General features: G+C 43.2%; 2 protein-coding genes and 1 long non-coding RNA gene across 4 annotated transcripts in view; 1 reads left to right on the top strand and 2 right to left on the bottom strand.

Moving 5' to 3' along the window:
• Positions 1-118, bottom strand: part of LOC115167967 (mitochondrial ubiquitin ligase activator of NFKB 1) — a 7,385-nt gene extending 7,267 nt beyond the window's left edge. The window contains exon 1 of one of the 2 annotated variants that reach the window (XM_029722764.1): positions 1-118. This exon is cut by the window's left edge and continues 375 nt beyond it. The gene's annotated coding sequence lies outside the window, so the exon portion shown is untranslated. The other variant, XM_029722765.1, reaches the window with a different exon arrangement.
• Positions 119-40,411: 40,293 nt separating this feature from the next.
• LOC115167968 (protein FAM43B) lies at positions 40,412-42,714 on the top strand. The gene has a single exon (XM_029722766.1). The coding sequence runs from the start codon at positions 40,523-40,525 to the stop codon at positions 41,531-41,533; it is 1,011 nt and encodes a 336-aa protein (XP_029578626.1). The 5' UTR covers positions 40,412-40,522; the 3' UTR covers positions 41,534-42,714.
• A 6,332-nt stretch (positions 42,715-49,046) lies between these two features.
• LOC115168816 (uncharacterized) lies at positions 49,047-49,706 on the bottom strand. The gene is made up of 3 exons (XR_003870754.1): positions 49,610-49,706; positions 49,279-49,411; positions 49,047-49,170 (listed from the first exon to the last, which is right to left on the bottom strand). It is a non-coding gene; the product is annotated as an uncharacterized LOC115168816 (long non-coding RNA).
• Positions 49,707-71,049: the final 21,343 nt, after the last annotated feature.

Raw genomic sequence — 71,049 nt, forward strand, 5'->3', positions numbered from 1 at the left:
TTATATTTTAAAAACTATTGATTTCATTCCAAGATTAGCTAAATAAAGCCACATCTAATTGCTAGTTTGGGCTCACCCTCCACTTCCTTACATAGTATTTATTTTTATTTGTTTTTAATGTTCTACTTCTTCTTCGATGAGGTTTAACGGCGGTTGGCATCCAATAAATGTTGCATTACTGCCACCTACTAGACTGGAGTATAACTCCCTTATACAATGCTTATATATATATATATATATATATATATATACACACACACACACACACACACAACAAATATCTTACCATCTAACACTACACTCACAAGAAAAATTCTAAATAATAATAAATACCATAATCCACTATTTAAATCTATTTAGTCCTACCTCAGGCCAACAACGTGAAAGGATGGGACACCACCACTTAACACATTCTGTAACAATTCTGATGTCAAGTCTCGCACACCCAAATACCTCTCTGCAGCTGCCACCACAACCTCTATTTTCTGTGACTTACGTTCTATCTCTGCATTACAGTTAATAACCATTGCTATAAATGCCAAAAATCCAATCTTACTGAAACATATATCACTTTGACCCATCTTCCTCTACTTTCTTCACTGCCTCTGCACTACTCTAACCCTGGAAACCTCAACCTGCCTCTCGCACGGGACATGCTGATCCTTGATCCTTGACATCTGATCCTTGGGGTTCCATCCTTTCTCAATTCAAAATAAAAGTCAGTTCAATGTGGCCATTTGACCAGCAGGGAGCAGTGTTCAATCATTTATCAATTGAAAAGCACAGCACAGATTTGTTTTTAATCTATGTTTATGGGCCCTGTGATAAAACATTAGATTATATCACGTTTAGATCGGTTATCAAATTAGAATGGTCAATAAGAACCATTGATTTCATGACAAATAATATTGTGTAGCCCAAATGAAACATGTCTTCAAAATGTATTGCCTTTCTAGTGGGTTTTTTTAATAAAAGAAACACATAAACACTGAAAAAAACTTTTATTCTTGGTAATCTTAATAACTCAATTCTCTAGTCCAGGTATTCCCAAACTGGGTACACGCAATGCCGTCGGCGGTACACCAAAAAAAATGTGATTGCCAAAAAAAACGTTTTTTTACTTTAAAAAAAGAACAAATCTTCACATTTTCAAACAGTACATTTATATTTTCTAACGAGGCTATACATTTGGGTGAGGTGTTTTTCTCGTCTGCCAAAAATAAAATGAAACCAAAAAATGAAACCTAACGTTAGTGTTTTGCGAAATAACAACACAGTGTAAAATACAGGTCCTAGTCAAATAATTAACATCCAATCACATTAACCGTTACTTACTCTCTCGCGGGAAACTTTCACTCATGCGCAGACATTTAGAAACGAAACATTACAATTTGAAAAATAAGCCACGGGAGTTTTTTGAGCGAGAATAAAGACGACTTTCGAGTAGTGACACATGTATAAAAGCAACAGATACCATTAATAAGAAGAGGCTAGAAGCCTCTTATATGGTGAGCTACCGAGTGGCTAGGACAGGCAAAGCCCATACTATTGTGGAGGACTTAATTCTTCCTACTGCCGTGAATATGGCTGGGGGAAAAGGCCAAGAAAAACTACACAGACAATTCCTTCATCAAACAACACTGTTTCACGACGCATCAGTGACATGGTAGGAGATGTTTTGAAACAATTCAATTATATGCGTTACAGCTGGATGAGTCAACAGAAGTGTTGGGCCTGGCACAGCTCCTGGTATATGTCCGTTACGTTTATGTGGGGTCAATTAAGGAAGACATCCTCTTCTGCAAACCACTGGAAACCAGGACAACCGGAGAGGATATTTTTAAAGTACTGGACAGCTTTGTGACATAAAATGGACTTTGGTGGGCAAGATGTGTTGGTATCCGTACTGATGGCGCAAAAGCCATGACAGGGAGACATAGTGGAGTGGTAACGCACATGCAAGCAGTTGCTCCAGTCGCTCCTGACTCCACTCCGAGAGGCTCTTGGTGCCAAGGGAATGCCTGACAGCTTGAAAGACGTTTTGGACACTACAGTGAAAATGGTTAACTTTGTTAAAGCCAGGCAAGGCCCCTGAACTCTTGTGTATTTTCTGCATTATGCAATGATATGGGCAGCGACCATGTGGCGTTTTTACAACATACAGAAATGTGCATTATATTGTGTAAGAGACATTTGTACATGCAGCTACAGGAAACAAGGTGGGAGTTTAAGGAATTTTGTGAAGTATCACTGCACTTTCAAATCAAACAACATTTTATTGGTCACATACTGTACACGTGTTAAGCAGATGTTATTGCGGGTGTAGCAAAATGCTTGTGTTTCTAGCTCCGACAGTGCAGTAATATCTAACAAGTAATAACAATTTCGCAACCATACACACAATACACACACATCTAAAGTAAAGGAATGGAATTAAGAATATATAAATATTTGGACGAGCAATGTCAGAGCGGCATTCTGCCCTACCAAGCAAAAAGGCAAAAACTGCTAATTTGGTCGAAGATGAGTTAATGTAATTTTTGCTACATTACTGGTTAATCATGTGGATTAAGTTCCTGCTTAATCATGTGGACAAGTATCCTGCCTCTATTGTATTGTGTTTTAGAAAAGAGGGGGGTCATGTTAGCAGTAACTGCATAAAGTTACTGTGAAACCAAGGTAAATAAAAGCCATTTTTCTCAGTTCCACACTATGAGCAGTTACTGCCTTTTTGCTTGGTAGGGCAGCAGAGACTAAAATACAGTAGAATATAATACAGTATATACATATGAGATGAGTAATGCAAAATATGTAAACATTCCATTATTAAAGTGGCCAGTGATTTTGCCAATGTTGTCTGTTACCTCTTTCTCATGTAAAGATGTTGGCCTACATAAATGGGTAGGGGAGCCCATTGCAATTTCCTGAACAAGCCAAAGAGGATAAGACAAAAAGACTTGATATCAAATTGGGACACATCACAACTTGATCTCGTTCATAAAGGACAATGAACAATGATGCAATAGAGAAGTGCAGAGAAGCAATAAAGATGAAGAGCATTCAATTATTCAGGGTGAAATATGGTAAGTGCCAGCATGCAGCAGTGAGAAAAGCAGGCTTCAGTTCAGAACCATTCAATTGAGCCTGTTGTGCAATCTCAGTCTCATAAATCCACCGACTGACTCTCACTCCGTCCAGCCCCACTGTCTGACAGGCAGCAGCCATTCTCTTCTCTCTCACTAGATCTGTTTCCCAAATGGCACCCTATTCCCAACATAGTGCATTACTTTTGACCAGAGCCCATTGGGTTCTGGTCAAAAGTAGTGCACTATAAGGAATAGGGTTCCATTTGGGACGCAACCTACACGGTTTTTGGGGCAATCATAATGAGTACAGGATTAGCATAATATCTCTTCTTCGTCAGCTGGTTTTCCACACTCAATAGTCAGAGCCAATTTGATATTTAGTTACTGGGTTACAGGCAGAGGTATGTGGGACTTGGTTTCCTAAAAATGATTTGTGGTCAAATAACTAATGCAATGAAATACGGTAGACACAAGATGTGACAAGGATGCAACTTTACAAACAACGTGTGACAATGATGCTAAATGTACAACGCATAGGCAGGCCTGCAGTGTACTTCCCTACAACATTTGGGATGGATGTGGATTTATATATTTGTATCTCTACATCACTGTATGCCTGTGCTAATTGGGTGCAGCACTGAGATTTGGAAGCAGGATTAGTCACAGATGGACACCACTCTACTATGGAAAGCTGTTTTAACATATACTCATTACGTTTTTTATATCAATCATTTTATGTTTTATACATCAATAATTAAACAAAATCTATAAACTTTTTTTTCTTCCGTATCTTTTTTTTTTAATCGATATAAATAAAATCTATGGTAATGATCTTCGTGGGGGCAGGATTACATGTGCATGCTCCTACATACAGTCGCTAGTGAATGTCTACACATCCCTTGCCCAGTCTTCCCATTTTGTTGCCTGAACATTAAATTGATTTAATTTTTTTAAATTAAAATTTATTAATTTGGTATGTCTTCACACCCCAGTTAATACTTGGTGGAAGCAGCCATTACAACTGTGAATCCTTTTGAATAAGATTCTACTAACCTTGTACAACTCTTTGGGCAACATATCAATTGTTTTTGTCAAAATTACTCAAGCTCAGTACATTTGGTTAGGAATCATTGATTGACAACAATATTCAATGCTTGTCACTGATTTTCAAGCAGATTTAGGTCAGGACAAAGACTACTAGACTATTCATGAACACTCAACACCTATTGGATAGCCATTCTGGTGGGTCTTTTGCATTAGAATTTGTGTAATTGTTCCTCTGGAAAAAATGAACTATCGGAGGGTTAGGTTTTCAGAAGACTATGACAGGTTTTCCTGTCCTTTGCTCCTTTAATACTTATTTTGACCCAAACATACTCCCCAGCCCCTTCCAGTAACAAGCATAGCCATAGCACGATGCTGCCACCACAATACTCATCTTATTCAAAATTATTCCCACCTTTAATGGCTGCCAATGGTGCTTCCGCCAAGTAGTAATTATGTCAGGGCCGCTGGAAAACAAATGGTGAGGCGAGATTTGCCCCAGCACTTTTCAATCAGGTGTGGCAGCGCCACACCACTTTTGATTTAGCTTAATAAAATAGAGGGCAAAGTGCGTTTCTTTTGGCCGATTTGCCTCATGATTTGTCAACTCTCCCACAATTTCTCTGTCCTTCACATAGGAGTGCTTGTCAGGGCTTTCAGACGGCTCGGACCAATACGCAGCGTGATCGTAGTTCCACATCTTTTATTTAATCGTGAAACTAAATGCAATATGCAATAAACTTGAAAATACAAAAACAATAAAGCCGTGACGCAGAGCAGGCATACACTACTCACAAAATTAACAACCCACGGCATACAAATGGAAAACCCCCTACATAAATATGATCTCCAATCACAGGCAACAAGAAGCAGCTGCCTCCAATTGGAGATCAACCCCAAACAAAACCCGACATAGAAATAGAAACCCTAGAACCCAAAACATAGAAATAGCAACCCAGACAACCAACCAAATACCCCTTGCCACGCCCTGACCCATCTACTATAGAAAAATGACTTCTTACAATGGTCAGGACGTGATAGTGCTGCTGCAGACTCTGTGCGTGTCTTGACCAATCAGATTCATGGAAATTGCAGGTAATGCGGGCCAGGCACAACTCACAAAGCTGAACGCACACTCTCCACTTACCTCCGGTATTTATTCAGCAAGAGTGATAACATCACTCCAGACACAAGTAAAAACTCTTAAACGTAAATGTCGCAGCCTACAGTATACTGCCACACCCTGATCTGTTTCACCTGTCTTTGTGCTTGTCTCCAACTCCCTCCAGGTGTCACCCATCTTCCCCATTATCCCCAGTGTACTTATACCTATGTTCTCTGTTTGTCTGTTGCCAGTTCGTTTTGTTTCATCAAGCCTTCCAGTGGTTTTTCCCATGCTCCTGTCTGTCTCTAGTTCCTGTTTTCTAGCTTTCCCAGTTTTGACCATTCTGCTTGCCTTGACCCTGAGTCTGCATGTCATTCTGTACCTTGTTATACCACCCTGGATTATTGACCTCTGCCTACCCTGACCCCAAGACTGCCTGCCGTTCTGTACCTTATGGACTCTGATCTGGATTACTGACCTCTGCCTGCCCTTGACCTGTCGTTTGCCTGCCCCTGTTTTTGTAATAAACTTTTGTTACATCGAAACTGTCTGCATCTGGGTCTTCTCCTGAGCCTTGACATAAACACCTAAACATTAGTGATCTGACATGCTGTATTGCATGGAAACTGTATATAGCTCCATTCTTGTGTATTTTATTTTATTCCTATCGTGTTACAAGTTGCACAATTTCCAACTCTGCATTGTTGGGAAGGGCTAATAAGCAAGCATTTCACGGTAAAATCTGCACCAGTTGTATTCGGGTCATGTGACAAATAAAATGTGATTTGATAATGAGGCTATTTTTCAGTCTGATCAACTGTAGGCTACTAACAACAGCGGCTGCATAGTCTAGCCTACTATGCACCCTGTCCCTCTGGCCAGGTAAAACAACGTGGTAACATTTTGTTTGTGAGAAAATGTTAATGGGATCAAATTTGGTTTATATTCAAACTTGGGCTGACTAGGCTACCTAGACTTACTTAATCAATAAACACAATAGCTGACAGACTGATTCATTTTTTTATTAGGCCTACAGTTGCATAGGGCAGGACTAGCTTACATGATGCAAACCTGCATAAAGCAAGCTAGGCCCTGTGAGTTTAATTGTTCAATGACGTTGCTTTCTGTGTCTGTGTATAGGAAACCCCCCTAGTCCTTCTTTAACATATGGACAAGTACAAGGTTGCAGCAGTTTGACGGGGTTTTCATCCAGGAATGTTTTTAAATCATGTGACCTGATTAGAAACAATCTGATCCCATCATAGCCCATATTAAACCTTCTCACAACAGATTAATCATGTCATACCGTATAAGGTCTGGAGTTTTACCTGGTTGGGTTTCCAGATCAGGAAAACTACTGGCCCCAGATTTTTTTCCTGCACCACACCACTCTGGGACCTGTTGTACCACCTCTTAATAATGATAAATATGTGCAGAAATATATGTGAAATTCAACAAGGATTCAATGGAGAAATACATTTTTGATATTGATAATTCTATTTTTTTATTCAATAATTTACATTTTTGATATCAACGATTAAAATGTTTTACATCGATAATTAGACATTTTATATAAAAAAGTTATTGATATAAAAAATTGGTTTCTCCATTGAATCCTATGCGGAATTAATTTATATAAAAAAATATATAATAAAAACATTGACACTTTTTATTGATAAAAATTCTAATCATTGATATCAAAATGATACATTTATTGATATAAACAATTCTAGGAATATATGTTTATAATGAGACAACAAGAATAACACGGGTTACGACAAAGACAACAACAAAATTCCCTCAAGCTCTGCTGTATGAGAGTAGACTGAATCAGGCTCTGATAACATTCAACTTTTTAAAATTGACTAGGCAAGTCAATTAAGAACAAATTCTTATTTACATTGATGGCTTACCCCGACCAAACCCGGATGACGCTGGGCCAATTGTGCGCCGCCCTAAGGGACTCCCAATCATGGCCGGCTGTGATACAGCCTGGATTCAAACCAGGGACTGTAGTGACGCCTCTTTCACTGAGATGCAGTGCCTTAGACCGCTGCGCTACTCGGGAGCCCCAAATACAAGAGAGGTGTAGCATAACCTCTTCCATATCAACTGAAAAAGGGAACCAAACATGCCTGAGGTCTTTATCGCAATATTAGTCACCTTGATGCAATGAGGTAGCTCCAGGCCTGGATGTGTAGCCTGTTTACTTGTTTTGATTGGGAATTATTTACATGCTCATCTGGTAGTCAAGTAGATATGTGCATCCCCCAGTCTTTTCATGCTGTCAGTTCTGAGAGAATCTACAATATTATTCCAATCTAGCAGCTCTTTCTAGCAGCTCTTTCATCAAAATGTGCAAAGTAAATCTGTGTGGCGAGGAATGTTACAGAAATTGTAACGGATTCTCTGTTTTCTTCATCCCACATTTGTTATGGTATTTCCCTCGGTTTCGTAAAAAGGGGGATAAGGATCTGTAACACCAGATTCAACATAGGACTCAACGATACAATACCATGGATGAACTATGATGCTCTGAACAGAGTCAGAGTGATGGTGATGCCTGTTACTTCTATTACAGTATCATAACTACTTTACCCTTTTCCTACTAGCACCGACTTTGCTGATCATTTCGTTATTGAGGAAAAATGTACTGTGATATGTGGTTGTGTCACCTAGCTATCTTAAAATGAATGCACTAATTGTAAGTCGCTCTGGATAAGAGCATCTGCTAAATGAATCCAATTTAAATGTAATGTAAAATGAAGCTTGGCTATATCAAAATTGATTATTGATGATATTACAATGAGAAACATGTCCTATCTGATTATGGAGCACAGCTGGAGATTTTCCCTGTAACTTGTAAACACCCTTAGAAAGAACTAAGGACTCAGTCCTTTTTCTTTCTTCTGCACTTATTATAATGGCTTTGGAGTGTTTCTCTAAAATCAACCCTGTTATTTATTCTCCTGCATATAAAAGCATTTGATAAAGCATGTGATCAGACAGAAACCACATCACTCAGATATTCAAATCAGATGGCATTCTGGGTAGGTACAGTATGTGCTGAATGTTAAAAGCCTGGAGGGTTTCCTTTGAGGATTACACCAAACAAAAGCAGCACAGGATGAGTAATGAAGCTATTTGGCAAGGCTTGTATTATGGCAGGTTCTCATTTTCTCTTCCTGTCTGTCCTTTAGAAAACATCAAACCTGGAGCGCATTTATAATATACATGCAGAATGCAGAATTACACAATGCAAAGGATGCTGAATCATTCCAACAGAGGTGCCATTAATCTAGCCACTGTCATGTGTTTCCATAAGCAGTGGGTTTAGGGAAATGTTTTACATCTAAAGAAGGACCATTTAAGGATTCTGATTATGAAGCTGTACGTTTGGGATAGAATTGAGCATACTGCATGGAACTTGTTCAGAACCTCCTCTGTATACTGTACTGAACATACTGTACGGAACATTTGTATTAAAGTAGGCTACAGCTGAGCTGTATTTATTGCTCATAAGGCTCTTGGGTTCAGGATATATTGAACACAATCAATTACTATTTGTGCAGTGAGTCAGATGTTTCTGTGACGGTTCTCTGTAAATGTCATGTTCGGGAACCTTCGCGTAAGCTCTAAAAGATGATGCCTCAACTCAAAGTCGTTCCAATTTTCTTATATGATACTTAGGTGGTTGCTTATATTTGTCCTACTTCACACATGTACAAGTGTGTATTGATACACTACATTACCAAAAGGATGTGCTCGTCGAACATCTCATTCCAAACTCATGGGCATTAATATGGAGTTGGTCCCCCTTTTGTTGCTATAACAGCCTCCACTCTTCTGGGAAGACTTTCCACTAGATGTTATAACATTGCTGCAGGGACTTGCTTCCGTTCAGCCACAAGAGCATTAGTGAGGTCAGGCACTGATGTTGGATGATTAGGCCTGGCTCGCAGTCGGTGTTTGAATTCACCCCAAAAGTGTTTGATGGATTTGAGGTCAGGGCTCTGTGCAGGCCAGTTAAGTTCTTCCACATCGATCTCGACAAACCATTTCTGTACGGACCTCTCTTGAATTGTCATCCTGAAACAGGAAAGGTCCTTCTCCAAACTGTTGCCACAAAGTTGGAAGCACAGAATGTCTGTTTTTCATCCTATCTTCATATACAGTATAGTGGGTGGTTGAAATGTTGTTTTTTATTTGACCTTGTTTCAATATTGATAGTAAAATAGTATGTTTATCAACCTAAATAAAGACATACCTACTGTATATTGAAATAAAACCCTGCCTGAACAGTGACTCCTACATGATGGGTAGTGCACTTAAGTGAGAACTAGTCTACCATCCAGTTACCTACCTCTAGGTACCCTGCTTAGCTTTGGAAACAAGCTGTGTTCATTTCTGCTGAGCTATCATGCCAACACATATGATACTGATCAGCTTCCATACTCCATATCAACATTGAAAAGTTGAAAGTAAAGTCTCAAACTTGTTTTGCACAAGCTATGTGAAAGTAAATTCAGAGTGTTTATGTAGGCTACATTCAACGTAGTACATTGACAGCTGATTTGCCCAAAGGACACCATCATTTCAACGTGTAGCTAGCAATGCTATCATTCATTCATGATTGATCTTTAGATGTATAGAAGTGGTTACCATTAGCCCTATAAAAAGGATGCCAAATTCATGATATTAACTTTTCCCTTTAGATATTGTGTTTTATAAATATGTTGTTCATAATTTATATATATATATATATAAGACAATATCCAAATGTAAATGTTTATAATAATAATTTCATACATTTGGTCTTCTATTTATAGGGCTAAGTTGCCATATGACGTTTTGTGATTTACAAATTTACATTGAAGTGAAAAGAGTGTCTTGTCAACCTATTCACGACGTCATCTGACCTGATTGCCTTATTAGTATGGGTAGCCTATGATAATTAACGCGAGCACAACCAATTTCAAGCTAATCAAGCCTTGTGGAGAAGACAATCATTGTGTCACCTATAAATGCAAATGGCTCTTAGTTTGAATGTTTGTTGGACAACTGCAATTTAGCTATGGCTTATCATAAACGGTCAATTCTAAATTCAAGCATATGACATTTTAAACCAGTGTAGATGGTAACTTGAGTGACACCTCCTCCAGTGTTACGACAAGTGATTGTATGAAAAGGGTGCCTGGAAACCCAACATTGAATTCTACGTCAGGCAGAAATTAGCTTTTGAATCAGGAACGTTTCCTCTCATGACCTCTACAAGCCCGAATGTTGAATAAAATGATATTTTAATGTACTTTACCTGTTGTCCGTGTGGTTGTTCCTTTTGGCAGTAGGCATGCGAGAATATAACCCTAGGAAAGTATAATAACATCAACCTTTCAAAGCGCTGGTAGTACGCTCAGATTTCTATCACCTGAAGCATGCGCACAAGATAAAAATACATCCAGGAGAGACAGGCATAACTACCGAGCTCGTGCAGTGGTTTGCATGGTTCAGGTGATAGAAATCTAAATGCACTACCGGCGTTTTGAAAAGTGAATTAATTATACTTTCCTGTGGCTATATTGTCTCACATTCCTATTAGGGTAGGTACTGTATGTCGGTTTTTATAGGAGCATAGAGTTTAGTTTAATTCGTGTTTTCTTTTTGCCATGGGAAATCTGGTATTGTTTTGTCACAATACTGGCACACTATATACACAAAGTATGTGGACACCCCTTCAAATTAGTGGATTTGGCTATTTCAGCCACACCCTTTGCTGACGGGTGTATAAAATCAAGCACACAGCCATGCAATCTCCTTAGAGAAACATTGGCAGTAGAATGGCCTTACTGAAGTGCTGTTATTGTGAAGTGGAAATATTCTGTAGAAACAATGGTAAAAATAAACTCACTCCCAAGTTCCAAACTGCCTTTGGAAGAAACGTTAGCACAAGAACTGTTCGTCGGGAGCCTCACAAAATGGATTTACATGGCCGAGTAGCTGCGCACAAGCCTAAGATCACCATGCTCAATGCCAAGCGTCAGCTGGAGTGGTGTAAAGCTCACCGCCATTGGACTCTGGAGCAGTGGAAACGCATTCTCTGGAGTGATGTATCACACTTCACCATCTGGCAGTCCAACGGACGAATCTGGGTTTAGCGGACGCCAGATGAATGCTACCAGCCCCAATGCATAGTGCCCACTGTAAAGTTTGGTGGAAGAGGAAAAATGGTCTTTGGTTGTTTTTCAATGTTTGGGCTAAGTTCCAGTGATGGGAAATCTTAACACTACAGCATTCACTGACATTCTAGACGATTCTGTGGTTCCAACTTTGTGGCAACAGTTTGGGGAAGGCCCTTTCCTGTTTCAGCATGACGATGCCCCCGTGTACAAAGCGAGGTCCATACAGAAATGGTTTGTCAAGATCAGTGTGGATTTGACTGGCCTGCACAGAGCCCTGACTTCAACCCCATCGAACACCTTTGGGATGAATTGGAACGCCGACTGCGAGCAAGGCATAATCGCCCAACATCAGTGCCCAACCTCACTAATACGCTTGTGGCTGAATGGAAATAAGGCTTTCCACATCTAGTGGAAAGCCTTCTCAGAAGAGTAGAGGCTGTTATAGCAGCAAAGGGGGGACCAACTCTATATTAATGTCCATGATTTTGGAATGATATGTTCGATGAGCAGTTGTCCACATATACTTTTGGTTGGTTATGTAGTCTATCGTGAAAATCTTAATTCCGACCGCCAAATGGATCAACCGCACGGACAACCGATAAAATACGCTAAATAATTGGACTGCCAGATGGTGAAGTGTGATACATCACTCCAGAGAATGCGTTTCCACTGCTCCAGAGTCCAATGGTGGTGAGCTTTAAGGCAATATAAGGCAATATAATTTTATTCAACATTTTGGCTTATAGAGGTCCTGCGGTCCTCATTTCTGCCCAATGCACAGTAGAATTCAATGTAATTCAACAGTGGATTTCCAGGTAAACTGAAAGTTTGTTTGATAGTGATGAGATTGAGCGGCCGTCTGATAGTGTGTGTGTGATGCAGGATCTTCTCAAACTGCAACAAAGAGTGGTATATGTGTGAAGCTGGTATTTTGAGCTAATGAAAACAACCTCACAATGGGTGCAGTAAGTCGTTTATTGGTAATTCTCAGAGAAGAGGGGCTTAATGTTCCGGAAGATGCACGCACCCAAATATAATTACATCAGTATTCACACCCCTGAGACAATCATTTGTAGAAGCTCCTTTGGCGGTGATTACAGCTGTGATACTTTTTAGGTAAGTCCCTAAAACCCTTGCACAATATTTGCCCAATGTTCTTGAAAAAAATCTTCAAACTCTGTCAAGTTGATTCTTTACAACCATTTTCAAGTCTTGCCATAGATTTTCAATCATGTTTAAGTCAAAACGATAACTAGGCCACTGCATGATGCAGCCACCACCATGCTTGAAAATATGAAGAGTGGTACTCAGTGACGTGTTGTGTTGGATTTGCCCCAAACATAATGCTTTGTATTCAGGACAAAAAGTTCATTTGTTTCCCACGTTTTTTGCAGTATTACTTAAGTGCCTTGCTGCCAACAGAATGCATGTTTCGGAATATTTTTTATTCTGTACAGGCGTCCCTCTTTTCACTCATTTAGGTTAATATTGTTGAGTAACTACAATGTTGTTGATCCATCCTCAGTTCACATATCACAACCACTCTGTGACTGTTTTAAAATCACCACGTGGTGAAATCCGTGAGCAGTTTACTTCCTCTCCGGCTACTGAGTTAGGAAGGACGCGTTGTATCTTTGTAGTGATTGGGTGTGTCGATACATCACCCAAAGTGTAATTAATAACTTCACCATGCTCAAAGGGATATTCAGCATCTGCATTTTTATTTTTTTACATATCTGCCAATCGGTTCCCCTCTTTGTGAAAAACCTCCCTGGTCTTTGTGGTTGAATCTGTGTTTCTTGTGTTTCAGTGCTTTCATCACATTACATGCATATGGTGTGCTTGAGTGTCATGAGGAGGATGTTGATTTTCCTTAAACGAGGCTCTGATCTCTATTTGAGGCTTATTGCAAATAGAGTTTGCCCGACAACCTCAGTCACTTGCAGAACTTGACTGATGGAAGGCCACTGAGTACAGGCAGATTTTGCTCTACACTGGTCTCATAGTATTGAAGGATGTTGTTTCCAAAAGGGTCTATCACCACTTTGCCCCTCAGTCTAGTAGCCATGTCAATTTTGATAGATTCAGATGATCAGAGGAGGCATTACCTTGATGATGCCAAACAGATGCTGATGCACTTTGTTGAGCAAGAGTGTCTATGGTGATACATTTTACAATGCACATGGTCTCACTCACTTGGCACATGTTGCATTTCACAACTGCTCACTCAATTACCTTAATTGCTTAGAGTTTGAGAACCATTTGCAGTGGCTTAAACGTGCCATCAAAAGCCCACATAATCCATTGGTACAAGTGACAAGGCGACTGTCTGAATCACACCAAGTAAAGCTTACTGCCAAGAACATCCAAGCATACATCAAGAATAACATGCAAGATGATTGCTTCCTCCTCCAGGACATTTGTCAAAGAAATAAGAGACTATGGAAACCTTGTCTGCGATGTCATTCACCATACTCAAACGGACAACTTCTTCATTCTTCCATGCGCCTCCAAAGACCTCAACACAGCAAGTATCGCAAATATCCGCAAATGCTAAATAAACATTATGAATCCGAGGGCCTAATCAGCAGGGCTGTGTCTGCCCTATCATGGGCAATACATAATGATTCCTCTGTTGCACAGTTTTGCCAAGTAAGATCACATCTATTGGAATAGTTTGGTTTGCAATTATGGCTTTTATTATATTGTCTATTTCCCCAGGTTCAAATCTCAGAGGATGTGGGCCAGAGCAGTGTGGATGGGAAATGAAAAGGAAGTAGGTGTTACTCCAGAGCACTGGATCAAAGACCAAACTGTGTGGTGTCCCCTAAATAAATATGAAAAGCATTAAAGGATTTGTCCACACCCTCTCTGAAATGGAAGTCTTTCAAGCTTCTGTCGTTACAATTGACATCAGGTAAATAGCAGATACTTACTGCATTAAAGTATCATGTAAAAACTGCTTGTTGTTATAGATGACTTAAGTTGTTCGAACCCTCACCCCACCATTAAGAATCAAAACAGCAATGTGACGATGTCGAAATCACCAAAGTAAGTGAAGTGGAGGAGGTCGCCAAGAGAAACCGATAAAACTACCTTCAAAGAATTTATAGCTGGTACTGTATGTTTAAACACACATTGACAGTTTGTGTATATTCAATTTACTTGGCTTGATTTTTATTCTTTAAATTGTTATAATCACATGAGGAATGTAATCTCCCACCTCCAGCCACTACTGCCTCCAGGTTATGTAAGTATGGTAGCATGCAATACTGATTACTAATCGGCCCTTTGTCCCTAAACCCTAGCAACTGAATAACTAGCTTGCCTTTTGATAGACTGGGAGGACCTTGTACCGTATTACTTTAACTGATCCTTTCAAATCTACAAGCGTGTGGGAAGATAGCCTTAGCCCAGACGGAATCACTCCATGTTTCACCATTGTTAGTGTAGTGAAACAAACGTGAAGCTGATCTGAAATCCACCTGGATTTCCAGGCTAGGGGTTAGGGGCTTGGGAGGGTAAATTTAGGTTTAAAGTTTGGTAATTTTTAGGTTGACTTTAAGTTATTGAAATGGAAGAAGACTTAAATGCATGACAAATGTGTGTAGAAAAAGGCTTAATGTTGTAAGACACGTTTAATATTTTACATGTTTATTTTCAGGCAACCCAAGCTCCCACCACAATATGCCTGAAGCACCAGTGTCAGGTTCGTTGTAAAAAGTGGACCAAAACGCAGCGGGTATATGAATACTCATCTTCTTTTATAAGAAGGAAACCAAAACAAAACACTTATACAAAAATAACGACAAAAAACAGTCCTGTAAGTCTACACAGCTATACATGGAACAACTACCCACAAAACCCATGGAAAAACACCCCTACTAAATAGGACCTTCAATTTAGAGGCAACGAGGAACAGCTGCCTCCAATTGAAGGTCAACCCAATAAACTAAACATGGAAATAGAAGAACTAGAACAAACAGAAATATATTAATAGAACATAACCCCCCAAAAAACGAAACACACAAAACAAACACACCCCTGCCACGTCCTGACCAACTACAATAACAAAAGGACCCCTTTACTGGTCAGGACGTGACAGTACCCCCCCCCCCCAAAGGTGCAGACCCCGAATGCACCTGAAACAAAAAATTACCAAAACAATAAACCCAAACTAAATGGAGGGAAGGGAGGGTGGCCACCGTCACCGACGGTTCCTGTGCAAACACCCCCCTTCCCCAAACACCCCCCTATGGAGGTGGCTTTGGTTCTGGCCCTAGTCCCCAACCTAACCTGTCCGCTGAAGGCTCTGGGCTGAGGAGTGACTCTGGAAGCTCCGGGCTGAGGAGCGACTCTGGAAGCTCCGGGCTGAGGAGCGACTCTGGAAGCTCCGGCCTGAGGAGCGACTCTGGAAGCTCCGGGCTGAGGAGCGACTCTGGCTGCGCCGGACTGTGGGCCGTCACTGTCGGTGCCGGACTGTGGGCCGTCGCCGGAAGCACTAGACGGGGCACTGTCGCCGGAAGCTCTAGACGGGGCACTGTCGCCGGAAGCTCTAGACGGGGCACTGTCGCCGGAAGCTCTAGACGGGGCACTGTCGCAGGAAGCTCTAGACGGGGCACTGTCGCCGGAAGCTCTAGACGGGTCACTGTCGCCGGAAGCTCTAGACGGGTCACTGTCGCCGGAAGCTCTAGACGGGGCACTGTCGCCGGAAGCTCTAGACGGGGCACTGTCGCCGGATGCTCTAGACGGGGCACTGTCGCCGGATGCACTAGACGGGGCACTGTCGCCGGATGCACTAGACGGGGCACTGTCGCCGGAAGCTCTAGACGGGGCACTGTCGCCGGAAGCTCTAGACGGGGCACTGTCGCCGGAAGCTCTAGACGGGGACTGTGCAATAAAGGCCTGGTGCGTGGGGCTGGCTTTGGAGGCGCTAGACTAGGGACGTGCACCACAGGGCTAGTGTGAGGAGCAGGAACAGGACATACTGGACTGGGCAGGCGCACTAAAGGCCTGGTGCGTGGGGCTGGCTTTGGAGGCGCCAGACTGGTGACACGCACCTCAAGGCTAGTGCGAGGAGCAGGAACAGGGTAAACTGGACCCTGGAGATGAACTGGAGGTGTGGAGCATACGGCCTGCACAACCCTTCTTGGCTGAGTGCTCACCATAGCCTGGCCATACTGAGGAGCTTTCACCGTTTGCACCGGCCTTTGAATGCTTCTGGGCAATACAGTGCCAATGTAAAATGGGTTTTTTGGATATAAATATGAACTTTATCAAACAAAACATACATGTATTGTGTAACATTGAGTCCTGGGAGTGTCATCTGATGAAGATCGTCAAAGGTTAGTGATTCATTTTAGCTGGTTTTTGTGACGCCTCTCCTTGCTTGGAAAATGGCTGTGTGGTTTTTCTTGTCAAAGTGATGTCCTAACATAATCTAATGCTATGCTTTCGCCGTAAAGCCTTTTTGAAATCGGACAATGTGGTTGGATTAACGAGAAGTTTATCTTTAAAATGTTGTAAAATAGTTGATTGTTTGAGAAATCTAAATTTAGATTTTTGTTGTTTTGTATTTCACGCCCTGCTATTCCATTGGCTGTTGGCGAGGGGTCCCGCTGGTGGAACGGGGTCCCGCTAGCGGAACATCGGTCCTCAACAGTTTTTAAGGCCTACCCAAGCCCCCACTAAAATCTGCTCCGGCTCACCAGAAAACCTGTGCCAGTGCCACTAAGAAGCAAAAGGCGAAAACTCCCTGCAAGCCACCAAATATTGGTGGTGAGTGAAATGGCAAACTAAAATGCTACGAAAGCCACCAAGCAATTATAGTGAGGAGGACACTTCACAACGAAGGCCAACAACGAAGGCCAACAACAATTGGTATTCTAGTTGTACCAAGAATTGCCACGATGTTGTCCAATGTTTTACTGCAGAGAATCTTGAGCCTTCATTCTCCAGGAATGGTTCATGTGGGAGACAGCGGTCTCCTTCTGCCTCTTCAGATGAGAGATGCCCCTCACCAAAGCACTGCAAAGGCTCAGACCCTTTTCCTATGCCGGAAGCAACTGACACTTCCTTTTTAAACCATTTTTAATATTTAAATTAGGCTGTTCGATTTGGAGGTGAACAAATGTAAAACTACTTTCAGAATTAAAAAAAAAAGAGTCCTATATCTCGTTTGTGACATCTGTGACTGGAAGATTTATTAAAGATGGAAGAGCAGCTAATGGAGAATGATTTTAAAAATATATGGTAAGAAATTAAATGTTTCATTGGTTTGAGTTGAATGACATGCATGCCTTCGGAAAGTATTCAGACCCTTTGACTTTTTTCACATTTTGTTACATTACAGCTGTCACGACTTCCTCCGAAGTCGGTCCCTCTCCTTGTTCGGGCGACGTTCGGCGGTCGACGTCACCGGTCTTCTAGCCATCGCCGATCCACCTTTCATTTTCCATTTGTTTTGTTTTCCCACACACCTGGTTCCAATTCCATCAATTACATGTTGTGTATTTAACCCTCTGTTCCCCCCATGTCCTGTTCCCCCCACCCTCTGTTCCCCCCATGCACGTTATGTCTGGTGTGTGTCGGGTTTTGTACCCATTTATTGATTGTTCTGTTTTCCGGTGGGTTTTTATTATTAAACTGTGCCGTTGGAAACAGTTTTTGCTCTCCTGCATCTGACTTCTCTGCCGCTAGTACGCACCCCTTCCACAGCCTTATTCTAAAATGTATTCAATTATTTTTTCTCATCAATCTACTCACAATACCCCATAATTAAAAAGCAAAAACAGACTTTTAACAATTTTAGCAAATTTATGAAGAAATGGAAATATTGAATTTACATAAGTATTTTGGCCCTTTACTCTGTACTTTGTTGAAGCACCTTTTGCAGCGATTACAGCCTTGAGTCTTCTTGGGTATGGCACTACAAGCTTGGCACACCTGTATTTGGGGAGTTTCTCCCATTTATTTTCTGCAGATGCTCTCAAGCTCTGTCAGGTTGGATGTTGAGCGTTGCTGCACAGCCTTTTTCAGGTCTATCCAGAATTGTTTGATCGGGTTCAAATCCGGGCTCTGGCTGGGCCACTCAAGGACATTGAGACTTGTCCCGAAGCCACTCCTGTGTTGTCATGGCTATGTACTTAGGGTCGTTGTCTTGTTGGAAGGTGAACCTTCGCCCCAGTCTGAGGTCCTGAGCACTCTGGAGCAGGTTTTCATCAAGGATCTCTCTGTACTTTGCTCCGTTCATCTTTGCCTCGATCCTGACTAGTCTCCCAGTCCCTGCCGCTGAAAAACATCCCCACAGCATGATGCTTCCACCATCATGATTCACCGTAGGGATGGTGCCAGATTTCCTCCAGATGTGACGCTTGGCTCTCAGGCCAAAGAGTTCAATCTTGGTTTCATCAGACCAGAGAATCTTGTTTCTCATAGTCCGAGAGTCTTTAGGTGCATTTCGGCAAACTCCTTTTACTGAGGTTTGGCTTCCGTCTGGCCACTCTAACATAAAGGCCTGATTGGTGGAGTGCTGCAGAGAGGATTGTCCTTCTTGAACGTTCTCCCATCTCCACACAGGAACTCTGGACCTCTGTCAGAGTAAACATCGGGTTCTTGGTCATCTCCTCGACAAAGGTCCTTCTCCCCCAATTGCTCAGTTTGGCCGGGTGGCCAGCTCTAGGGAGAGTCTTGGTGGTTCCTAACTTCTTCCGTTTAAGAATGGAGGCCACTGTGTTCTTAGGGACCTTCAATGCTGCAGAAATGTTTTGGTAGCCTTCCCAACATCTGTGCCTCGACACAATCCGGTCTCATAGCTCTACGAACAATTCCTTCAACCTTATGGCTTGGTTTTTGTTCTGACATGCACTGTAAGCTGTGGGAACTTGTATAGACAGGTATGTGACTTTCCAAATCATGTCCAATCAATTGACTTTACCACAGGTGGACTCCAATCAAGTTGTAGAAACAAGGATGATACTGAATACTTATATAAGCGTCTGAATACTTAGGTAAATAAGGTATTTATGTTTACATTTTTTTAGACATTTGCAGAAATGTATAACCTGTTTTCGCTTTGTTTTTATGGGGTATTGTGATGAGGAAAATTTCTATCAATTTTAGAATAAGGCTGTAATGTAACAAAATGTGGAAAAAGTCAAGGGGTCTAAATACTTTCCGAATGCACTGTATATTGCCGCATAGTACTGGATGGAAAAATCCTGTACACATGTAATGCATCCTTTTGTAAAATTACAGATCTCTCAAAGCTGGGGGGGAGACATCCCAGACTGGGTGAAGAGAGCAATGCACCGGTAAACTATTGTGTTGCTTGTAAAATACATATTTTGTCTTCTATACAGAACCCTGACAAACGGCCTCATGTCAATGATGAATATGAATGGAAACAAAGAGAGGGCCTTCGACGACTCCAACTTTTACATCGTCATTATAGGTACAGTGGAGTCCAAGTCATGACATTTGGATAACTTCTGTAGCTAATATTTGTTTTCCCCCTTTACACCACGTGTGAGTCTTGGCGAATCAAAGGCTAGTGGCAGAAATACTACAGGCGACTTCAACCTGCCTGAAATATGTACCTTACCACAAGGGGGGTAAGTGGGAGTGCCAATGAGTAAGGGGTTGAAAGAGTTCTTAAAAAGTTAAAAGCATCAAAGTTCAGACTGTGCCTATTTTTGGTTTATTTTATATCTAATTTGCATTTCCAGAAGCCTGTGCCAGAAATAATTTGTTGAGCTTTTTTATTTGAAAAAAAAGTGGCTTGTACATCTATTTTGTGGTGCAATAAATTAATTTAAACCTTTCTTGACTTTGAAAAAAAAAAAATAGCATAACAGTTTTTACATGGATAAAGGCTTACACAATGCTGTTCCAAGTTATTGCTCTAATTGTGTTACACGGAATGACAATAGCCAACAGTAGTATAGACCCGTATGTCTGGAAGATTTTTGGCACCATGAGTATAATTGTAGTATACATATCAGGGTTCTTTTCAAGAGAGTGCAACATCAGAAAGGTCCTGGTTGATGCAGTTTGTTTTCCTATTAGCTCGTGCTCTTATCCTTATTTAATGTAAAGAAGCCTACATCACAAAATGGCAACTACTTCTATACATCTAATCAACACTCTTCATGGATTGGCGATAATCTCTGTTGAATTCAGGGTGTTTTCAGATCACAATGTGCTCTCAACCTCACTCCAATTCTTTACAGTGAGCAGAGCCCAGCCTCTCATAGCCTCTCCCGCTGGCTGCCCTCATGTAGCTCCATGAATCAGACAACTAAGAGAAGGTAGGCAGGGGCCTCTCTCTTGTTCTCCATCTCTCTCTCTCTCTGTCGCTCGCTCATTCATTCATTCATTCATTACAGCCCGATGGATACGTGCAGTGTGATGAAGAGGGAGCCGAATTCAATTAGCTTGCCCTGCCAGACAGAAATATGTAGCATATAGTGGGGGGCTCAGGTAAGAGTAATTGGATTGCTATAGACATTGACAACAATGTGTGCTTCAAAGGGGCAGAAGACCGTGTGTTATGGTTCTGGATGGCCAGATGGCTAGCAACAATGACAAGGATCTGCCATGTGGTGAATCGTAAGTGTATCGTTTCAGCTTGTTTGATCTTGTTCTTGATGCCATGTCTTGTTTTGACTGATGTCACATCTATGCTAATATGGCTAAGATTTCCTAGCTAGCTAACCAACCAACAACTGTAACAATGTATTGGAGAAACAACTGTCCATTTTGCCACTTTATGTTTTCAATAAACATTGGAGACCAAGTATAGTTGACATGTTATTAACAGTCTAAGCCAACCCAGTCTGTTTTGCCCCATAGTTGCGCAGGCGTCGGTTTTGTTGCTAAACAACCAATCCGTCTATAGGAGCGTTCTGCACCCCAGCTTGGGGCACATGTGACTCATACAAAGGCTCCAGCTTCCTGTAAACAAACCCAAACTGCAGCTCATTCAGCAAAGTGGACGCTGGCCTTTAATAGCAGTAGCCTACTCCATCCTCCCGGTCACAGTCAAATTAACAATAAAGCAGCAATGGAGTTGCCAAATTTTCCTCAACTGACATTTTGTTCCAGTGCTGTAGTCTAATGAACATTGGACACAAATACTTCATTACACAGCGTAATGACTGTTTTTACCATGCCACAGGGACATAGAGAATCAGGTTATAATGCCCCTCAGAATGAAAAGGGGGTCGAACTTTGGACTATTCTATTCTTATTACTGTTCTCGATATTAATGCTGAAACAATAGAAATCACATGGGCGAGACCATCTGCTATTTTATCAAATGAATAAATGATGCTCTCCTGAGAGTATGATGGGTGTTAGAGCAATGTTAGACTGCATACACGAACACACGCAGTGCCTTCAGAAAGTTTTCACACCCCTTGACTTATTCCACATTTTGTTGTTACAGCCTGAATTTAAAGTGGATTGAATTGAGATGTTGTGTCACTGATCTACACACAATGTCAAAGTGGAATTCTGTTTTTAGAAATGTTTACAAATTAATCAAAAATTCAAAACGGAAATGTCTTCGGTAAGTATTCAACCCTTTTGAGGAGTAAAACTGTGCATAACAAGACGCATACGTTGCATGAACTCACTCTGTGTGCAACAATAGTGTTTAACATTTATTTTTTAATGACTACCCCATCTCTGTACCCCACACATACAAGTATCTGTAAGGTCCCTCAGTCGAGCTGTGAATTTCAAGCACAGTTTGAACCACAAAGACCAGGGAGGTTTTCCAATGGTTCGTCCGAACAGTTTGAGTTACAGTTTTGCTCTAGGATGCCCACAAGACTCTTCTGAAGGTAGCCCCCCGTACCAGTTAAGAAAATGTATGTTATTCAATGTGTTTCTATGAGCTAATAGCAGTAAGACCAAATTCAATGTTTCATCCCCCCCAAAAATGTGTATATATTTTTTTATACTTAATGGGTCCTAAAATTCAAAATCAAATAGCTAAATGGTCCATAGTATGACCATCTTAAAACAATTCCATATGTTACCTTAGTAGAGCTAAGCATAGTATAAATCCTAGAGGAAAACTTGTTTCAGTCTGCTTTCCAACAGACTCTGGGAGACAAATTCACCTTTCATCAGGACAATTACCTAAAACACAAGGCCAAATATACACTGGAGTTGCTTAACAAGACAACAGTGAATGTTCCTGAGTGGCCTAGTTATAGCTTTGACTTAAATCAGCTTAAAGATATATGGCAACACTTGAAAATGTCTGTCTAGCAATGATCAACAACCAACTTGACAGAGCTTGAAGACTTTTTTGAAGAATAATGGGCAGATATTGTATAAACCAGGTGTGCAAAGCTCTTAGAGACTTACCCAGAAGGACTCACAGCTGTAATTGCTGCTAAAGCTGATTTATAATATGGTATTAACTCAGGGGATTGAATACTTATCTAATCAAGATTTATTTTCTATAATAAAAATATATATTTTTTAGAATTTTTCTTACACTTCGCCATTAGAGTATTTTGTGTAGATTGTTGACAAACCTGTACAACTAAATCAATTTTAATCCCACTATGTAACACAACAAAATGTGGAAAAAGTCAAGGGGTCTGAATACTTTCTGAAAGCACAGTATGCTTGGATCATATACAGTTGAAGTCAGAGGTTTATATACACCTTAGACAAATAAATTTCAACTCAGTTTTTCACAATTCCTGACATTTAATCCTCGTAAAAATTCCCTGTCTTAGGTCAGTTAGGATCACCACTTTATTTTAAGAATGTGAAATGTCAGAATAATAGTAGAGAGAATGATTTATTTCAGCTTTTAGTTCTTTCATCACATTCCCAGTGGGTCAGAAGTTTACATACACTCAATTAGTATTTGGTAGCATTGCCTTCAAATTGTTTAACTTGGGTCAAACGTTTCAGATAGCCTTCCAAAAGCTTCCCACAATAAGTTGGGTGAATTTTGGCCCTTTCCTCCTGACATAACTGGTGTAACTGAGTCAGGTTTGTAGGCCTCCTTGCTCGCATACGCTTTTTCAGTTCTGCCCACACATTTTCTATAGGATTGAGGTTAGGGATTTGTGATGGCCACTCCAATACATTGACTTTGTTGTCCTTAAGCCATTATGCCACAACTTTAGAAGTATGCTTGGGGTCATTGTCCATTTGGAAGATCCATTTGCGACCAAGCTTTAACTTCCTGACTGATGTCTTGAGATGTTGCTTCAATATATCCATATCATTTTCCTGACTCATGATGCCATCTATTTTGTGAAGTGCACCAGTCCCTCCTGCAGCAAAGCACCCCCACAACAGGATGCTGCCACCCCCGTGCCTCATGGTTGGGATGATGTTCTTTGGCTTGCAAGCCTTCCCCTTTTTCCTCCAAAGATAACGATGTTCATTATGGCCAAACAATTCTATTTTTGTTTCATCAGACCAGAGGACATTTCTCCAAAAACTACGATCTTTGTCCATGTGCAGTTGCAAACCGTAGTCTGGCTTTTTTTATGGCGGTTTTGGAGGTGGCTTCTTCCTTGCTGAGCGGCCTTTCAGGTTATGTCGATATAGGACTCGTTTTACTGTGGATATAGATACATTTGTATCTATTTCCTCCAGCATCTTCACAAGATCCTTTGCTGTTGTTCTGGGATTGATTTGCACTTTCCGCACCAAAGTACGTTCATCTCTAGGAGACAGAACGAGTCTCCTTCCTGAGCAGTATGATGGCTGCGTGGTCCCATGGTGTTTATACTTGCGTACTATTGTTTGTACAGATGAACGTGGTACCTTCAGGCGTTTGGAAATTGCTCCCAAGGATGAACCAGACTTGTGGAAGTCTACAATTTTTTTTCTGAGGTCTTGGCTGATTTCTTTTGATTTTCCCATGATGTCAAGCAAAGAAGCACTGAGTTTGAAGGTAGGCCTTGAAATACATCCACAGGTACACCTCCAGTTGACTCAAATGACGTCAATTAGCCTATCAGAAGCTTCTAAAGCCATGATATCATGTTCTGGAATTTTCCAATTTGTTTAAAGGCACAGTCAACTTATTGTATGTAAACTTCTGACCCAATGGAATTGTGATACAGTGAATTATAAGTGAAATAATCTGTCTGTAAACAATTGTTGGAACAATTACAGTGAGGGAAAAAAGTATTTGATCCCCTGCTGATTTTGTACATTTGCCCACTGACAAAGAAATGATCAGTCTATAATTTTAATGGTAGGTTTATTTGAACAGTGAGAGACAGAATAACAACAAAAAAATCCAGAGAAATGCATGTAAAGCAAATTATAAATTGATTTGCATTTTAATGAGGGAAATAAGTATTTGACCCCTCTGCAAAACATGATTTAGTACTTGGTGGCAAAACCCTTGTTGGCAATCACAGAGGTCAGATGTTTCTTGTAGTTGGACACCAGGTTTGCACACATCTCAGGAGGGATTTTGTCCCACTCCTCTTTGCAGATCTTCTCCAAGTCATTAAGGTTTCGAGGCTGACGTTTGGCAACTCGAACCTTCAGCTCCCTCCACAGATTTTCTATGGGATTAAGGTCTGGAGACTGGCTAGGCCACTCCAGGACCTTAATGTGCTTCTACTTGGGCCACTCCTTTGTTGCCTTGGCTGTGTGTTTTGGGTCATTGTCATGCTGAAATACCCATCCACGACCCATTTTCAATGCCCTGGCTGAGGGAAGGAGGTTCTCACCCAAGATTTGACGGTACATGGCCTCGTCCACCGTCCCTTTGATGCGGTGAAGTTGTCCTGTCCCCTTAGCAGAAAAACACCCCCAAAGCATAATGTTTCCACCTCCATGTTTGACGGTGGGGATGGTGTTCTTGGGGTCATAGGCAGCATTCCTCCTCCTCCAAACACGGCGAGTTGAGTTGATGCCAAAGAGCTCCATTTTGGTCTCATCTGACCACAACACTTTCACGCAGTTGTCCTCTGAATCATTCAGATGTTCATTGGCAAACTTCAGACGGGCATGTATATGTGCTTTCTTGAGCAGGGAGACCTCGTGGGCGCTGCAGGATTTCAGTCCTTCACGGTGTAGTGTGTTACCAATTGTTTTCTTGGTGACTATGGTCCCAGCTGCCTCGAGATCATTGACAAGATCCTGCCGTGTAGTTTTGGGCTGATTCCTCACCGTTCTCATGATCATTGCAACTCCACGAGGTGAGATCTTGCATGGAGCCCCAGGCCGAGGGAGATTGACAGTTCTTTTGTGTTTCTTCCATTTGCGAATAATCGCACCAACTGTTGTCACCTTCTCACCATGCTGCTTGGCGATGGTCTTGTAGCCCATTCCAGCCTTGTGTAGGTCTACAATATTGTCCCTTACATCCTTGGAGAGCTCTTTGCTCTTGGCCATGGTGGAGAGTTTGGAATCTGATTGATTGATTGCTTCTGTTGACAGGTGTCTTTTTATACAGGTAACAAGCTGTGATTAGGAGCACTCCCTTTAAGTGTGTGCTCCTAATCTCAGCTCGTTACCTGTTTAAAAGACACCTGGGAGCCAGAAATCTTTCTGATTGAGAGGGGGTCAAATACTTATTTCCCTCATTAAAATGCAAATCATTTTCTAACATTTTTGACATGCGTTTTTCTGGATTTTTTTGTTGTTATTCTGTCTCTCACTGTTCAAATAAACCTACCATTAAAATGATAGACTGATCATTTCTTTGTCAGTGGGCAAACGTACAAAATCAGCAGGGGATCAAATACTTTTTTCCCTCACTGTACTTGTGTCATGCACAAAGTAGATGTCCTAACCGACTTGCCAAAACTATAGGTTGTTAACAAGGAATTTGTGGAGTGGTTGAAAAACAAGTTTTAATGACTCCAACCTAAGTGTATGTAAACCTCCGACTTAAACTGTATATCTTGAGCTGCTCATGAGGGCAAACTGTAAGTGTGTCTCCTATCCTAATGTATGTAGCACATCCCCCATCCTCCTCCTCTCTAACCATTAAGGGGGAAATTACAGTTCATTATTTCTGAGTCTCTCTCAAACCCAAAGTAAAATTAGATCTAAAAGTTGGTCATTGCCGTTGGCTGTGGATCTGGTTCGTGTTGAAAAGGGCTCTTTTTAATTGAGCATGTCTTGGGTCATGGAATATGCTGTTAAGTAATTATTCTGTTAAAATGAGTTAGTGAATGCAGATGTCTTCTCTTTTGAAATTCCAAATAATGCTTTTTATGATGTAAATGGCTCTTTCACAAATGCGGTCATCTAAATTCATTTTCTACATTCGTTCCCTTTATAGTGTCTTACATGAATTAGTTTAGTCTGCATTTTTATCTTAGTCATGTACTTTTCATTTACTGCACAATGCACACAAGGCCAAAACTATAATTTCCATGTAAAAGGGCCCATGAGCACCAATATATGAAGTTTATAGGAGCATGTCAAATGAAAGCTAAGAGTCTATATTTTGGGGAAAGGAAGGCATAGATATGTTTTCAACTATTTTCCATCTTAAAAATGTGGAATAACGGATTGAAAAATGACTTTAAATAGTCTTAATGTATTTGAAATACATCAAAACACTATCATGTTGAAGTAAAGGCCCCTGGAAAAAACAATATCAACATTTTTATCTAGTTTTGCTTAACTTCTTTGCCATCTGTAAGTTTAAGAAATATTACCCAGGGTTTTGTCATTCTGCTACCAAAAACCCACATATCTTTAAGATATTTTCTAATTTGTCTCCTTCATGAAGAGGGATGATTCTAAAAGTTAACAGAAGTAACAAATAATGGAACACCAACCAATTACTTATAGTGATTTTACTGATCTTTTTTAAAAATTAATTATGAAGTGATTAAAACGCGTCACTCTGTTAACAAATTGGTAACAGATTGACCGAAAAATCAGTAACAGAATGCATGCAAGTGAATTGGCCACAATGGGCAATCATAGTAGTCACAAACCACAGTTGCGGTAGAGTGCAGTAATGTACAGTAGAGGACAGTAAAGAAGAATAGAGTAGAGTTCAGCACAATACAGTAAAGTAGTGCACACATGAGTAGAGTACAGTATGTCATAATGTACTGAACTATATTCAACTCTACTGCACTGTGCTGTACTATACTGTATTGTACTGAACTCTACTTGACTCTACTGTACTGCACTGGGCTGTACTATACTGTATTGTACTGAACTCTACTTGACTCTACTGTACTGTCCTGTGAGGTCCAAACCTGTCAAACATAGACGTCTATGATTGGTACAGATTTGGTCCGGTTTTGGTCTTGTTTGGGGACGGAGCTTATTAGAACAACAGCCAGTTTGCAGAATAATACCCAAACACATGTACTTATTCAGGATACATCACCATGAAGAGAATGACATTCATAACTAGGAATTTCTGTATAGTACAACAGATCAAGGACCCACAATGTAATTCTGTTACCGTTATTATGTTAAGGGGGTTGATCCACTTCACTTACTGTAGCTCAATAACCAAAATAGATTTTTTTCAAACTCAAGGTGTATATCACAGCTGACAGCCCATTCCCACTGGGCACACCACGTCACTTCAACGTGGAAAATGTTGATCATATTTGGTTGAGACGTTGATCAATCAGATTTCAACCTTTTATTCACCCACTCAAAAAGACAACCAGGAGTTTATTGAGTTATCACTATGCTTTCATCCATCTAAAAGCAAAACCCAATGGAAAAACAATGTCTTATTTTTGATTTAATGATATCATTGCGCTTTCAAACATTTCAGAAGCACAACAAAGTTCAAATGGGAATACAATGTCAGATGTGTATTTATACAACAATTTAATGTGATATCACTGTGCTTCATCTAACATCACAACCAAATGACCTGGATTGCAGTTGAGATTACATTAAAAGTACATAATGCAAGTGATCAATGCTGTTCAGGATTCGGTGCAGATTATTACAGCAATTGTGAAGATCTCCACAGACCTGTGACCTTTGCACGCTATCTTGAACATGCACAATTTCTATCATTGCAGGAGACATTAGTTACAGTAGGCTAACCCCAAAATGTGGCCATGAATGTGTTACTAATTTTAAGGTTGAATGTTACATTAGGCTATTTGCTGTGTTACAAAAACATTATTGTATTGTATTTGGTTGATACCGCAACCAAATATCAACAGTTAAAGGATATCTAATGCTTGGATAGTTTCACCTGAGCCACTGGCTTAATCCTATTGTTTTACTTTGATATTTGTTTCAGTTGGAGACATGAATCCAACATAACATTTGTTAACTTGGTGACAAGTTAATAGGCTATTTACTGTGTTGCAAAAGTGATATTGAATTGTTTGGTTGTCAACAAATGTCAGTTTGTCTACAAATTAATAATGTATATGTTGGATTCATTTCTCCATCTCAACCGCAAATCAAAGTTAAAGAATAGGACTAAATCAAATTAAACCTTATTTAAAAGTGGATTTAAAGTTGGATTTGATTCAGTCCTATGCTTTAACTTAGATTTTTGGTTGAGATGGAGATGTGGATCCAACATATTATTTATTCATTTGTAGACAAACTGGAATTAAAGCCAGACTAAGTCAGTGGCACAGATGGAACTATCCAAGCAGAAGATACATCTCCTTCAAATGTTGATATTTGGATATTCAATATCCAGTTTGTCTACAAATTAATAATTGATAGGTTGTATTCACATCTCCATCTCAACCAAAAATCTAAGTTAAAGAATATGACTAAATCAAATTTAATCAAACTTGAAATGCACTTTAGATAACATTTGATTTGATGTAGTCCTACGCTTCAGTTTTGACTTCTGGTTGAGATGGAGATCCAACATATTCATGATTAACTTGAAGATTAAATTGTAAATCAACCAAAGCTTGAAACTCTAGGCCTACAGTGCATTCGGAAAGTATTCAGACCCCTGAACTTTTTCCACATTTTGTTACGTTACAGCCTTATTCTAAAATTGATTAAACATATGTTTTTCCCTCATCAATCGACACACAATACCCCATAATGACATAGCGAAAACAGGTTTTTTGAAAAACAGAAATCCCTTTGCTATGATACTCGACAATGAGCTCAGGTGCATCCTGTTTCCATTGATCATCCTTGAGATGTTTCTACAACTGTCAAAAGGTGTACTGGAGGCGAAGTCAGGTGCATTAGAGCAGAGTACAATGAACAGGTGCACTTTTATTGTAGTTCCAAAAACGAGAGCACTACATATATCAAACGCGCTCAAAAAATGGAACATAAACGTAAGCGCGTAAACTAACACCACATAACATGAAACAATTACACACAAAACATGATGGGAAACAGAGGGTTAAATACAAGTAACTTAATTGGGGAAATGAAAACCAGGTGTGTATGGAAACAAGACAAGACAAATGGATATATGAAAAATGGAGCGGTGATGGCTAGAAAGCCGGTGATGTCGAACGCCGCACGAACAAGGAGAGGAGCCGACTTCGGCGGGAGTCGTGACAACAACTTCCAGCTCCAGCGGCGCGCCGACACCGGCCTCGAGGACGAGGCGCAGGGCGATCCGGCCGGCGACGGTGAAACTCCCGCAGCAGTTCAGGATCCAAAACATCTGCAACCGCAACCCAGCACTTCTCCTCCGGCCCATACCCCTCCCACTGCACAATGTACTGAAGGCCCCCCACCCGACACCTCGAATCCAGGATGGAACGAACGATGTACGCCGGGGCCCCCTCGATGTCCAAAGGGGGGGAGGGACCTCCCGCACCTCAGATTCCTGGAGCTGACCAGCCACCACCAGCCTGAGGAGAGACACATGGAACGAGGGGTTAATACGATAATCAGAGGGAAGCTGTAATCTATAACATACCTCGTTCACCCTCCTCAGGACTTTAAATGGCCCCACAAACCACGGACCCAGCTTCCGGCAGGGCAGGCGGAGGGGCAGGTCACGGATTGAGAGCTAGACTCACTGCGGTGACGGTCCGCGCTGGCTTTCTGGTGACGCGCGGCTCGCTGGAGATGGACATGGGCGGCCTCCCATGTCTCCTCCGTGCGCCTAAACCAGTTGTCCACTGCAGGAGTCTCGGTCTGACCCTGATGCCACGGTGCCAGAACCGGTTGGTACCCCAATACGCACTGAAAGGGGGAGAGGTTAGTGGAGGAGTGGCGAAGCGAGTTCTGTGCCATCTCGGCCCAGGGCACAAATGCTGCCCACTCCCCTGGCCGGTCCTGGCAATAGGACCGCAGAAACCTGCCCACATCCTGGTTGACTCTCTCTACCTGCCCGTTACTCTCAGGGTGAAAACCTGAGTTAAGGCTAATCGAGACCCCCAGACATTCCATGAACGCCTTCCAAACTCTCGACGTGAACTGGCATGTAACTTACCTCTGGGCAGGTGTCTCGGAGCCTTACGCTGGGCACACACCGAGCAGGAGGAGACAAACCCTCACCTCCTTAGCCATAGTGGGCCACCAGTACTTCCCAGTCAGACAGCGCACCGTCCGACTGATCCCCGGATGACCAGAGGAGGGAGACTTGTGGGCCCAAGAGATCAACTGATCACGGACAGCAGACGGAACGTACATACGCCCAACGGGACACTGGAGGGGAGCGGGCTCTGTACGCAACGCCTGCTCAATGTCCGCATCCAGATCCCAGATGACCGGCGCTACCAGGCAGGAGGCCGGGAGTATGGGAGTCTGATCCATGGGCCGCTCCTCTGTGTCATACAGCCGGGAGAGTGCGTCTGCCTTCTTATTCTGGGAACCTGGTCTGTAGGATAGGGTAAACACAAAACGGGTAAAGAAAATTGCCCACCTTGCCTGACAAGGATTCAGTCTCCTCGCTGCCCGGATGTATTCCAGGTTGCGGTGGTCAGTCCAGGTGAGAAAAGGGTGTTTAGCCCCCTCAAGCCAATGTCTCCACGCTTTCAACGCTTTAACCACAGCCAACAACTCCCGGTCCCCCACATCATACTTACGCTCCGCTGGGCTGAACTTCTTCAAGAAGAAAGCACAGGGGCGGAGTTTCGGTGGTGTGCCCGAGCGCTGTGAGAGCACGGCTCCTATCCCAGCCTCGGATGCGTCCACCTCCGCTATGAATGCCAAAGAGGGATCCGGATGGGCCAGCACTGGAGCCGAAGTAAACAGAGCTCTTAGTTGCCCAAAAGCCCTATCCGCCTCAGCCGACCATCGCAACCTTACAGGACCCCCCTTCAGCAGTGAGGTAATGGGCGCAGCAACCTGGCCAAAACCCTGGATAAATCTCCGGTAGTAATTAACAAACCCTAAAAAAAACGCTGCCCTCCTTTACCGTGGTGGGAGTCGGCCAATTACGCATGGCTGCAATGCGGTCACTCTCCATCTCCACCCCTGATGTGGAAATGCGATACCCTAGGAAGGAGACGGCCTGCTGAAAGAACAGGCATTTCTCAGCCTTGACGTACAGGTCATGCTCCAACAGTCGTCCAAGTACCTTGCGCACCAAGGACACATGCTCGGCGCATGTAGCGGAGTAAATCAGAATGTCATCGATATACACCACTACACCCTGCCCGTGCAGGTCCCTGAAAATCTTGTCTACAAAGGATTGGAAAGCTGATGGAGCATTCATCAACCCGTATGGCATGACGAGGTACTCATAATGCACTTTAGTGGTACTGAATGCTGTCTTCCACTCGTCTCCCTCCCGGATACGCACCAGGTTATACGCACTTCTGAGATCCAGTTTCGTGAAGAAGCGCGCCCCATGCATTGACTCAATCGCTGTGGCGATAAGAGGTAGCGGGTAACTGTACTTCACCATGATTTGATTGAGACCTCTATAGTCAATGCACGGGCGTAAATCTCCATCGTTCTTCTTCACAAAAAATAAACTAGAGGAGGCGGGTGAAGTAGAGGGCCGAATGTACCCCTGACGCAGGGATTCAGAGACATATGTATCCATAGCCACCGTCTCCGCTTGCGATAGGGGATACACGTGACTCCTGGGAAGCGCAACGTCTGCCAGGAGATTTATCGCACAATCCTCACGTCGGTGAGGTGGTAATTTAGAATATGCCAAATTGGCATATTCTGGGGGGACTTTCCACTGTGGTAGTACCAACGGAAACCCCTACACACCTCCCTGAGCACTCTCGCGACCACCCCGTGAGAGCCCTCTGTTGCCAGGAAATAGTGGGGTTATGCAGAGCCAACCAAGGAAGGCCTAGTACCACAGGAAATGCAGGAGAGTCAATGAGAAAGAGACTGATTCTCTGCTCATGATTCCCCTGCATAACCATGGCCAAGGAGATGGTGGCCTCCTTGATTAGCCTGGACCCTAATGGTCGACTATCTAGAGCGTGTACCGGGAAGGGTCTAACTATAGGGAAAATAGGGATCCCTAACCTAATGGCTAATGCTCTGTCGATAAAATTCCCAGCTGCGCCTGAATCGACAAGCGCCTTATGCTGGGAATGTGGGGAAAACTCAGGGAAACAAACAGGCACAAACAGTTGATCAACATAGGACTCTGGATGAGTGTGGTGCAAACTCACCTGGGGTGACGCTAGAGTGCCCTGCCTGTTGCCTCGACTCCCAGAGGAACCAACACGGCACCGACCGGCAGTGTGTCCTCTATGGCCACAGATGGCGCACGTGATGACTCCTCTTCCAGTCTCCCTATGAGTAGCCCCTCCTAACTCCATGGGCACCGGAGCGGGGGTGCTGGACGATGGAACCGACAGAGCCCCCTCTGGACGTCCGCGGGTAACCAGCAGGTTATCCAACCAGACGGACAAATCCACCAATTGGTCGAAGGAAATGGTGGCATCCCTACAGGCCAGCTCACGTCGGACGTCCTCTCGTAGGCTGCATTGATAGTGGTCAATGAGGGCCCTGTCGTTCCAGCCTGCTCCGCTGGCCAAGGTCCGGATTTCCAGGGCGAAGTCCTGGGCGCTCCTCGTTCCCTGTCTCAAATGGAAGAGCCTCTCCCCCGCCGCTCTGCCCTCACGTGGATGGTCGAAGACGGCCCTGAAGCGACGGGTGAACTCCTCGAAGTGGTCTGGCGCCGTGTCTCCTCTTCACACGGCGTTTGCCCACTCCAGCGCTCATCCTGTGAGGCAGAAGACGAGGGCGGCCACTCTCTCCCCTCCTGAGGGAGCTGGGTGCACAGTGGCCAGGTAGAGGTCCAGTTGTAACAAGAATCCCTGGCACTGTGCTGCCGTTCCATCATAGTCCCTGGGAAGGGAAAGACGCATCCCACTAGAACTCTCTCCGGATGGAACGGATGGAGACAACCCCGGTTGTGCTGGTCGAGGCACTTCCTGTCTCTCCCAGCGGTCCATGGTCTGGACAACGCGATCCATCATGGCACCAAGATGTTGTAACATGGCCGAATGTTTCTGGACGCGCTCCTCGACTCCTCTAACCTGGGTACCTGCTCCTGCTGACTCCATTGAAGGTGTGTAATTCTATCAAAAGGTGTATTGGAGGCAAAGTCAGGTGCAGGATAGCAGAGTATAATGAACAGGCGCACTTTTATTATAGTTCCATTAACGAGAGCACTACATAAACCAAACGCGCTCCAAAAAAAATAACATAAAAGTAAAGCGCGTAAACTAACACCACATAACATGAAACAATTACACACAAAACATGGGAAACAGAGGGTTAAATACAAGTAGCTAAATTGGGGAAATGAAAACCAGCTGTATATGGAAACAAGACAAATGGATATATGAAAAATGGAGCGGCGATGGCTAGAAAGCCGGTGACGTTGATCGCCGAACGCCGCCCGAACAAGGAGAGGAGCCGACTTTGGTGGAAGTCGTGACAACAACTTGATTGGAGTCCACCTGTAGTAAATTCAATTGATTAGACATGATTTGGAAAGGCACACACGTGTGTATATAAGGCTCCACAGTTGACAAGTCAGAGCAAAAACCAAGCCATGAGGTCGAAGGAATTGTCCGTAGAGCTCTGAGACAGGATTGTGTCGAGGCACAGATCTGGGGAAGGGTACCAAAAATGTCTGCAGCATTGAAGGAACCTAAGAACATAGTGGCTACCATTCTTAAACGGAAGAAGTTTGGAACCACCAAGACTCTTCCTAGAGCTGTCCGCCCGGCCAAACTGAGCAATGGGGGAGAAGGGCCTTTGTCAAGAACCCGATGGTCACTCTGACAGAGCTCCAGAGTTCCTCTGTGGAGATGAGAGAACGTTCCAGAAGGACAACCATCTCTGCAGCACTCCACCAATCAGGCGTGTATGGTAGAGTGGCCAGACGGAAGCCACTACTCATTAAAAGGCACATGACAGCCTGCTTGGAGTTTGCCAAAAGGCACCTAAAGACTTATAGACCATGAGAAACAAGATTCTCTGGTCTGATGAAACCAAGATTGAACTATTTGTCCTGAATGCCAAGCGTCACGTCTGGAGGAAACCTGGCACATCCCTAAGGTGAAGTGTGGTGGTGGCAGCATCATGCTGTGGGGATGTTTTTCAGCAGAAGGGACTGGGAGACTAGTCAGGATTGAGAGAAAGATGAACGGGCAAAGTACAGAGAGATCCTTGATGAAAACCTGCTCCAGAGTGCTCATGACCTCAGACTGGGGTGAAGGTTCATCTTCCAACAGAACAACAACCTTAAGCACAAAGCCAAGACAATGCAAGAGTGGCTTTGGGACAAGTCTCTGAACATCCTTCAGTGATCCAGCCAGAGCCCGGATTTGAACCCGATCGAACATCTCTGGAGAGACCTGAAAATAGCTGTGCAGCAACGCTCCCCATCCAACCTTACAGAGCTTGAGAGGATCTGCAGAGACGAATGGGAGAAACTCCCCAAATACAGGTGTGTCAAGCTTGTAGCGTCATACCCAAGAAGACTCGAGGCTGTAATCGCTGCCAAAGGTGCTTCAACAAAGTGCTGAGTGAAAGGTTTGAATACTTATGTAAATGTGGCATTTCAGTTTTTTATTCATTTGCCAAAAACATTTACCTGTTTTTGCTTTGTCATTATGGGGTATTGTGTGTAAATTGATGAGGGGAAAAAACGATTTAATCTATTTTAGAATAAGGCTGTAATGTAACAAAATGTGGAAAAAGTCAAGGGGTTTGAATACTTTCCAAATGCACTTTATATGTATTGTCTATTTTTTGTTGAACCCTGGATTGAATTTGAACAATAGCTGTTGATGACTTATAAAGTATTGTTACATTTCATTTGCTCCTTTTAAACCTACACTTTGGAATGACTTCGATTACAACAGGGAACATATTTTTTTATTAAGAGGTCGCTCAATAAATAAGTGACATTTGTCAGTGACAAATAGAAAAGCTGGGCTTGGTTAAAACCCTGGATGGACAACAAATGAAAAGCTGTAGATCAACTCTCCAGTAGAAGATGCTGCCCAGCCTATAAATATATATATATATATACTGCTCAAAAAAATAAAGGGAACACTTAAACAACACATCCTAGATCTGAATGAAAGAAATAATCTTATTAAATACTTTTTTCTTTACATAGTTGAATGTGCTGACAACAAAATCACACAAAAATAATCAATGGAAATCCAATTTATCAACCCATGGAGGTCTGGATTTGGAGTCACACTCAAAATTAAAGTGGAAAACCACACTACAGGCTGATCCAACTTTGATGTAATGTCCTTAAAACAAGTCAAAATGAGGCTCAGTAGTGTGTGTGGCCTCCACGTGCCTGTATGATCTCCCTACAACGCCTGGGCATGCTCCTGATGAGGTGGCGGATGGTCTCCTGAGGGATCTCCTCCCAGACCTGGACTAAAGCATCCGCCAACTCCTGGACAGTCTGTGGTGCAACGTGGCATTGGTGGATGGAGCGAGACATAATGTCCCTGATGTGGTCAATTGCATTCAGGTCTGGGGAACGGGCGGGCCAGTCCATAGCATCAATGCCTTCCTCTTGCAGGAACTGCTGACACACTCCAGCCACATGAGGTCTAGCATTGTCTTGCATTAGGAGGAACCCAGGGCCAACCGCACCAGCATATGGTCTCACAAGGGGTCTGAGGATCTCATCTCGGTACCTAATGGCAGTCAGGCTACCTCTGGCGAGCACATGGAAGGCTGTGCGCACCCCAAAGAAATGCCACCCCACACCATGACTGACCCACCGCCAAACAGGTCATGCTGGAGGATGTTGCAGGCAGCAGAACGTTCTCTACTGCGTCTCCAGACTCTGTCACATCTGTCACATGCTCAGTGTGAACCTGCTTTCATCTGTGAAGAGCACAGGGCGCCAGTGGCGAATTTGCCAATCTTGGTGTTCTCTGGCAAATGCCAAACGTCCTGCACGGTGTTGGGCTGTAAGCCCAACCCCCACCTGTGGACGTCGGGCCCTCATACCACCCTCATGGAGTCTGTTTCTGACCGTTTGAGCAGACACATGCACATTTGTGGCCTGCTGGAGGTCATTTTGCAGGGCTCTGGCAGTGCTTCTCCTGCTCCTCCTTGCACAAAGGCGGAGGTAGCGGTCCTGCTGCTGGGTTGTTGCCCTCCTACGGCCTCCTCCACGTCTCCTGATGTACTGGCCTGTCTCCTGGTAGCGCCTCCATGCTCTGGACACTACACTGACAGACACAGCAAACCTTCTTGCCACAGCTCGCATTGATGTGCCATCCTGGATGAGTTGCACTACCTGAGCCACTTGTGTGGGTTGTAGACTCCGTCTCATGCTACCACTAGAGTGAAAGCACCGCCAGCATTCAAAAGTGACCAAAACATCAGCCAGGAAGCATAGGAACTGAGAAGTGGTCTGTGGTTACCACCTGCAGAACCACTCCTTTATTGGGGGTGTCTTGCTAATTGCCTATAATTTCCACCTGTTGTCTATTCCATTTGCACAACAGCATGTGAAATTTATTGTCAATCAGTGTTGCTTCCTAAGTGGACAGTTTTGATATCACAGAAGTGTGATTGACTTGGAGTTACATTGTGTTGTTTAAGTGTTCCCTTTATGTTTTTGAGCAGTGTATATATATATATATATATATATATATTTATGTATATATATGTATTTATTTGTATAGTGAAGATCTGACTTTGTTTCAAAGGTACATATTCAACATATTTTATACAAAGTTCGTCTAAGTTTAAAATTGGTTAAAAGTATGACAATCTTACGGTAAAAATGTCACACTCAAAACAACAATTGATAACTTTGACTTTTTTCAAAATAAAATGTATTTTTCACGTAGATTCCACATAGCAAATGTTAACAATTTACATTGAACCAACGTTGATTCCAGTAGCGGTGTGTGGGTAAAATCACTGGGGAAGCCAAGACCGAAAGAAAAGCCATATTTAACACCTATGTGTTGTGAAAATTGCGTTGTTTGCTCTGTAACCTGTTAGTTCATATGCCTTGCGACTGTGATATATATAGGCCTAAGGCCAGACAATAAGAAGACACAGTGGCAGGATAAACTCAAAAACACTTTTGTTTCATCACAAAACTGGAGAGCAACCTCTGTCCGGTGAAGTCCACAAAGCATATTGCATGTAACAAACAGTTACATGACCTACAGCATGGTCAAACAAGTTCATGTTTCCACCATTTTCAGACCACTAAATAACTATTGATTTAGAACCATGGAGAGTTATTGCAAGTTGAAAAGACTACAAGAGCTGCCTCCACTATTCCTGCACCATTTCAACTTCAACAATCCAACATCATCAAATCACCTATGCTTACAGCGACAACTAAAAGAAACCAAAAACAATTTAGTCCAATCAACGTAAGCTAAATATGATGTGGCTGTCCATGGTTCTCTCTCTCTCTGTGTGTGTGTGTGTGTGTGTGTGTGTGTGTGTGTGTGTGTGTGTGTGTGTGTGTGTGTGTGTGTGTGTGTTCGTGCAAGTAGAAAAACATGTTGACTCACCCTACTTGTAGAGAAACGCCAATGCCATCCTCCTCTATGACTCTGTAATAAAGTACACATTTTTATTTTTTGTTGTCCTAGGCTACCTGGCTAAAATTCTTGCTCGCTAGCCTAACTTCCTTTCATGGGCAGCATCAGCTAGTTAACATTAGCCTTCTACATCTAGCTACATATTGAGCTTCCATCCTCTCAGTCCAGAGGCACAATGTATTTTATTGTTGGATCATAATTACCATTATAATAATTGGCCAGTTTGTAGAATTAAGTACAACCACAAGTCCAAATCCCTATCTCTATCCATGGCTAATTTAGGAAAATAACAATTTTAGCTAGCTAGCTAACCACCAGAGGACAACAACACAACGAGATGCAACAATTCAAGTATTTCTCTGGGATAGGAGTGAAGCCAAATCCAAACTGGCTCCCATTGACACTTTTTTTTTTTGCGCCAGGACCATTTACAGTTGCGCTCACTCAGTTTAGCTCATTGCTGATTGGCTATTATTTTATACTTTTTTTAATCAAGGGAGGCCAAATGTCATACTCTTTATGACCAGACAGCATCAGATAGATGGCCTACACATACAGAGACAGAGGGGCGCTGTTTTGCTCGCTCGGATGCTTTCTGCGGTGAGATACAGTACATTCAGCCTCTTATGAATTGAAGGAAAATTAGGAAAACACAGAGAGACTAAATAAATAATTTTGTATGTTTTTTTCTTGGTACATTTTTGGGGGAAGCCTGACTTCCCTTGGCTTCCATGAATACAAGCCACTTGTTGATTCAACCAGTTTGTACCCAGTGGGTATTTTCTGCAGACATCTTTGAATCTTAATTTGGAAAACGTGGTAACAGAGTAAAATCTCCCTCAGCTTTTTGTCATTCTGTTACCAAACTTTGCATCTGCGCTGTTCCTGAAGTAAATGTGTTTTAGTAAAATGTACAATGATGTTAAAAGTAGACTTCTGCATATGGGTGTATGGTTTGTTAAACTTTACAACCTACGGTTTTTGCTTGGCATACATTTTAAAGTGAAAGTAAGACGCAGCATCACTCTGTTATCGTGGAATTGCCCTCAGTTTATTACACAGCTACTTCCTCTCAGTTTGAGTCATTCTCTCACTTCATCTACACATGACAAATGTAGTCCCACTCTCTGGCACCCTTGGTGACAGATAGAAATAATACTCACAATGATTCATTGCTGCAAAACCGGAAACACTGCCCTGTGATGGGCCCTCCCAATATAGAGTAAATCAGTCAAGCATGACATAGCACAGACCACAATGAAGTCAGATGGAGGGAGATGTCATGGTCACATGTAACATTCCAACATTTACAATAGCAGATTTATAGGCTATGTTGTCTGTATTTTAACAAGACAAGAAGAGGGAAGGAAAAAAGGATTGCAGTTGCAGTTGAGATCTACATAAACTACATAACATTTTCATAATAACCCAGAATCCTGCTGATTTGGAGTTTAACTATGCATAATTCAAGTCTAAGCATCTGCTGAGTTTCAACCTTTATAATGTTTATATTGCTTGTGTTTTCAGTTAAATGTGCTGGGAACCAAAGTAGTAGGATTGGTATGGTCATTTTAAAGTCCATTGACATTCCCATGGTGATGATAATAGTTTTTTTGTCAATGTCACTATTAACACTCACCAAAACAAGGAAGTAAAATTAATTAGAACACCGTTCCAACCTTTGACCTCCATATCATAATGTAACAGCTAATCAAATACATAATCAATCCACCCTGAGGACACAATGACATCCGGATGAACCCTCTCTGTCTCAGCGTACTCAGGGTTAAGACAAACATAAATACAGAGAAATCCTTCTCAGACCTGGCCAGATAAATGAGAGGGGTTGGCGAGCTATTTGGAATGAAAACAGTGGAGGAGGGAAGAGGAAGAGGGGGGTTTCTGAAGCACGGGGCTAAGTCTCCAGCACTGATCAGAGCTGGATGATGCAGACAGATGAGGAGAAGGAGGGAGGAGGAGAGGAAGGAGGAGCAATTGGTGGAACAGACTGGCTGAGGCTCGCAGCTCTCAGTCTTTCCTCTGTGCTTGGCAGGGAGGCTTCTATCTATTTCTCTCCCTCCCTCTTTCTCTCTGCTCTCTCTCTCTATTTTGCTGACAAAAACACACACACAGGCAGGAGGGCTCGCTCCCTCAAACTCACTCAGCCTGCACACCATGCTGCCCTGGAGAAGAAGTAAGTTTGTTCTCGTGGAGGATGAGGCCAAGACAAAGCCTAAGAGCCTTGGAGTGGGGCTGACCTACCAGTCCATTATCTCCTCCCTGGTGCGCTCCTGTCCCGACCTGCTCCCTGACTCCACTCCCTTTGACTGGCTGGGTTCCGTTTTCCAGAGCAAGAGGCAGACGGTGGAGCTCAATAAAGAGGAGCACACCTACAACGTTCGTTACCTGGGAAGCATCGTCACCATCACAGCTAAAGGAGGAGGCTGCACACAGGACCCTGTGGCTAAGATCTGGCAAAGGAGTAACTACGGAGAGCAGAGCGTCAAGATGATGTTAACAGTGGGTCTTCAGGGCATTCGGATGGGCACAGACAAGACAGGCAAGAAGAAGCCCACCCAACTATACTCTCTGAACCGGATCACCTGCTGCACAGCCGACCCCTGTCGGCCCAAGATCCTAGCCTGGATCTACAGACATCAGGTCAAGAACAAGGCGGTGGTTCTCCGGTGCCATGCCGTTCTGGTCAGCAAGTCAGAGAAGGCCAGGGCCATCGCACATAGTCTCTACCAGACGTCCACTTCAGCCTTCAGTGAGTTCAAGCGGCTGAAGAGGCAGAGTGATTTCAGGCACTGCCAGCAGCAGCTGCTGGGGGAGGACATGGTGCCGCTGATGCCCCTGAGGAAGCTGCTCAACGGGCAGTGCCACTACCGGCCACCTGCTGACAGCCCTGGAGGCCCCAGCACCACTCGTCTCTGCTCCATCACAGAGGAGGAAGAAGAGGAGGAAGAGGTGGAGGAAAAGGTAGAGGATGAGAAGGTGGCGAAAGAAGAGTATGAGGGAGATGAAGAAGCTCTAAAGGACATTGACCTAACTCAGTCATATGGGTCATGTGAGATGAGCCTAGGGGACATAGTTAATGGACTGGATGAGTGCTATATCAACATCAACATAAGCATCAGCGACAGCAACAACAACACATTGACATTTGTCAGTTCTCTAGTGTGAGAGGAGAGTACATGGATATGGTGTCATATTACCACAGAGCCACATTCGTCCTCTTCTCTTTTCACTGGTAACCTACTTTCACTGGCTCTTTCCTGTTGTCCACAATTTGCAGTGTCTGTCAGGGAAGTTCTCCTCCAGTGCTCTTCTGGGTCAAGGAAGGAAGAAAATCTCTGTTTGGGAAAGGAATATATTTTTTCAGATGGCTCAGACAGACTCTGGTTTGTCAATTTCAATTTACCGTAACAATTTGGTGAGACTGAGTGTTTACAATGAGGGTTGTGTGAGAGACTGATAATAGCACAATTAAAAGGGAACAATTTCCGAGACTGTTGAGAGAACTAACACTGAGCTCGTCATAGTACTGCCAGGTTTCACATCTCACCCAAACCCAAATTGTGTTTACGTCTCTGTGTAACTTGATATTTTGTAAATACAGTGTTTTAATGTACGCACATTTTGATTGACTTGTACTTTTTCAGAGAGGTTGTTTATATGAAAAATATGTATACTTTCTACTAAGACAGTCTGTATAATGTAATTTTCCACAGTTGACCTTTCTGAGTGCGTTCAACCCTGAGCAGAAGTTTAATATAATTTTACAACAGCATAACTCCGGCAGATTAATGAATTAGGCTATAATTTGGGAATCAAGCCATTGAGTTGACATGTTTATTGCTGCCATTTGCTAAAGCCCTGCGTATTATTTATATCCGCAGTGACATTTAATGCTGAGTCTTTTGTCTTTCTTAATGAGACACCTTTGATCTCAAGGCTGTTGTTATGGTATATCTCCACACTGTGATACATTTGTAACCAAGGAGACAAATGAGAGTATGCACAAATATGTGTAGTTTTTGAACATTTGTTGTTTTACCTATAAACAAAACAGAGATACATGCCCCTGAGTGTGTATTATATTTCTATCAGCAGGATTAAGGATGTGTTTGCATGACTGCTGGACCTTTTTTCTCTCAAAATGGCAGACACACTGAGGAAAGAAAGATACATCTGTTTCTCGCAGGTGAATGAACCAGACCACGAAATATTTAGTCTTATTATCTAATTTCCTAAAGATTGAGTCTTTACTATTTAACAAAAACATTGTGATTATGGTCTTTGTTATATCTACATGAAATTAAGTTATTGTGTAATAAGTAATAAAAAATACCCTCAGAATTTCATTTTTGTATATGAGTGACAAATTTAGACAGTTACTGACAATCAAAGCTGAGCATAGAGCATTTGTATGATTATGGTAAATCTGAGAGCTTGATTTGATTCTCGTCTCCACAATATTGTATATTTTGAAGTTAGTCTAAACAAGATATGGAACAACAAAGAAATCAACCAAAACACAAAGCTTCTCAGGGCCACAATTACCGAAGAGGTGTCTTGTTTAGTATCCACCACCACAAGACATAAACAGTCACGCCACATTAAACCACATCTAAATTGGACCTTGCCACTTGGTTAGATGTAGATCGGACGGACCAATCTCTGCTGGGCTGGTATTGGCCACTCAGCCCTTTCCTGGGAGTGAACCAATTAATCAGAGCATTGAATAGTTCAGGAAAATAACATACATTCCCTGCCTAGGTAAGAGTGGGCTGCCTGTCAGACTGATGCAGAACCAACTGAACTGAGACGGATACCAGGAAGCTGTCATACTTTTTTACTGTCAATATGCTAATCAAGATATCAGACCAAATTCATTTGTGATGTGATATTCTAATGAAATGTTCATCAAATGGATATTGTAGTTCTCTTAAACAGATATATACTTTTTAAGCATAATTATCATAATTATACATTTCTCCAGTTCCTGCAGCTTTTGGTAAATAATAATACAATATAACATTCACACTTCAAAACACATCACAAACGTGTATATTTACAATGTTTAGTTATGTAACAAATAAACAGACTTGTTATGTTATGACAGAGCAGCTTCGCCATACAGGAGGCTTCCTGTCGTTTTTCGTTTGCCGATCTCGCAGAACACAGAGCTAGTTCAATTTAATCAGGTTTAAATTATTTAGATGGATTGGTCTTTGGTGAGATTTTCTGGAACTGTTGTTGTCAATATATTCACTAATAAACTACCTCTGAGAAGGTAGAGGATCACCAGTCTGTAGGGAAACAATAAGGAAACTCCCAACCACAAATCTACCCTAGTTCACCTTGGATGAATACAAAAGACAACACATACAGTTCATTTTGTGTGAAAATACACTGCTTGTCAAACATGTCATTCCAAAATCATGGGCATTAATATGGAGTTGGTCCCCCCTTTGCTGCTATATCAGCCTCCACTCTTCTGGGAAGGCTTTCCACTAGATGTTGGAACATTGCTGCCGGGACTTGCTTCCATTCAGCCACAAGAGCATATTATTTTATATATTGTCAAGTTCTTCCACACCGATCTCAACAAACCATTTGTGTATGGACCTCGCTTTGTGCACGAGGGTATTGTCATGCTGAAACAGGAAACGGTCTTCCCCAAACTTTTGCCACAAAGTTGGAAGTACGGAATCGTCTAGAATGTCATTGTATGTTGAAGCGTTAAGATTTCCCTTCACCGGAACTAAGGGACCTAGCCCGAACCATGCAAAACAGCCCCAGACCATTATTCCACCTCCAAACCTTACAGTTGGCACTATGCATTGGGGCGTCAAACCAAGATTTGACCATCAACCTGCCAGATGGTGAAGCGTGATTCATCACTCCGGAGAACGAGTTTCCACTGCTCCAGAGTCCAATGGCTTCACAATAACAGCACTTACAGTTGCCACCTTTCCAACTGGCTTGTTGGAAAGTCACTGAGCTCTTCAGTATGGCCATTCTACTGCTGATGTTTATCTATGGAGATTTCATGGCTGTGTGCTCAATTTTATACATCTGTCAGCAACGGGTGTGGCTGTAATAGCCGAATCCAGTCATTTGAAGGGGTGTCCACATACTTTTGTATATTTAGTGTGCATTCATTATAGATAGCTTTTTAACTAATGTGAAATGTAATATAAAATATCTGATTTGGTCCATGGGGTGAAATAAATATTTCCATACACATGCATGTGCACCCCCCCAACAGAATCACCACAAACACACACTCACACACATGCGGACACACGCACCCACACAGCCATATGACTAAAGGTCTCATTACTTTCCAGGTCTCCTCTCTGCTCTCTCTGTCCCCCTCTCTTCCTTCTGAGCGATGGCTCATTGATCCGAAATGTCTTGCCCACAGCACACCTCGTTCCCTCTCCTCTTGCTGACTGGTGTCCAGGAGAGCTGATTAACACATTCTCCAAAGGCTCTTTTTCCTGGAACACACAGACGTGGAATTGCTGTGGAACGCAACATCGTATTCCCCATCGCACCAGGTGACGAGGATGTGCCTGTGGTGGTGTCACACTGCCCTGAGCGTCATTCACTAGATAACAGATAGAGAGAGAGAGAGCGAGAGAGAGAGATACTGGGGAAGCCAGGTAGAGAACAGCTACGAGGGCAGAGCCACCTCACCATGTCCCCACAGACTCCCTGCTACCTCTTTGTTCTTCACCGCTGCATAATATGTTGCATTCCACAGCGATTCCATGTATGCGTATTCCACATATTATGTGGGCAACACATAACACACCATGTGACTTGCCGCATGTTTGATTAGATTTCTTTCATGTTCATTAAGAACACGAGTCTCCGGTGGCCTGATTCGCTGCCAACAAGCCTCTAGAATAGATGCTGAGATAGCGGTTGAGCCCCAGTATTCTGGAAGACATCCATGATGTACCCATGAGCCACCTAACCTTCTCTGCTGACATCTGTTCATATTGGCTCTGTATCGCTGGGAACGCACCTGTTTACACAAGACGCTGTATGGCTCCTCCGCTAAGTGTACCCATGTCAGACATAACACACTCATGAACGGATGCCACAAGACAAACAATGTTGCTGGAATTATTACTGTGCGTCTGTATCGTGCCATACATCTGAATCTAGGCCTACTGTATGGAAAACCTGGGCATTGCACAGGGTGGGATGCGAATCCATCCCAGGAAAGATACACTACTGCATATATACAAAAGTATGTGGACACCCCTTCAAATGAGTGATTTGGCTATTTCAGTCAAAGTCGTTGCTGACAGGTGTATACAATTGAGCACACAGCTATGCGATCTCCATAGACAAACATTGGCAGTAGAATGGCCATACTGAAGAGCTCAGTGACTTTCACCATTGCACCGTCATAGGATGCCACTTTTTCAACAAGTCAGTTCTGTAGTGACCATCTGGCAGTCATACGGACGAATCTGGGTTTGGCGGATGCCAGGTGAACGCTACCTGCCCCAATGCATAGTGCCAACTGTAAAGTTTGGTGGAGGAGGAATAGTGGTCTGGGGCTGTTTTTCATGATTTGGGCTAGGACCCTTAGTTCCAGTGAAGGGAAATCTTAACGCTACAGCATACAATGATATTCTAGATGATTCTGTGCTTCCAACTTTGTGGCAACAGTTTAGGGAAGACCCTTTCCTGTTTCAGCATGACAATGCCCTTGTGCACAAAGCGAAGTCCATACAGAAATAGTTTGTCGAGATCGGAATGGAAGAACTTGACTGGCCTGCACAGAGCCTTAACCTCAACTCCATCGAACACATTTGGGATGAATCGGAATGCCGACTGTGAGCCAGGCCTAATCGCCCAACATCAGTGCCAGACCACACTAATGCTCCTGTGGCTGAATGGAAGCAAGTCCCTGCAGCAATGTTCCAACATCTTGAGGAAAGCCTTCCCAGAAAAGTGTAGGCTGTTATAGCAGCAAAGGGGGGACCAACTCCATATTAATGGCCATGATTTTCGAATGACATGTTCGACAGGCAGGTGTCCACATACTTTTGGCCATGTAGTGTACGTAGAAGTCAAATTGTGTGACAAACTGGATATAATGCAACCCCACTGAGCTCCAAACCAACAAAGCTTGCTGACCTTTTCCATTTCTTGCATCTCTTAAAATGTGTTCCTAAAAAGACTTGCACACCTTGCAAGTTGCAAATGAGCTGCCCTGGCCCGTGTTTTGCTGTTACCCAAAGCTGTCAAAAAACAGAGGCAAGAGAAGCCATCATTTTCTTCTAGAGAAGAAAATAATCTCTACTGTCAAAGGCATCACTATGATGATTATCATTATAAAGCATTATTTCTACCCAAGCAGCCTCCCCATGAGGCTTTGGCTCCATAACATAGATGACAAATAAAGACTTGTTTGTGATGAATATTGTATGGCCCTTCATGAAGGAGGAAGGAATACTTCAATATAGTCAGAAACACACACACACACACTCTACTCTGTTATGTTCTGCCATTTGTACTCTACAGCGTCTGATTCAGAACCCATAAAACCTGTGGCCTTAAAAATCTGCGAAACAATGTAGTAATTCATGAGAACCAGGGGTAAGTTACTACCATTAAACCTTTATGGTGTTATTCCATCATAACAAATACCAAATACCGAATAAAGTCTAATAGGAACGTAATAAATAAACAACCACTGCCCAGACAGTCTTTCTTTAGCCTGTACTGTATGCATGCTAAGTCATTGTGTTCCACAAAATGGTAGAATATTTGATATTCTACTTTTCTCTTGTAGGATAGTGACTGTAAGCCTAAATGCACTGTTCCGGTGTCTTAGCGAAGCATGGCGAAGGTGTTGGTAAATTTATAATACTGAAATACATTTCACTGCCTTGAATCTTTTTGCTCAGTCTGTATTAATACTCACTGGGAGCAAAGTAATTTCCTCAGATTTAATAGAGCTGGTTTTATGTAATGCACTTTTTTATGTAATGCACTGGAGCTGGTTTTATGTAAAGACATTAACTGTACTTTCCTACAGACTCACCATTACTAGCCTGTCCACTTAAAACTCTTCAGACAGAATGAATATTTAATCTAAGAAGCACACATGTACATGGCTGTGTACATTAAAACATTTGCTACTCAGAGAGGAATCATGTATTTTAAGCCTTCTTATCTGTTGATGTGCCCTTGAGCGAGGTACCTAAAGCGGAACTGCACCCACTGATTTGGCCTATTTATTTCGCTTGCTCCTCAAGAAAATCTGGCAGCCATGACAGAAGACAAACGTGAGTTGGCTTGGGGGTGTGGTTTGATGTGGGTGTTTCTTGGGTGTGTCCTTGCCACTACCAAGATTCACCCATATGTCAGGACCAAGCCCTCAGCTTCTAATTCCTCTTTGGTATAATGGCATTTACAACAATTATATGTGCATTCCGCCACCTACTGTACAGGTTTATAATAAGGATCCCCCAAAAATCTAAACGCAGGGTAAAGAATTAGAAATGTATTATAAGAAAACATGTCAACAACAAAAAAAATCCATACAAACTATCAATAACGAAAATGTTAAACTAAATCAGCCTGCTTTTCTGTTCTAATCAGGTCCCTACACAGGCTTCGAAGGATCCTGTAAGGGCGGGACATTTGCTGGCAACAGTACTCCTTGCAGTGCTTCTGTCATTAAATCTTGGAGGCCCAAAAACTTCTTGGCTGCAGATATGATGTCCAGCTTCATGGACATCTTGGACACTTGTGCAGTACAGTTAATAACTGTGGCTATAAATACTACAAAATCCACCAGCGCCACAATAAGTGTGTCCAGATCACTTGATTGACGTATAACATTTGCAACTGGTTGTGGTCCATCCACCGCCATATCTTCTTCAGAACGGTGGCCTCTTGCCCTTTCAACGCCTCCACAGAAGAGATTTGCTGTACAGCCTCGATCCTTGACCCCTCAACCTCTTTCACCCTAACAGGGCGCTCTGGGAATTCAGGAATATGATCCCCACCACAGTTGCAACATTTAACATTCACAGACTCTTCAATAACATATTCCTTCCGTCTGCAAACACTTGACACATGGCCAACCTTTTAGACTTCTTGCATTGCGTCGGGTTTTGCATGAACGCTCTTACGGGATATCTTATATATCCCTTGCCCTCAGCGGTTTCCCCCCACTCAATCACAACAAACAGGTAGAGTTCAATAACGACAGGCAGATGTATGGGGAGATGCCGGAGGAAGCTTTGACGAGGTCAGTAGCCTACAGAGTAATATGAGAGGAATGGAATTGCTGAATATATGTAGATATATTCTTAACTAAGCGTTTTGATAGCTTTCAAATGTAGTAACAGGTTCATGTAGAATAAACAACCCTTTACATAATACCATAGAAGCAGTGTTCTGCTAATATAACAATGTGTGCCTTTCATCTTTCATTGTCATTCCCAGCCGATACAGATACTGCGCCTATCGGCATTTTGTCTGGTGGTAATGGGGCCACCTTGGTAAACATGTCAGTGGTCATACCTTCCTGTGTGGTGTCCCATATACAACAGGAGTTCCCTGGTGCAGAATACACATGGTTTCTCCCTCCCCATATTGACTTATACCATTCAATAATAAAAAATACAATACAAGTAGAAGTTGTATCTAGTAAACTTTTAATGCAGAGTGACAGGTCTCTCTCCATTAAGAGGCATCATTACCAAGCCTATCTGTCAGTCTGGACTTCATCACATCATGTTGCAAGTCTCCATGTGCTGGCTCCATACACGTTTCTGTGAACACATAGTCACTGTTCTATTACCAATGGCAGTTAGGATAGGTAATATCTGTAACAAAAACAGGTACTATGTTGAAGATTGAGCAAGTCAGATAAAACCTACCCAATTATGGTCTCCCAATCGACGACCATTGGTGAGCAGACAAGAGGTTAGGCTGGAGGTAAGGTCTTTGCCACAGCCCCATTGATAGGTATGGCTTGCATAGATCTGCTCCAGGCCCCTCAAAGATACTGGTCTGTCAAACACACACACAGACCAGTGATTTCATTATCAATGGTGGTTATGACTAGCAGTGTGGAACCAACCTGATCGCTGCATTCACCTTTCTATTTCACTTCAGATTTCATGATATGTGGTTCCACCAGGCTAGATTATGAAGATGAATTGGGACAAAACTCAAAACTGTTTTGACCTTTGACCAAATGTCACCAACCTCATTCAAGTGTCCTCCCTGTTCCGTTTATAGGAATGGTTTGAGCGAGGGCATGTCTGCGTGATGCTGAAGGTCCCCTTGCTGGTCTTCTCTATGTGGCACACCCTGATCTGTTTCACCTGTCCTTGTGATTGTCTCCACCCCCTCCAGGTGTCGCTTATTATCCCCGGTGTATATATCCCTGTGTTTCCTGTCTGTCTGTGCCAGTTCATCTTGCGTCTATTTCCCCTCCGTCTCTTTTGGTTCTAGTCCTCCTGGTTTCGACCCTTGCCTGTCCTGACTCCGAACCCGCCTGCCTGACCACTCTCCCTGTTCTGTCTTCAAGCCTGCCTATCCCCTTGTACTGTTTGGACTCTGATCTGGTTACTGAACCCTTGCCTGACCTTGAGACTGCCCTTCGTCTGGTACTGTTTTGGACTCTGACCCGGTTTATGAACTCTCGCCTGTCCCCGACCTACCTTTTGCCTAGCCCTTGGATGAATAAATATCGGAGCTCAACCATCTGCTTCCTGTGTCTGCATTTGGGTCTCGCCTTGTCCTTAAACTATGTTGCATGTTCGGTTGCAAACTGGGCATCTCTCGAACAACTGCAGCAGGCAATCCTCATAAACAGTGTACTTCCTCATCTTATGAGGTGGTGTTGACTAGAAAGGCCTGTGACAGGGTGATACAATAGACAGCCAATTGGTAAATTGCATTTTGTTATAAAGAAAGGACAAAGCTTTTTGATTATGCACTTCACAACCAAAATGACTCTACCACTGAATCTGCTTGGCTGGGAAATTAACCTACTAGTTTATCAAACCGGGTATTTTCTTAACTTTTCACATAAAACACATTACAGTTGTTGATGAAGTCATCATGGTAGTAACTAGGGTCAAGCTAATTGTAGGTCGACACTAGTTCCCACAGCCACAAAGTCATACAGGCTCCTTATTTCTAGTTTCTCTTAAAATTTGATTTTAAACCAAGGGGTTGGAACTGGTTCAGGGAACCGAACCAAAAACTGGAAACAAATGTGATCTATACTGTTCCCGGAACAGAAACATTATTAAAAAATATATATATATATATATTTTTTTTTTTTCTTCCAGTCCCACCAAAATCGCAACAAAGCGACTCACTCTGTCACTCAAACTTATTCCAGCATCTGCCTGGAAATCTTTGCCAGTGGGTGTGCATGTGTATAGGCTACCTGCCCCTCCCCTCTGAAGCTTACTTTAGGCTACTGGTGACATTACAAGCGTAATTCAGAAATGAGGGAGAGATGTTTAACCCCTAAAAAAATGACATCCATTGTGGTATGGGTCAGATTGACCCGCAGTTTAAACACACTCAACACAGTCAAAGAACCAAGTAAAAACAGCCAGAACTTTATTTTGTCTTGTCAGACCTTTCAGAAAGAAGAAATACAAGAACATTTGTTTCAAAAATTCTATATTTAAGGACTATTTGTTAAGCGTATTTCCTTCTTACAAACAAGCATTTTCTGTTTCCCCAAGTAGGCATTTTTCTTGCATTTCCCAGTAACAGTAACACTTAGGTGTGATTTTGACCCTATTGGTCAAAATTATCCCTTCAGTCTTTCTCTCCACATGTTGAATACAATGTACGTGTGTGCTTTCTGCAGATGTATTTATTGCATTCTACAAAAGTGGTGCTGGTTTTACTGTCTTGTCGAGGGGGGCAGAGCAAATCATGTAGGCCCTGGAACAATTCTGATTACATTAGAAGCTGACAGTCTACCTTGACTTTGTTGTGGTGACGGTTACCATTCTATATTACCGTCTTTAGACTTTCATGTCCTCTCTTCTATGGATGATGGTTGTTGCATGCTCTCTCTCTCCATCTGACGGAGGAGATGGTATGGCAGACTCCTCTGAATCCTCTTCACCAAAGAAGACTTCACAATCTGGATCATCGACAGCATTGTCCTCTATCTCTGAAATGTCCTCGGTCTCTGAAACCTCTTCTTCTATTTCACTGTCACAGTCCAGAATTTGTGATAAGGCTTCATTGACTGAAACATTTTTTGGAGCTAATTTTTGAGTGTCTGTGTCAGAGATCTGCTGCTCTTGCTCAGGAAAGCTCCTTTTCACCAAAACATAATTATAAAAATGAAATGAGAACCAGTCAAAACAAAATATATCAAATACGCTTGTTTAATTTGGACCTGTGGAAATATCTATACACATGAAAGCTTCAGGGTCAAAAGGACCCACAACATCATGTTTGTCTACAAAATCTACACAGACATTCCACAACACATCAGTGTGTCTACATTTTGAAGTTAGGTTCATGACCCTAAATGAGGAAAACTAATTTCATTTCATGGAGTAAAAGACAGGTTAACTAGTATTTTAGACAACTCAATAGTGGAAATAGATCAAAATGACCCACAACATAACAGGAGGGTTAATTAGAGAAGAATGGATTGACTTTTTCAATGCTAGTTCAATGGTAGCAACATAGAGAAGACCAGCAAGGGGACCCTCAGCATCATGCAGACATGCCCTAACTGTAACCATTCCTATAAAGGGAACAGGGAGGACACTTAAATCCAAATGTCACCAACCTGATTCATTAACTCCAGAAAGGTAAGACATGTTTTTAATTATAGTGCTGCTCTGCACACAAAAGCGTATTAGCTAAGTAGCTAGCTAGCTAACATTTGCTCTGGTCCAATGTTAAACCAAATTGGAAGTTCAAAAACATTAAAAGATCCGAAACAGTGGAACGGAATGAAAAAAAGAATGGTTCTGTTAAAAAGGAAAGATTGGAAAATAATTTTGGTTCCAACCCATTTTAAACCTAACCCTATCTACACTGTGAACCTTATGTCTAACCCTAACTTTAAAATAAGATCACAAAGCATTTTTTGGTTTTCAGGAATTTTTACGATATAGCCAATTTTGACGTGTGGCTGTGGTACCTAGTGGAAACCCTAATTCAATGCATTACAGATGTAGACTGACTGTAGCTCCAGAATGGATTAGATTCAGGCCAATGACACTGTTACGGCTTGTTGGTCCTAGTTTACTGTATTAGTCAGACTTAGAAGTGAGTTAGCTACCACCATAGCTGCATCTAACTGCCAGTGAGATATATCTGCTGGAGCGCGTGCTACGGGTGGGTGCTGCTATGGTGACCAGTGAGCTGAGATAAGGCGGGGCTTTACCTAGCAGAGACTTGTAGATGACCTGGAGCCAATGGGTTTGGCGACGAGTATGAAGCGAGGGCCAGCCAACGAGATCATACAGGTGACAAAACGCATGGCACTGTGATAGACTGCATCCAATTTGCTGAGTAGAGTGTTGGAGGCTATTTTGTAAATGACATTGCCGAAGTCGAGGGTCGGTAGGATGGTCAGTTTTACGAGGGTATGTTTGGCAGCATGAGTGAAGGATGCTTTGTTGCGAAATAGGAAGCCGATTCTAGATTTAATTTTGGATTGGAGATGTTTAATGTGAGTCTGGAAGGAGAGTTTACAGTCTAACCAGACACCTAGGTTTTTGTAGTTGTCCACATATTCTAAGTCAGAACTGTCCAGAGTAGTGATGCTGGACGGGCATGCAGGTGCGGGCAGTGATCGGTTGAAGAGCCTGCATTTAGTTTTACTTGCATTTAAGAGCAGTTGGAGGCCACGGAAGGAGAGTTGTATGGTATTGAAGCTCATCTGGAGGGTTGTTAACACAGTGTCCAACGAAGGGCCAGAGGTATACAGAATGGTGTCGTCTGCATAGAGGTGGATCAAAGAATCACCAGCAGCGAGAGCGACATCATTGATGTATACAGAGAAGAGAGTCGGCCCAAGAATTGAACCCTGTGGCACCCCCATAGAGGCTGCCAGAGGTCCGGACAACAGGCCCTCCGATTTGACATGCTGAACTCTATCGGAGAAGTAGTTGGTGAACCAAGCGAGGCAATCATTTGAGAAATCAAGGCTGTTGAGTCTGCCAATAAGAATGTTGTGATTGACAGAGTCAAAAGCCTTAGCCAGATCGATGAATACGGAAATGTGAAAGGAATGTAGGAGAATATAGCACAATAGATCTGGTAAAAGATAATACAAAGAAAAAACCAACCGTTTTTTTGTATTTTTTGTACCATCATCTTAGAAATGCAAGAGAATGGCCATAAAGTATTATTCTAGGCCAGGTGCAATTTAGATATTGGCCACTAGATGGCAGCAGTGTATGTGCAACGTTTTAGACTTATCCAATGAACCATTTCATTTCTGTTCAAAATTTTGCATAAAGACCGCCCCAAATGTGCCTAATTTGTTTATTAATAACTTTTCATGTTCAAAATTGTGCACTCTCCTCAAACAATAGCATGGTATTATTTCACTGTAATAGCTACGTTAATTGGACAGTGCAGTTAGATTAACAAGAATTTAAGCTATCTGCCAATATCAGATATGTCTATGTCCTGGGAAATGTTCTTGTTACTTACAACCTCATGCTAATCGGATTAGCCTACGTTAGCTCAACCATCCCGTGGATGGATCCCGAAGAAGTTAACCCTAATTTGCTGACCCTGTAAAACAGCACATTTCACTGCACACTGCATTAGGAAAGTATTCAGACCCCTTGACTTATTCCACATTTTGTTAAGTTACAGCCTTATTCTGAAATTGACATAAATTGATTTTTCCTCATCATCAATCTACACACTATCCCATAATGACAAAGCAAATACAGTTTTTTAGACATTTTTGCATTGTCTAAAAACTGAAATATCACATTTTCATAACTATTCAGACCCTTTACTCAGCCTTGAGTCTTCTTGGATATGATGCTACAAGCTTGGCACACCTGTATTTGGGGAGTTTCTCCCATTCTTCTTTGCAGATCCTCTCAAGCTGTGTCAGGTTGGATGGGAAGCGTCGCTGCACAGCTATTTTCAAGTGTGGGACCTTATATAGGCAGGTGTATGCCTTTCCAAATCATGTCCAATCAAATGAATTTACCACCGGTGGACTCCAATCAATTTGTAGAAACATCTCAAGGATGATCAATGGAAACAGGATGCACCTGAGCTCTTTTTCAAGTGTCATAGCAAAGGGTCTGAATACTTATGTAAATAAGGTATTTCTGTATTTTATGTTATATACATTTGCAAAAATATCTAAAAACCTGTTTTCGTTTTGTTATTATGGAGTATTGTGTTTGTATTGATGAGGGAAAAAAACAATTTAATCCATTGTAGAAAAAGGCTGTAACGTAACAAAATCTGGAAAAAGTCAAGGGGTATGAATGCTTTCCGAATACACTGTATGTGACAATATAAGCACATATTTTTGGTATGTGCGCCATGATATATGGTTTCATCCTTTGAGGACCACCTCTTATTACTAGACTCATGTACTTCTATGGCATTGGCTGGGCTCCACAGTCATAGACGTACTGCAACATCATTGGCTGTGCTCCACAATGATGAACTCCAGCCACAGCACAGATAGGAAGTAAGAAGGTGACACATACCCATTTAACTTGGTTCTGGCAGAGCCTCCACTGACATCGTTAGCCCCATTTAGAGACTAATTATGAAATCAATAACCTGGAGAGAAGAGGGTGGTTGGTTGTGTTGTAAAAGTGTTATTTTATGTGTGCTAATTAATCCAGGTGTTACTAATGTCTCAGGATGTGTGTTGAAATGGTTTGGTATAATTATGGTATAACTCTGGGAGTATGTGAGTCAGTTGGTCCCTGATATAAAAAAAATTGTTGGGGGGGGGTAACTTTCTTCTATAAAAGAAATAGACAAATGCACTATGCTACCAAATTACATTGCGGCAATGTCCAGCTTTTTTAAGAACACCATAAAGGGGCCATGGGAAGGCTGGATATTTCTCTGCTATCTTCAATATGTCATTCCACTCACCTTGGTTTGCCCCCTCCACCTCTCCCAGCTCCTATCTCAGATTAAAACCACCAGGAGGTTGTAATAAAGATAATGCACCCTGCCAGAGAATAATGTCTGAAGCCATTGATTTAACCAACTGCCCTTTATGAACCCCCATCCCCCTGCAGATAGACAGATGACCAATAACCCCAGTTCAACCCAAATCAAAATAAAAATCAATTTAAATTACTGTAGCTAGCTAGCTAACATTACTGTATGATCTGTGTAGTAATATTATTCGTATCTCAGAGCCATTTGCATTGCAAGTTAATGGCTAATGTTAGCTAGCTAACATTGAACCTGGTTGGTTAGCTCCCTGCAGATACATGCAGGGTAGTAACGTTATGAGTTGGGATTATGGTTAGTTGTTTAGCTAGCTAGCTACATGTCTAAACAAAAGACTCCACTATGCAAGTACCCATTTCAATAGAATGTTTATGTGACAACTGTCGATAGACGTAGTTGGTAAATTCGCTCTCTATTCTGATTTCAGAACCCTCTCGTCTGAGTGTGCCAGAATGCAGAATAACTGGCAAATTTACGAATGCTCAACACCCGTTGAATTGGCTGGTGTCAGTAAACGTTGGCAAAAAAAGCGTAATTAAATTGTTGCCAGCAGCACAGTTGCAGTCACCAACCCTCTGGTTAACCAGCTCTGCTAGGGCGAGTAAAATGGTCAGGGTGAGCTGTTCTCTCGTTTGTGTCTGGACATAGCTAGCAAACTAGCCAGTGTTAGCCAGTTAGCTTGGATGCTTGACTGCCGTTGTGATGTCAGAATGCTCGGATCAACCCTGCCCCTCGGCCAGAGAGTCGAGTGTGCTGTCTGAACGCTCCGAGATCGAAACGCTCTGAATTTACAAACGGACAATCTGACAATGCTCTGAGTTTACGAATGCCGAGAGCATACTCTAGCACTCCAGATTTAATTTACGAATACACCCGTAGTATAAACCAGCCTTAGGCTTGAAATCTTTGGTTGTTTAGTACATGGTCGCCTCGATGTAGCAACATTTGAAATTGTGTTTTTTTTTTACATTGGATAAAAGTGCAGACTCAGAGTTACGAAATGTTATATCATACACTGCAGTAGAGGAATAATGGGAAAGTAATTCTTCTTTAAAAGTTGATACATTTGTAACACTTCTTTTGAGAAAATGGCCCTTGAACGTTTTGGTGCATCTACTCGAGAGCTCTTCATTGTCTACACCTATTCAGCATCGTTCACACCCTCTTAAGCCCCACCCATCACTTTAAGGATTCACATGTGAGGCCATGTGCTAAATAGAGTGTAGTAAACAACCAAAGACTTCATGACTAAAAGTGGCGAAAGTAGTAGCTACAATAAGGAAAAACGGCAGGTAAAAATACACTTTATCAAGTCCTTGGCCTATATGCTAATTTGGCTTTGGTGCAGGTCATGTTGTTCTTCACAGTACCGTCTCTGGTAAACACACGCTATATAAAATAAAAACAATGTTTATTTGTCACATGCACAGGATACAGAAGAAGTAATTAGTACAGTGAAATGGCTACTTGCATATTTGCATAGTAGCAATATCAAAAATAGTGTCCAGATGCAAATATTTTATGAATGTAAAAAAAAGATTAGATTATCCTTACCTGACACACTTGTCTAAATTGATGGGTCATGTGAAAGAAATGCTATAACCACCCCTCAGCCACATCTAGCTGTAACGGATTGGCAGTCGTGGTAAAGGAATGAGGCACAGGAAGCAGCGAGCACAGGGTAGTGGCGTATTTAATGTACACTCACTCATCAAATAAAATATTCCCAAACACAGGGGAGAAAGTACACACGGCGTAAAATAGCGCCGACACGAACATGAACCGTCACAATAGAAATAATCCCGCACAACACGGAAGCGGACCAGCTAACATAAATAGCCCCGCTAATTAACCAAACTAAACACAGGTGCACAAAACCAAAAAGGGAAAACCAAAAAGGGAATCAGTGGTAGCTAATAGGCCGGTGACGACGACCGCCGAGCGCCACCCGAGCAGGAGGGGGCGCCACCGTCGGTGGGAATCGTGACAGTACCCCCTTCCTGACGCGCGGCTCCCGCAGCGCGCCGACACTGGCCTCGAGGACGACCCGGAGGGCGAGGCGCAGGGCGATCCGGACGGAGGCGATGGAAATCCTTCAACATGGATGGGTCCAAGACGTCCTCCGCCGGCACCCAGCACCTCTCCTCCAGGCCGTACCCCTCCCAGTCCACGAGGTACTGCAGGCCCCTCGCCCGGCGTCTCGAGTCCAGAATGGCCCGTATCCTGTACGCTGGGGACCCCCCGATGTCCAGAGGGGGTGGAGGGACCTCCGGCACCTCACCTTCCTGCAGGGGACCAGCTACCATCGGCCTGAGGAGAGACACATGAAACGAGGGGTTAATACGGTAATAGGAAGGGAGTTGTAAACGATAACACACCTCGTTTATCCTCCTCAGGACTTTAAAGGGCCCCACACACTGCGGCCCCAGCTTCCGGCAGGGCACGCGGAGGGGCAGGTTCCGGGTCGAGAGCCAGACCCTGTCTCCCGGTACGAACACGGGTGCCTCACTGCGGTGGCGGTCAGCACTCCTCTTCTGCCATCCACTGGCCTCCTTTAGAGAGTCCTGGACGACTCTCCAGGTCTCCTTGGAGTGCTGTACCCAGTCCTCCACCGCAGGAGCCTCGGTCTGGCTCCGGTGCCATGGTGCCAGGACCGGCTGGTAGCCCAAAACACACTGAAAGGGTGACATGTTAGTAGAGGAGTGGCGAAGTGAGTTCTGGGCTAACTCAGCCCAGGGAATGTACCTCGCCCACTCACCTGGCCGGTCCTGGCAATACGACCTCAGAAACCTGCCCACCTCCTGGTTCACCCTCTCCGCCTGCCCATTGCTCTCGGGGTGAAAACCGGAGGTCAAACTGACCGAGACCCCCAGCCGCTCCATAAACGCCCTCCAGACCCTGGATGTGAACTGGGAACCTCGATCAGAGACAATGTCCTCCGGCACCCCGTAGTGCCGGAAGACGTGGGTAAATAGGGCCTCCGCAGTCTGCAGGGCCATAGGGAGACCGGGCAATGGGAGGAGACGGCAGGACTTAGAGAACCGATCCACAACCACCAGAATCGCAGTGTTCCCCTGAGAGGGGGGAAGATCTGTCAAGAAATCTATAGACAGGTGCGACCATGGCCGTTGTGGAACGGGGAGGGGCTGTAACTTCCCTCTCGGTAGATGCCTAGGAGCCTTACTCTGAGCGCACACCGAACAGGAAGAGACATATGACCTCACGTCCTTAGCCAAGGTGGGCCACCAGTACTTCCCCCTGAGACTCCGCACTGTCCTCGCCACACCAGGATGACCCGCCATAGGTAGCGTGTGCGCCCATCGAATCAAACGATCACGAACACCGAGCGGCACATACATGCCACCCACGGGAACCTGCGCAGGCGCAGGTTCCAACACTAATGCCCGCTCGATGTCCGCGTCCACCTCCCATACCACCGGTGCCACCAGCCTAGACGCTGGAATGATGGGAGTTGGATCGATGGGCCGGTCCTCCGTGTCATAGAGACGGGACAGCGCTTTGGCTCTAGTGTTAAGGGAACCCGGTCTATAGGAGATAGTGAACCTAAACCGGGCGAAGAACATGGCCCACCTTGCCTGACGCGGATTCAGTCTCCTCGCTGCCCGGATGTACTCCAGGTTTCGGTGGTCGGTCCAGATGAGAAAGGGGTGTTTAGACCCCTCAAGCCAGTGCCGCCACACCCTCAAAGCTTTTACCACCGCTAGCAACTCCCTGTCCCCCACATCATAGTTACGCTCCGCCGAACTGAGCTTCTTCGAAAAGAAAGCGCAGGGGCGGAGTTTCGATGGCGTACCCGAGCGCTGTGATAGCACGGCACCCACCCCAGCCTCGGATGCGTCCACTTCCACTATGAATGCTAGAGACGGGTCCGGGTGCGCCAACACAGGTGCGTCGGTGAACAGGGTCTTCAACTTCTTGAAGGCTCCGTCCGCCTCCGTCGACCATCGCAAACGCACCGGCCCCCCCTTCAGCAGTGAGGTAATGGGAGCCGCTACCTGACCAAAACCCCGGATAAACATCCGGTAGTAATTGGCAAAGCCTAAGAACCGCTGCACTTCCTTCACCGTGGTTGGAGTCGGCCAATTACGCACGGCCTTAACGCGGTCACACTCCATCACCACCCCCGTGGTGGAAATGCAATAACCCAGAAAGGAAACGGCTCGTTTGGAAAACACACATTTCTCAGCCTTAACGTATAGGTCATGCTCCAGCAGTCTACCAAGCACCTTGCGCACCAGGGACACATGCGCGGAGCGGGTGGCGGAATATATCAGAATGTCATCGATATAGACAATCACGCCCTGCCCGTGCAGGTCCCTGAGAATCTCGTCAACAAAGGATTGAAAGACGGCTGGAGCATTTTTCAACCCATACGGCATGACGAGGTACTCATAATGGCCCGATGTGGTACTAAAGGTGGTTTTCCACTCGTCTCCCTTCTTGATACGCACCAGGTTATACGCGCTCCTGAGATCCAGTTTCGTGAAGAACTTTGCTCCGTGAAATGATTCCACCACTGTAGCGATGAGAGATAGTGGGTAACTAAACCCCACCGTGATAGTGTTTAGACCTCTGTAATCAATGCACGGACGCAGACCTCCCTCCTTTTTCTTCACAAAAAAGAAACTCGAGGAGGCGGGTGAGATGGAGGGCCGAATGTACCCCTGTCCCAGGGATTCAGTGACATATGTCTCCATAGCCGCTGTCTCCTCCTGTGACAAGGGGTACACGTGACTCTTGGGAAGCGCAGCGTTAACCTGGAGGTCTATTGCACAATCCCCCTGTCGATGGGGTGGTAATTTAGTCGCCCTCTTTTTACAGAAGGCGATCGCCAAATCGGCGTACTCAGGGGGAATGCGCACGGGGGACACCTGGTCTGGACTCTCCACCGACGTGGCACCTATGGAAACTCCTAGACACCTCCCTGAACACTCCTCTGACCACCCCTGGAGAACCCCCTGTTTCCACGAAATACGGGGATTGTGACCAGCCAGCCAGGGGACCCCCAGCACCACCGGAAACGCAGGCGAATCAATAAGGAAAAAACTAATGCGTTCCTTATGATTCCCCTGCGTTACCATGTCCACTGGCACCGTAGACTCCCTGACTAGCCCTGACCCTAATGGTCGGCTATCTAGGGAGTGCACGGGGAAGGGGGAATCTAACGGCACCCGCGGAATGCCCAGCTTAATGGCAAGTCCACGATCCATAAAGTTCCCAGCTGCGCCTGAATCGACTAGCACCCTATGCTGGGAAGAGGGAAAAAATTTAGAAAACAAAACAGGTAAGAACACGTGACCGACAGGGGGTTCTGGGTGAATCTGGTGCTGACTCACCTGGGGTGACCGAGAAGTGTTCTGCCTGCCCTCTCGACTCCCAGGCTGGCTCCTCCAGCACCGGTCGGCCGTGTGTCCTCTCCGACCACAGCTGGTGCAGGAGGAGCCAGCTCCTCCGGTGCCCCTTGGCACGGCCCCCCCTACCTCCATAGGGGTAGGGGCGGGGGTGCACGGAGGTGGAACGGGCAGGACCCTCTCTGAACGCCCGCGGGCAGCCAGCAGATTGTCCAAACGAATGGACATGTCGATGAGCTCGTCCAGGGATAGAGCTGCATCTTGACAGGCCAGCTCCCTGCGGACGTCCGCCCGGAGACTGCATCTATAGTGGTCTATGAGGGCCCTGTCGTTCCACCCCGCCCCAGCAGCCAAGGTCCTGAACTCCAACGCGAAGTCCTGAGCGCTCCTCGTCTCCTGCCTGAGGTGGAACAGCCGTTCACCCGCCGCTCTTCCTTCCGGAGGGTGGTCGAACACGGCCCGAAAGCGGCGGGTGAACTCTGGATAATGGTCCCTCGCCGAGTCTGGGCCATTCCAGACCGCATTAGCCCACTCCAGAGCTCGGCCCGTCAGGCAGGAAACGAGGGCACTCACGCTCTCCTCTCCTGAGGGAGCAGGTCTGACGGTGGCCAGGTACAGCTCGAGCTGGAGCAGAAATCCCTGGCACCCAGCCGCCGCCCCATCATACTCCCTCGGGAGCGCCAAACGAAGCGCGCCTGAGCCAGATGTAGTGGGGGGAGGAGGTGGCTGCATCGGAGGAGCCGGAGGTGGAGAGAGGAAACCACTTCTCTCCCATCGGTCCATCCTCTCCATCATCTGGTCCATCGCGGATCCTATGCGGTGGAGGACCGTAGTGTAGTGGAGGACGCGTTCCTCCATCGAGGGGACAGGGGTGGCCGCTGCTCCTGCTGATTCCATGCCTTTTCGTGGTGCGGGGTTCTGTAACGGATTGGCAGTCGTGGTGAAGGAATGAGGCACAGGAAGCAGCGAGCACAGGGTAGTGGCGTATTTAATGTACACTCACTCATCAAACAAAATATTCCCAAACACAGGGGAGAAAGTACACACGGTGTAAAATAGCGCCGACACGAACATGAACCGTCACAATAGAAATAATCCCGCACAACACGGAAGCGGACCAGCTAACATAAATAGCCCCGCTAATTAACCAAACTAACATAAATAGCCCTGCTAATTAACCAAACTAAACACAGGTGCACAAAACCAAAAAGGGAAAACCAAAAAGGGAATCAGTGGTAGCTAATAGGCCGGTGACGACGACCGCCGAGCGCCACCCGAGCAGGAGGGGGCGCCACCGTCGGTGGGAATCGTGACACTAGCTAAGTGGGTCACTATTGTCTAGACATGTACACATGTTCATGAAATACAATAGATGGCTGTAATCACCCCCAGACACACCTGGCTAACTTGATGGGTCATGTAATCATCTGGCATAGTGTAGTCTTTTGTTTAGACATAGCTAGCTAGCTAAACAATGAACTGGCATAATCCCAACTCATACTACTACCAAAACAAACATTGTCATAGCTGTGGTATGAATCTGCAGGTAGCTCAAGCTAACCAACTAGGTTGCAAATGGCTTTCTGATTCGAATAATATTACTATACAGATCATACACGTAACATTAGCTAGCGAGCCAGCAAGCTAACGTTCGCTAGCTAGCAAACACTATGCTTCAACTTGCAATGAAACAACTTTCTGACAAAATTAGAAACTTATAATATCTGAAAATGTAGCTAGACTCTTACTCGTACACATGGATGAACGCTTCACGGCAGCGTGTCTTTTCCATTTTGTTTGTAGCTAGCTAGAGCTAGTTTGGCCCGTTGTGTCAAATCACTCCAGTTCACTGACTGTGTGCGGAAAGTAGTCCATCACAACATTTTCCCACTGATCTTTGTCAATAGTGCCTTCTTAATTCAGGGCGGCAATGTTGTTGAGAGCAGTAGCAACACTTTTGCAGTTTTTCATGGCTAACATTGTATCTCTAAAAAAAGCCACTGTAGAACGGATTATCTACACATACTGAGTAGCTCTTGTTATAGACAGAAGTGTGTTATATGGCGGACCAATCCAAACTCATCTCCCAGCATGTCCAGCCCATCCATTATCTCAGCCAATCATGGCTAGCGGGAAGGTTCCTGGCTTTTTCTGTGGCTAAACCAACTAGGCTCGTAATTTAACAATTGTATTCATATTTACAGATGGCATACACGTTTGTTATTAAGGCACATGAAAGTTAACATGTTCCAGAAGGCATTTCCGCCCAAAAAAGCATTTTGATACAAATAAAACAAATATTTTAAAGTGCCTCTCCTGTGAAGTTGTGACGTGCAACATACGCCTAGCTTCTTGAAACGGGTCACATGTAAATTCCATTCTCAGTGTCAACAAAGCTCTCTCTATCCTCTATCTTGTTGTGTGTTCAGGTGTGTTGGCTAATTGGCTAATTGGCTCTTAATGAGCGCTTGTTTCCTTTTAAATGGGGTCCTGAGCCAAACAAATTGAAAACAATAGGATTTACAACACACCTGATTGCACTTTCCTTAGTGTAACGAGAGCCTTTAAAAAATGTGATTGCTTAGTGGAGGTTCATCACCACAGGGCCTTCACCTCTGCTGCCACCCTTCTCTGGTTTAACAGTGGTGTAGACCTCAATGGGAGAAAACACTCTCTGATATAAAAGTGGTGCAGACCTTCACAATAGGGACTAAATGCTATTTCCCTGCCTGATATTCCCTCTGCTCTGCTGGTATAAACAGACCTGTCTGAAGTCCAAGAACCTGCCCCAGGAGAGACAGACAGACGAAGACCCACTTCAATTCAGTTCAGCCCACAGACACAGGCTCCCACTTCAGGCTCAGCCTCCACCCCACCTGCTGTAAATCCATCCAGCAACTAATATCACACCCGCACAGCAGTTATGGCTGGGGTAATCTCATGAAGCTTTAAACAATGTGGTTGTCAAGGGCCAGTCTGCACTGCCAAGCGCTTAGAGCCATGACCACTCTCACACAGCTCACAGAGGCAGAAAGAGCCCCCTAGCTCAGGCCAGATTTGCTCTGTTCTGCTCTGTTCAGCCCCTGCTCTGCTCTAGGACCGATTGGAGTGTCTGAAAAGCATCTGGGTATTGGGTCTTCATTAGCTTCGCCCCAGACATTCAGGCATATCACCTCAAGCTATCCTTGAACAAAAATCATGTCATGGTCTGGTCCCGGGATAATAGGTCTCTATAGAAGTGAACGTTTGACCTACAAAGATCAACGTTTGACCTAGAAATATCTGATCTGACAGTTCTGCGAGAACAACGCTAGAGCCTGATGACGCAGAACAAAATAGTTTATACGTGCTGTGGCTAATTTATTATCCAATAAAAATTACAAAGGGGTATTAAATTAGATGTCCAAGACAACAGGATAAATCACAAGGCACTGTATTATATACAATACCTCGTCGTAAAAGGCACAGAATAGTGTAGATTTCCCACACACGCTATGGCTTTCCTCCCTCCTTCCCTCACTTGACGCAGTTCATCATTCATCTCTCATCGAAACCAATTCTGATACATTAATCATATTGTGACTTCACTTGCCAACAGTATAGATGGGTTAGTCATAGCTCTGTTCTAGAATTAGGTTAGTCATAGTTCTGTTCTAGAATTAGGTTAGTCATAGCTCTGTTCTAGAATTAGGTTAGTCATAGCTCTGTTCTAGAATTAGGTTAGTCATAGCTCTGTTCTAGAATTAGGTTAGTCATGGTTCTGATTGTGTTCTAAAATGAGGTCACACAGTGGAGTGAATGCAGACCTTACATGGATGTGGTAATCATTCAATCTATTCCATTTATTAGGCCACCAGAGAATTACACTGCATTCACCTGCAGAGAGTGAGACCACAAACAGAACTATTTGATCTCTCAAAGGATGTGAGGCGGTGTTCTAGATCCACAGTCCTCTGGGAGTCGTAGCACTGGCCAATGCTAATCAAATCATGCCATTTCTTCGCACACACCGTTTCTGATATTTCTCCACACTGTATCCAGTGGCAGTCTCGTAATTCTGTTTTTTGGCTGCCTAAGAACAAGAATATTTTAAATATGACATGCTGACCACTCTGTGCAGTTGTAGAACTCCTAAAATATAAGTTCCGTTCTCTCTGATAATATGTGTTGGCAGACATCTGCTGGGCCTACACCTTAGTACCAATGAGACTCCTGAGCAGAGGGAAAGTCATCACTTAGAGGTAAGTAACCAAGGAGAGTTTATGGGAAGTGTCTGTTCAAAGGGCACTTAATGATGGTCCGTCAGACTCCAAGCTAAGAACAAATAGTCCAGACAGCAATTGTCTCTGCCTTCCTCCCAAAGCATTCATATATAACCTATCAAACAAGACAACAGAGAAATTATGCAGAGCTGGGATTGTTTCTTTTTTCGTTCACAGCTCGAGATACTTCCCCATTAGTATGCTTATTACTCAGCATCCTCACTGGGGTTTGCTCATGATGAAAACCCCTAATGAAAAATTATAATGAAATGAATGAACTCATTCTCATTTCCTGTGGTGATAGACAATGATTGCAATTATTGTTATTACATTTTGTGCCTCCAAATATGAATGCACCATTACCAATATCTTTACATGTCTGGCGTCTCCCAAGTTTCTGTAATTGCCAACCCATTTTCATTAGGTTGGATCTAAATTACTATATTACTGTATATTGCTAATCGATGTTGAATATTGAAGAAGTTACAAGACCATCTCAATCAGATCTCCTATTTAAACCAGAAAATCAACCATAAAATTGAATGGATGAGAGAGGAATTGACCATATGTGATATTACTACACAAATGGACTGGAACAAAGAGAAACCGCTAGCTCTTTAGTGTCTTGTACATGAATAAAGCAACACTAGAGATGCTTCCGAAGCAGAATTATAGATTTATGAACCTTGGCTTGTTGACAAAGCTGAATAAACAACTTTCAGAGAGTAGCTGTTCTTGATTGTCTGACTCTCATCGTCTCCTGGCTGTGACTAAATAATGTAATTTACACAGCCGATATATGCGCGCATAACAACAGCACAGCTGGAAGCTAGCTGAGAACAATCCCTTTAATCGCATTAAATATTTAGATGGAGCCGCATCAACAGTCTTTGGTTTCTTCACCCAAAGTAACCCATTTTAGGCTGTGTATTTCTTGCCAATTGAATACTGCGTACTGACTCACCTCATTGGTGAGATATGTGTACAGCATTGCATTGTTATTGCTTCTGGCACAGCCAGAAGAGGACTGGCCACCCCTCATAGCCTGGTTCCTCTCTAGGTTTCTTCCTAGGTTTTGGCCTTTCTAGGGAGTTTTTCCTAGCCACCGTGCTTCTACACCTGCATCGCTTGCTGTTTGGGGTTTTAGGCTGGGTTTCTGTACAGCACTTTGATATATCAGCTGATGTAAGAAGGGCTATATAAATACATTTGATTTGATTTTGGAACCGACAACAGAGTTGATATACTGTTGACATACTGTGGTGCAGACTATGGTGATTTATGACATTCCTGCAACGGCTGCCATTTTTATTGATACTTGACATTCAAATTCATGTGGATGTCACAGCTGTCAAAAGGAGAGGACCAAGGTGCAGCGTTCCACATTTTCATTTACTCTGTGAAACTATGCAATACATCAAATAACTGAAATAGACAAACCAACAAATCGTGACGCAGAGGAGAAACAAACACTAGTCAAAAATAATCACCCACAAAACCCAGGAAGAAAAACCCCTACTTAAGTATGATCTCCAATTAGAGACAACGAGGACCAGCTGCCTCTAATTGGAGATCATCCCAAACAAACCAACATAGAAATACAAAAACTAGGACCTAAGAACATAGAAATACAAAACACAAAACACCCCCTGTCACACACACCCTGACCTACTCTACCATAGAAAATAACATCTTACTATGGTCAGGACGTGACAGTGGATGTGTTTGTGTTTGAATAAGGCTTTGGCCTACATCAAATCAAATCAAATTGTATTGGTCACATAAACATTTTCAGCAGATTTAATTGTGGGTGTAGCGAAATGCTTGTCAGTTCCAAAATTACTGACACCCTTGATAAAGCAAAAAATACTTATACTGAGTTATATTGTATGCTCAAAGAAATTGGAAAATTATATTATTTTATAGTAATACAATTCTAATACAATTGCTAATACAGATTTTGTTTAACAAGTAATACTTTTTTTCTCAAAAAGATATCGGTCAAAATTATTTGCTCCCCTGTTTTCAATGCCTTTCATTACCTCACCTTGAGAGAAGAATGGCACTGAACCTTTTTCCAAAATATTTTATGAGGTTGAAGAACACATTGGGAGGGATCTTAGACCAGGAGGTATGTTTTTTTTGTGCATATGCGTCTTTCTTTTGATGAAACCCACAGCTAGTGTGCGTGGTCAAAGAGCTCTATTTTCATGTCATCTGATCAAGCGCTGGTTCCAATCCAAGTGCCAATGCCGTTTAGCAAACTCCAGGCGTTTACATTTGTTGGAGGACATGAAAATAGAGCTCTTCGGCCATCACACCAGTGGTGGATTTTTGCATCACAACAAAGATGCATATGATAAAAAGAACCCCATAACTACTGTAAAGTATGGTGGTGGATCTTTAAGATTTACAGTTAAATTATGTAGGCTATGTCAACATAAGCTGAACAAGGGTACAGTATATGAAAACAATATACACATTTGTAAATACAAAGAATGGAGCACAACGGTACAGGACAACGGATCAAATTGTAAATAATACACTTTTTTTTTTTCGTTCCACTGTGAGAACTGCATCAATGTGTATAAAAACGTTCTAGACTGATCAAATTTATTTGTTGTGTTGTTGTGCTGCTGAGCTGCTGTGCTAAAAAAAACACAGGAGTACCACTATATGCTACGCTCTTTCACTTTTGTGATCTACTAGAGCAAATAGAGTAATGGCACGCTATGGCATTTCAACAATTACCTCAGAGGATGGCCTTCCACATTAAAAGGCACCAGGTGGAAAATGAGCAATCAGAGCGGAGGAACCCAAGTGAGACATTACTGTACCACATGGAGGGAAAAGAGAAATTGTTTGCAATTTTCTTCTCCCATGTACACACACACGCGCTTGTGCACACACACACACACATGATTATGTGCACACACACACTACCCTTGTCTCTCTCTCTCAAACAAACATATTTAATGTGTGCTTCAGTTGTATTGACCTACAGAGACACAATATAAACACCCACGAAACACAATCCAGGAAAGTCCATCACGATATTGCCCACTTTACTGTAAACAGTACAGTTTTTTTTCTCGCGCTTTACTATCCATTCTACCAAAGACTATTGGGAAATGTCAGCAGAGTGGTTAGATGCTCCCTTCAGGGTCTGGGTATGCACCTTGACGTACAGTATCTAAAGATATCGGCAGAAACAAGAGTTTTCTGGGAAATACAACTACTTTTATCTCTATTGTAATAGGTTCTTTCCTCTACATAGTACACACATTAAAAAAGCAAACAGCTAGCAGTCCAGTTAATTTACCAATAGAAAGATTATCAAATCAAATCCAACATGAGTAAAGTTATTTAACCATGAATCCCATGACAGGATGTCACTGTCCATCTGTTGTTTGATATACAGTGCATTCGTAAAGTATTCAGACCCCTCCCTTTATCTGCATTTTGTTACGTTACTGCCTTATTCTAAAATGGATTAAATTGAATTCGTTCCTCATCAATCTACACACAATACCCCATAATGACAAAGCAAAACCAGGTTTTTAGACATTTTAGCAAATGTATTTAAAAAAATAAAAAAACAGAAATACCCTATTTACATAAGTATTCAGACCCTTTGCCATGAGACTCGAAATTGAGCTCAGGTGCATCCATTGATCATCCTTGTTTGTTTCTCCAACTTGATTGGAGTCCACCGGTGGTAAATTCAATTGACTGGACATGATTTGGAAACACACACACCTGTCTGTACAAGGTTCCACAGTTGACAGTGCATATTAGAGCAAAAACCAAACCATGAAGTAGAAGGAATTGTCCGTAGAGCTCCGAGACAGGATTGTGTGGAGGCACAGATCTGGGGAAGGGTACCAAAACATTTCAATAATATTATAGGTCCCCAAGAACACAGTGGCCTCCATAATTCTTAAATGGAAGAAGTTTGGAACCACAAAGACTCATCCTAGAGCTGGCCGACCGGCCAAACTGAGCAATCGGGGGAGAAGTGCCTTTTCAGGGAGGTGACCAAGAACCTGATGGTCAATCTGGCAGAGCTCCAGAGTTCCTCTGTGGAGATGGGAGAAGCTTCCAGCAGGACAACCATCCTTGAGTGGCCCAGCCTGAGCCCAGACTTCAACCCGATCGAACATCTCTGGAGAGACATGAAAATAGCTGTGCAGCGATGCTCCCATCCAACCTGATAGAGCTTGATCTGCAGAGAAGAATGGAAGAAACTTCCCAAATACAGGTGTGCCAAGCTTGTAGCATCACACCCAAGAAGACTCGAGGCTGTAATCGCTGCCAAGGAGCTTCAACAAAGTACTGAGTAAAGGGTCTGAATACTTATAGTATTTAAATGTGATATTTCAGTTTTTACATTTTTTATAAATGTGCAAAAATGTCTAAAAACCTATTTTTGCTCTGTCATTATGGGGTATTGTGTGTAGAATGATGAGGGGGGAAACAATTTAATCAATTTTAGAATAAGGCTGTAACGTAACAAAATGTGGAAAAAGTCAAAGGGTTTGAATACTTTCCAAATGAACTGTATGTCTATTTTTTCTAATGAAACGGGGGCAAACGACCCATCCTTCCACCCAAAGTTGCTATAAGGCCAACTATATAGAAGTTGGAATAAAGTTTTAAGTTGTGCCTTTGAAATTGACTTTGTCTTGTTGTGCTGATGTATGGTCTTTCTCGTCCAGATGATAAACCCTATTTATAATATGGAATGGGTACTGGGCCAGAACAGTATTGATGTTTTATCTTTCTAAGAGTAATGTTTCTGGAGAATTCTGTCTAAAATAAAGGTCATAAAGAAGAGAAAGTGAAAGGCAGTGAGAGAGAGAGAAAGAGAAGGAAAGAGAGAGAGAGCGAAAGAGAAGGAAGGAGAGAGAGTGAAAGAGAAGGCACGAGAGAGAGAAGGAGAAGGATAGAGAGAGAGAGAAAGAAAGAGAGAGAGCGATAGAGAAGGAAAGAGAGAGAGAGAGAGAGAGAGAGCAAGAGAAGGAAAGAGAGAGAAAAAGAGAAGGAATGAGAGAGAGAGAGAGAAGGAGAGAGAGAGAGAAAAAGCGGGAACGAGAGAGTAAGTGGGAAAGAGAGAGAGAAAGAGAGAAAGCGAAACAGAGAGAGTGAGAGAGAGATTATTCTATACAATAGAGAGAAAAGCAAGCCATCTTCAATTGGCTCTGAGAAGATGGGGAATGGGGGATTCTACCCTGTGAGATAATATGCACCGGATAGCTTGCAACATATCGATCCAGTGCCAAAGGACATCACAATCAAGCTCATTTAAGCCTGACACAATAGGCCCTTTTCATTAATAATTATCTGTTAATATGGGTGCGGTGTACAGAGAAGTGTGGGTAGAATATAAAACGTTCAGAAAGCAGAGTCTACAACTGGGAATTGTATGAGAGAATGGTGTCTGCTCTCACCATATTAAATTATTGTGAATATGCATTACAATGGCCTTGAAGTTGAATTAAAAGGCTTGGCAAAATGCAGTTATGCTCTTTGCATTTTTCCTCAAACTCAGAAAAAAAGTGTTTTCTTTTAGACAGAAACTGTGAATCAGTTGCAGAGTAAGATACTTAAAGGAGGGTGCACCCCATCCCTGTGTTAAGGTGCACAGCATAAGCAATATTTTACAATATTTCGGCATTAGCCTTGCTTAACACGGGACTCTTAGCTGAACCAGCAGAATTTAACCTAGTGTACAATGTGCCATTTAAAAAGCCTCTCTGTGGCCTACCAACAGCTTTTCAGATAAAACAATTAGAGAGGGAGAGAGGTGCCTTCGGTTGCCAGGGGCCTGGAT

The sequence above is a fragment of the Salmo trutta genome, chromosome 30 (assembly GCF_901001165.1).
Source record: "Salmo trutta chromosome 30, fSalTru1.1, whole genome shotgun sequence".
In the NCBI taxonomy this organism is placed as follows: domain Eukaryota; kingdom Metazoa; phylum Chordata; class Actinopteri; order Salmoniformes; family Salmonidae; genus Salmo; species Salmo trutta.

Bases quoted from the DNA above. Each gene is read 5' to 3' on its own strand.
- LOC115167968 (XM_029722766.1), top strand. From the start codon at position 40,523: ATGCTGCCCTGGAGAAGAAGTAAGTTTGTTCTCGTGGAGGATGAGGCC.